The 72089-nt window shown below is 37.1% G+C and overlaps 1 protein-coding gene across 2 annotated transcripts; it reads left to right on the forward strand.

Moving 5' to 3' along the window:
* The first annotated feature begins 21631 nt into the window (after positions 1-21631).
* PLPPR4 (phospholipid phosphatase related 4) lies at positions 21632-57983 on the forward strand. 2 transcript variants are annotated; one of them, XM_032651948.1, is made up of 7 exons: positions 21632-21847; positions 42116-42301; positions 48140-48269; positions 50449-50644; positions 52286-52343; positions 53112-53285; positions 56658-57983. In XM_032651948.1, the coding sequence occupies exons 1-7, from the start codon at positions 21770-21772 to the stop codon at positions 57981-57983; spliced, it is 2148 nt and encodes a 715-aa protein (XP_032507839.1). In that variant the 5' UTR covers positions 21632-21769. The 2 variants fall into 2 exon arrangements, with proteins under 2 accessions (XP_032507839.1, XP_032507840.1); XM_032651949.1 differs by lacking the exon at positions 53112-53285.
* Positions 57984-72089: the final 14106 nt, after the last annotated feature.

The following is a 72089-nucleotide window of genomic DNA, read 5'->3' on the forward strand; positions in this document are numbered from 1 at the left end:
TGGCAACGGGGTTGGGCAGTCTCAGGGCTGATACCAACCCATACTGGGCAGGGCCAGGTCTAGGGTGTCTAGTTGCAAAGCCCAGGGTTCCTAGGGCTGGTCCTGGCCTGCTGGTGGTGATGCCAGACCCCAGGGTGGCTTGAAGGGAGATTTGGGGGAGACTGAGCCTTGTGCCTGCCCCCTGGTGCGTGGGATTGGGTCTCCACAGATTGGCTGTTCAGCCTAGGGGGTCCTGGGATTGTTGCCGACTGACTGGTGGCCTGGTGCTTGCCAGCACCAATGTCCTCATGGTAGAATGAGCTCTCCCAAATGGCTGCCACCAGCATCTATGTCCCCAGGGGGTGTTCCAGTTGCCTCCTGTCTCTCTGGGAGGCTCTCCAAGACCTAGGCTCTTTTCAAATTACTCCCTCTAAACTAGGTCTTGGAGCATGCACCCATTAAGAGGGGAGTCTCTGTATCCTATAGCCCTCTGGCTTTACCATATGTGAGCCCCACTGGCCTTCAAAGCCAGACGTGTAGGGTTCGTCCTCCTGGGGCAGGACCCCTGGACTGAGGAGCACAATGTGGGGCTTGTACACCTCACTCCTTGGGGAGAACCTCTGCAGTTGTGATTATCCTCCCATTTGTGTGTTGCCTACCTGGGATTGTGGGTCTTGACTATACCATGTCTCCACCCCTCCTACCTGTCTTATCATGATTTCTTCTTTATATCTTTAGTTGTGGGAAATCTTTTCAATTAGTCTTCACTTTGTTCTCACCCATAGTTGCTCTGTAAATAGTTGTAATTTTGGTGTGCTCATGGGAGGAGGTAAGCTCAGTGTCTTCCTACTCTGCTATCTTGGCCACTTTCCCCTTAGAATTAGAATTCAAAATCCAATCAAACTATAACTCAAATATGGGAAAAAAGTCATTGAAAGGTTTTAGATAGAAAGTTTATATCTTAGGCACACTTTTTGGAAAAAAAATACTTAAGGATGTACTCTAGCAAAATGAGAACTGTATTTTTAAGAAAGCAGGATGTGTACTACAAGAAACAGTGTAAATAACCTAGGAATGTGAGAAAGAGAAATCCCAGAAACAGCTCTGAAGCTAGCCTAGAAATCGGTTTAAATTATAACAGAAAATCAGAAAACCCTCAGAAGAATATCTTAAATACGGAAGTGGATTTGAATATGTGAATTGTATGTTCAATTAAGAATCTGGAATTTATTAATGATAAGACAAACATATATTTTCTATTGAATGTATTAAATAAATCCTGTCAACTAGTAAAGTATGAAATAAGAAATGCTGGGGAAAATGACAGCTGTAAAAGTAACCATTGTTCAAAACAATAAACCTAAATAAAGATTTTGAACACATTTTGAGTAAATAAAGGAGAATGAGAAAAAATAATCCATATGAAATTGCTCTTTGGAATACTCTCTTTTGATTAGCAAAAATAAAGCAGTATAAGGTAATATTTTCTTCTTTATAAACACAATCACATTATTGGTTTTTCAATGAATAATTATTTATGTATTTATAATATTGGACTTTTTCTTTCCATTTGTAGAATCACCCTATAGATAAAATACTGACATTTCAGGTATAGTGGTAAAATAGAATGTGAATGTAAGCAATAATAATAAAACTGACAGAATTTGGAAGGAGAAAAGAGTTACAAAAGATGTAGGATGAAATCAGAATTATATGGAAATTTTATACTGTCTAGAATTGATGGTCCAAGAAATGGAGGTTTAAGTGTATCATTTATCTTATAAATAAACCCACTAGCTGAACTAGAATGTACATATAACTAATAAAATAAGAAGAGAACAAGGGTCAATAATATTATCCAAATCCCCAGAAGGATTTTAAAACAACAGTTGAAACGGTTAACTCAGAGTTGAAGTGGGGGGCCGGGTGGAGAGCTGCTGCTTTTCATTCTGAGTGCTTTTGAACTTTGGGGGCTTTGAGCATGTTGGTTAGCTATATCTGGTTCCCCTCTCAGTGTCGAATCAACTAAGAAATAAAACATTAGCTTTATTGCTGATGAAACTGGAATCAGAGAATATAGACGTGTGGACATAACGGGTTTCCCATTTCTCCATTCTTCCCTCCTTCCCTCCCACACAGTCCTTCACAGATAGGGAAGCTGCATAACCAGGGAGACAGTTTACCCCTGGGAGTTTACAACATATGAAAGAGAGAGAGAAAAATACACACTCAACGTCTTCCTTGTCTCACCTGAGATGTCAGCTTTTTTTCTCACTCAGAAGAGTAGAGAAATGTTTCAGAACTGGAACTATTCTTTGGGAACGTAGCTTTTCAACAATGCAAATAAAAATGAAAGTGCTCTATTTATCATCTATCTATCTATATATCATCATCATCTATCTATTTATCATCTATCTATCTACCTATCATTTATCTATCTCTGCACCTTGACAAAGGGCGTATCTGTGCCCTACTGAAGGAAGATATCAGGAATTTGCTGGGGGGCGGATCAGCTGCCATCTTCATAAATCCACTCCCTAAATGCAAAAATTCTGAAACAACTGACCATATTTCAGAAATTCTAATTGGGCAAAAATTAATAAACTCCAAAGGCATGCTACAATTATACTGAAAATTCATGTGCTGTTTTTTCCCACATAAAATTTTTCTCAGTCATGTTTTCCAATATAGAGAGACAATTCCTCAATTACTCTCATCACTGATTCTACACCTGTAGCTTTAAGGTCATGCCCCCTAATAATTTCCTGTATCTGGCTCCTCCTGAGTGTCATTTACTCTCTGATATGTTGCCTTTTTTCTCTTAGGTTAGGCCATACTTGGTTCTAGCCATTCTTTCTGATTTATTAATGACCACAATCTGCCCCTTTTTGAAGTCTAATCTTTGAGAACGATTTGCTTTGAATTCATCTTCTTTTCCCTTTCATGACTATGTAGCCTGGTTACTCCTAAACTTCTAACCTTGTCACTAAATTTTTAATCTTTTAAGAGGGTTACTATTTTATTTTTCTTTTATTCTCACACTTCTGTTCTGGCTCTAATTTCAAAATTTACTTTATCCCCTTAAATAATTTTGTTTCCTTTGGGAAATCTAAGCAAACTTGATTCCTACTGACACTGTCCAAACTACAGCCTGCTTATATTCCTTAGCAGTCTATCAGTAATTATAATAATTGCACTGACTTAATTCTGTCCCTGAGTCTGAACAATGATATCTCTCTAGGCCTCTTTTTTTGATGTTGGTAAATCCCATTGTGGTGGAACCTAAATACTTCAGACAGAATTTTCTCTCCAAAATTTATATGTTGAAGCCTTAACCCCCAATGTGACTATATTTGGAATAAGGAAGTAATTAAACTTAAACGAGGTCATAAGGGTAGAGCCCTGATCCTCTAGGATTTGTATTCTTGTAAGAAGAGATAGAGAGATCTCTCCCCACCTCCCTTCTAAGCGAGGACACAGAAAAAATGTGAACTGTCTGCAAGCTAGGAAGAGAACTCTCACCAGAACTGAATCTGCTGGACCTTGATCTTGGGCTTTTAGCTTCCAGAATTATGTGAAAATAAATTTCAGTTGTTCAGGTCAGCCAGTCTGTGGTGTTTTGTTATGGCAGCCCAAGATGACTAATACACAAAACTCTGGGTCTCTGATATAAACACAAAACATAAATAGAGCTTATGAAGTTAAAATCTTAGCTCAACATGAGCTCACTAGTGATGAATTTAAGAGTTTAAGAGGTTAGCCTTTCCACCAGTCCCTCCTTGACCCTGGATGAGGTTCAAGACAGGATAACGTAGAATGGAATTTGGAGTCATAACAAAGTGCCAACTACCTATGGCTGGCCCTCCACATTTAAGTTAGAATCTCATGCACTAGGGCCCTGAGGGTCATATGAATCTCATCTCCTTTGCAGTATAGTTTTGGCCTAAAGTTCTAAATAAGAATCAAAATAGAGCAAAACTGATTCCATCCACTCGTGCCAAGAAGATAAATTTAAAAACCTGCATAATGATATACTTCCTTTTCTGATATTCTAACCCTTGTCTCAGCTGGACTTGCTATAGAAGCTGTAGTCTGCTGTGACCATTGAGTCATTTTGGTTATAGCAGCCTGAATGGACTGTACTTACTAACATCTACAGGGCCTTGGCTTGTTAAAAACAGCTGTTGGCTTATGACTCCCGTCACCACAGTGACTTCAGAAGGCTCAGTATCTTCATGTAGTATTTGTTCACCAAATCTTGTGACCACATCAAACTTTTCAAGAACTGTGCATTGGGTTTTCAATGTCCTAAATAATCAAACTCCTCCATTTTTCCTAGGATTTAATTCTAAGAAAGAAATAATCAGTTCTAGATTTTTTATGAGAAAACAAATTTGATAGCAACTTAAATGTCCAATAAAATATAAAGAGTATATACACTAATATGTTAATAATTATCACAGTGTAGTGGATTTTGTGTGTGTTTTCCTGGGTTTTCTAATTTTCATGTATCGAACATTTATTAATGTGACGTTTGCTTTGTGAATAAAGAATATAAGATGCCAAGAACAGGAATCATTAAAATTTTTGGTACATTTTCTTTATCACGTACCTCCTGTTCCCAAAACTGAGTTCAAACACTCTGCCTCCAATGGTTGTGACAAACAGCTTGAAAAGCTCTTTACTTGGACTTAGGAAAACAATGGACTATCTGTGTCTGGCCAGATGTATGCTTATGATTACAATACCATCTTCTCTTAAAAGAATGGCTACTTAACCCAGATGAAAGGCCATTCACAAGCATGCCCTAAATAAGTGGACACAACTGTTTTGAAACTCTTTCGGCAATTGATGCTAAATTATATTCTGTTGCATGTTTTAGACTCAGAAATATTTGAGAAAAAGAATACACAGACAAAAGAAAGGGAATACAAGCTTAACAAAATTTCCATATTTTTAAATTTATTGAATCATTTTTCTAGCAATTATTTATATTAGACTGTGGAGGCAAGGATGACTCATATTCTATGTGTGTCCTCAAGTAATCTACAATCTAATGAGAAGTACCAATATGCATATAAGCAATTGTACAACAATGAAATAGATGCTGGAATAAACTATGAAAATAGATACCAAGTGCAATGGGAAGAGAAGGGAGAGACTGAAAAACCATAAATCTAAAACAAATTGCCCATGGCTTTTTCTTTCTTTATTTGGTGCATAATAACGTAGTGGGCAAAGAGTAGTCTCACTGTACAATTCTAATCAGGATATAGACTACTCTATGAAGAGTATCCCCTGCAGTTATGTATCATGGAAACCCTAGAAAAGGAAACCATCCTGGCCTTTGGGGGTTTATAAAGATCTCCACATGGCAGCTTAGAATCCACCACTTCCTAGCCCTATAACTTAGTAATGTTTTCATTGCAAAAGCTTAAGTTTATGATTTATGAAAGACATCATTATCTCAAATTACAAAAACTGAAGTTAGACACTCTCTAATTCTTCTTGAGAATTCTATTAGCAGCACTCTGATTCTCTGTTGTCATGGATGATCTGTTCTTTCTTCCAGAAAACTGAAGAAGGTGAGGGAGAAACCATGCAGGTAACTCAGGGAAGGGCACGCCAGTGGCAGATGTGCAGGCTTCCTCTCAGCAGGCTGGACTTCTTCCTGTAAATCACCTTTTCAAATGTATTGGTTGGCCAAGAAGTTCGTGCTGGTTTTTCCCCCACATCTTATGGAAAAACCTGAATGAACTTTTTGGCCAGCCCAATACTTTACCAAATAGCCTTCCCTGGCCTTCATGCATGTAACAGTGACCACTCCTCGCACAGCCCAGCCTATCCCCCTTACCTTTCTTTATTTTTCACTCCATTATGTTCACTACCTGACATATATTTATTTTTTTATTTGTCTGTTCCCCTCCATTAGAATGTAGCTCCTTGCAGGGCAGGGACTTGGTTTATTTTGTTTACTGGCCTATTCCCCATGCCTAGACTGTTCTTGCATGTTCAGTAAATATTTGCTGAGTGAACGGAAAGCTAGTATAAGGGCATGGTTACTGCATCATTTTCATTGTGTGCAAGGCATGCATTTTGTGCCCGTTCTGCTGCTCTGAAGTGGGACTTTTTTAACTCCTGCTATCTGATTCTCTCTCTTAATTAAGTAATGGAATCCAGGAAAAACTGCGGTGCTTGGCATGTACTCTTATCTAGGCTTTTTTGATGTCCTTTGCTTCAGTGCATAGTATTTTACTTTGGGGAATTAATTTCCCAGCATGCAGTGCACCACTGTAAATCTCTCCTGGTTGGTTTTTGGGAGTTGCAGTCTCTGAATGAAAGTAGGAATATGGGGCTAGTTGTGCAAAAAGCAGAAATTTACAAGAAAAGGAATACCCACTCAGTTTCCTGGCTTGTAAAAAACTATTGCTTGAGCCAGGGGCCATTTGGCTGAAGAGGGATTTGATTTTTTTCTATCTTCTTTCAGGTGGGAAGAATTACTTGATTTCCTGAGACAAAGCCAAAGGTACTGATTATATTTTTCAACTAATGGTAATTCCACTCTGGTTCTAATGAAAGACTGACTGTTAAAATTGTCAATTTTGTATGTTTTTATTATTCCATCATTTATTTTTCTTTTCTCATAAGTACGTTTTCTGGAAAATATGCTATGTCGCAATCCATTAACCATATGATTTTTTTACCCTGAAGTCAGAAATGATCAAATAGAGGCTAGTAAACATTGGTTAGTGATGTTAAAGAAAAAAATAATTCTTAGACTGAATTAGGTAAAATTTAAATTTTCTTTCAACTTTCATATTCCATTGACAGTAAACACATCTGAAGTTGATTCAAAGAAAAGATGCTTTACAAATATAAAAATGTTGCCTTACATTTATACCTATATCTATATCTACATCATCGATCTCTATGTCTGTCTAGATTTATATCTAATCTATATCTAATTTATATCATTATATCATCTATATCTACATTACTTTTTAAACTCACCTTTCTTAAAGCTCACTTTACTCCTCTTCTAATTTTTTCTCTTCTTCCAAGACCATGGAATCTTCCTCTAGAGTTGGTGGGGTGCCAAGGGTGGTAGGGTACACAGGGAAAATGATAAACTTTTTCTTTCTCATTCTAAGTTTCTTTTCTATACCAAGAACTGCCTTTTTAGTTCACCACAATATATTTCATCTGTTTTCCAAATAAGTTAACGTACAATATATTAGCTATTTTTAGTAGAAGAAAATATTATGAACTGTTATAAATTACTGGCAATAAAAAATGCATTAGAGTATCAAAATTCTATCTCATTCCAAGTGTATCATCAGTCAGAGCTCTCAGTTGCAAGCAACAGAAACCATTTCTAGCTGATTTAAGCAGAAAAGGAATATATTTCATAAAGAATCTCAGTATCACCAGATAAGCTGAAAGCCAGGCTTGGGATAGAAGAATGAAAGAAAGATTTTGCAGCCAGAATCCCAGGCAAAGTCGTTCCAGCTGAAATAGCTTTTGCTGTGTAATGAATCATTCCACAATTGAGTGGCAACCACTTGTTTAGCTTACAGTTTTGTGGTTTGACAGTTTGGACTGGGTTCCCTCACAGGTCTGTCATCAGCTGCCAATGAGCTATGTGGCTCTGCTTCTGGTGGTTGGCTGGTTGTTGGAGGACACAATAGGGCTATGTGATTCTCATCAACCAGCAGACTAACCCAGGCTCATACATATACCTGCTACACAGGGTTCCAAGAGAATGAGAATGTGACATTCTTTTGACTTTACAAAAGACAGATATAATTCCCACCCATCTTGACTCTTATTGTGGTGTAGCAGATCCCAAAAATGCAATTTACTGGTATTTATGTTGAATTTAAGCAACTAAATTAAATTAATTAATATCAATTTATCTTCCACAGATGGAGATGTGCTGGTCAAATTCATAATTGTAAATGTAATAACTATTAATCTTAAAAATATTAATCAATTTATGTGTAATAATTATTTTGTCTATTTATATGGTCATTTGTTTCATATTTTAGTACTTTGAGTGATATTTGAAATAGATTCGGAACAAACATATAAGTTTTTACTTGCAGTTAAAGGGCAAACTCCAAAAATAAATAATTTCTAATTTTATAGGGTTCCTTTTACTTCCTGTATCATATAAATTTCACTTGATAAACAGAGTGCTCCTAAGTGAATGAATAAGGTATGGTTTAGAGTCATTTGCTATGTCTTGGTACTATATTTTGATATATTTGTAAGAAATTGAGAAAACAAATGTGCTCATCTATTCAAGGAACTGCACCCAGTACTAAAGGTAGAGATAAATGAGCACAGTTCCATTCTCAACAAGTTCATACTAGGCTAAGGGAAGTTATGCAAAATCAAATGCTTAGAAAACAGATATCAGTCTTCAAAGTTTTTTCTCATCTACCTCTTAAAATAATATGAAAAAATACTCTTACTTGCTCATTTTATGTTATTAAATTTTGATTTGATTTGATTAATTATGCAGAGGCAGATATATGCCGGAATGTAGCTACCTCTCTCGTACAAAATTGTATTGTGTATGATGGCAATGAGCAACAGGTCAGTGGAATACAACATTATTTCCATTAAATTTAGTCATATTCCATTCTAGTCAATAGGATTCAATGTTTAAATGACACTAACGCCAAGGTTCCATCTGCTTTTCCTGGAAAATTGCTTAATTTACTCTAATTTGCCTGCTGTTTTAAATAACTTTGAAAGAACTCAGCACAGATTGAACAAATTAAAGATGTTCATTTAATGTGGCCTTTGCCATTTTATGACATTTGAAGGCTTAAATTCTTCTCTGAATAATATTTGTAAAGGCACAGGGATATCTGAAATTTAAATATAATATTAAAACTAGTACTCTAATGTATTTTGTGACAGATTAGGAAATATTTTTAATTTCTTTCAAATCTTTAAACATAAATTTTAGACTTTATTTTGTGTTCATATTTTTACTGTGTGTCTGAAGTCATGTCAGAAATTCACTGTCTTCAGTGAATTCACGTCCCTAGAATGTGACATTGAAGAATCAAGCACTCGATATTGTAATGGGGTAGGATGTTGTTTACAAAGGCAGCCATAAGAGAGATGGGTGAGAATGGTATATGAAGAAAGAGTCATGGTCCATTCTGAAGACAGTAAAAGCAACCACATGGGCTCAGAGTAAACGCAGAAACTAAAATTGGGAGTTAGAATAAATGGAGTGAAGCAAAATTGTGAAAGCTGTTGAATATCAGGGGTCAGCAAAGTTTTCTGTAAGGGACATTAAGAGTAAATATCTTAGGTTTTGTGGGTGATATAATCTATGTCACAACTACTGAAATCTGCCACCTGAGCACCACAGCAGCTGCAGACAATACAGAAAGGAATGGGAGTGGTTGTGTCCTAGTGACACTAGAAAAGAAGGCTGGATTTGGTCTGCGAGCTGGTCAGTCACCAACCCTGCTCTGGAGAGACCAAGGCCCCCAGGGGCTGATTTGTTGCTCAAAGGGTTCAGTCCACTGCCAACACCAGAAGAGAGAGAATCACAAGCCTTACTTGGCTGTGGCATTTTGGATCAATCTGCTGCCACACCCTTGCCATCCACAGCCCAACTCGGATTAACCTAAGGCTGCTGAGGTTCCCTCAGTGACTCGGAACCTTGCACAGGCTACAGCAGTGCCCCGCTTTGGGATGACCAGGTTAGAGTTCTCTTATTTTGCAAATGCTCATCCATTGTTCCTCAAAGCTCCGCACCATGTCAGGGTCAAGTCCAGAGGGGCTTCCCACCTTAGTTATATATCTCTCCAAAACTAGCCCTTCTTCGACAACTCTTGGGCCCTATTATTTTGGACAGGGGTCACCAAATCAGAAACTCTTTCTTTCCAGCGTGTTCCTCCTGTGAGTTTTTATGTCTCCTCCTGCCAGGAGACCTCTTGTTTAGGGCTACCCTAGGTCACGTGGAGAGTCTCCCTTAACTTTTATCCAGTAAAATAGGTGTCAGAGTCTGGGCCTCTTGCTTCCATAATGATCCTTACTTTTTTAAAAAAAAATTTATTTATTTATTTATTTATTTTTGGCTGGTTGGGTTTTCGTTTCTGTGCGTGGGCTTTTTCTAGTTGCGGCGAGCCGGGGCCACTCTTCATCGCGGTGTGCGGGCCTCTCACTGTTGCGGCCACTCTTGTTGCGGACCACAAGCTCCAGACACGTAGGCTCAGTGGTTGTGGCTCACGGGCCTCGTTGCTCCGCGGCATGTGGGATCTTCCCAGACCAGGGCTCAAACCCATGTTCGCTGCATTGGCAGGCAGATTCTCAACCACTGCACTACCAGGGAAGCCCTGATCCTTACTTTTTATAAAACAGGTTCATCTCTCAGCATACCAAAGAAAACAGAAAAGCAGCTTTCCTGGCCACAAAACTTTGTGACATCCTTCTCTAAGGATGTTGGATCCTGTTTAATTTACATTTGCCTATGTCCACCCTTTTAAAGCAAAGATCTGCACCAAGGTGACTTCTCTCTTTGCCTGTAGAAAAAACTAGCAGTTTGTCATCATAAAAAAAAAAGTTAGCCCTCTTTCAAAGAAGCTCTTATTCAGGTGTGAAGTCATTTTCTTGGGATGCAAGAAAAGCTCTTTCTGGAAGGACGATGCTTTCTAAATTGAATAAAACTAAATTATCCAAAATACAAGTTAAAAGAACACTGCACATTTGGATTCTTTTAAATTGCCAGTACTCTACTTATCTTTATCCTGACATCACCTCACAAGTGTTGGCTCATCGCACACTTGCACAATTCACCAGTCAAAATTTGCCAACTTCAGTTAACCCCAATGAGGTGTGTATGTGGACAAGTTATGTGTGGCCACAAGTAGTGAAGCTCCAGAATCACTACATAAGAGTGGTTCAGGGACACCCTTATCATCATCCCTTCCTACAAGTTATGCAGTGATGAATAACTTGCGTTGAGGCTTCATTTGTAGTCCAGGGGTCCTCAACCCCCGGGCCACGGACCAGTACCGGCCTAAGGCCTGTTAGGGACAGGGCCACACAGCAGGAGGTGAGCGGCGGGCGAGCGAGTGCACCTTCATCTGCCGCTCCACATGGCTCCCCATGGCTCCCATTGCTAGCATTGCCGCCTGAACCATCCTCCCTTCCCCATCCGTGGAAAAATTGTCTTCCACGAAACCTGTCCCTGGTGCCAGAAAGGTTGGGGACCGCTGTTGTAGTCTATTGTGATACATTACAGGACGATGGCATGGTAGGACTGTAGCTTGACATCAGTTAGACACTGACTGCTAACACCTCATATTTTATTCCCAGAGAACAACTCTTACAATATCATTAGTATCATTCTTATAGAGAGTCTATTACACAGAGGTTTTTGGTTATAGGTGATGGGAATTCAATGAAAAGTAACTTAAGCAAAAGTGGTTGGGGAAGGAGCTGGTTACTGACTAATGTAACTGAATCTCCCAGAAGATTGTTTTGCAGCTGGTCTTGTGGGTAGTTGAATTCAAGGACTCAAAACTCTCAGAAATCTCTCTGTATCTTTGATATCTTCTTCTGCCTTAATCAGCCTGATTCTCTTCTACTATTTTAAGCCTTTCTTCATTTGGTTGAGGAAACAGGCAGTTTGGGATTTAACACTTGTTCAGTCTTGCCACCAAAAAGGGAAAGGCATTCTTCACTCCTAACTCCAGTTAGGAAACTCCTGGGAGAGTACTCTGATAGGTTTCCACTTGTTTTATGACCATCTCTGGACAAATCTCCATTGCCAGAGGATAGGGTATCATACATGATAGACATCACTTCAGTTGTGTGCTCACACCATGACCAATATGGTGAATTCTGTGACAGTAAATGCCCCCATGCCTCACAACCACACATTAGCTTGTGTTTGGAGATGTCCTATCTCAGAAGGAGTGGGCTTAAACCAAAGCAGCACATGTTTCCTATGCCTGGAATCTATAAAAGCTAAAAATTGGATAAGATAATATTTCACTAGATTACAAATCGGTGACATAAAATTCCATGTGAAAAAGTGAGTCGAATCTGAGAATTCTAGAGTTTGAAAGAGCACCATTTACACATCTGCAAAGACAGATAAGATCTTCTCCACACTTATGTGAAATCGAATTTGTATTAATTTTGCACATCAGAATAAAGTCCAGCATGAATATGGTTATTTTTCAAATATCAATGAACAAATCTTTATCAAAGGTGTAAGTAAAGGAGTATAAGTTGCTTGAAATGTATAATTTTCATGTAGTGTATATATTACTATGAAATTAAACTGTAATCTGTTTCATTTTAAAGTTATGAGACATCTTCATTTTAAAAGCCTATCTTGCTTTAACTCTTTTCATAAGTGATTCAAGTACATACTGCAAGAACAAAAGTGGTGTGAGTGGCGGCAAAGGTTCAAAGCTTTCACACTTCTTTACATCATTTTACATTGCTTTACATTGCTCCCATGTCTGAGAAGATGTTTCCTTTCAGTAATTCCTTCTAAAATCATCTTGACTCCTGCCCTAATTTTTCTTAAAATTGGTTATAAAACATAGCATGGTGACTATAGTTAATAGTATTGTATATTGCACATTTGAAATATTGCATATTTGAAACTTGCCAAGGGAGGAGATCATAAAAGCACTCATCGCAAGAAGAAAACCTGTAATTATGGATGTGTAGCATTAACTAGACTTATTGTGGTGATCATTTCACAGTGTATACAAATATTAAATCATTATGTTATACATCTAAACAAATATAATATTATATGTTAATTAGACCTCAATAAAAAGAATACATAATGGTTATCATTACGACAGGCAAATGAAGAGGGCACATAGAGAAATCGTCGTTTAGTATAACAAATAAAATAGAAGTCCTAGCCCACAGAGGAGTTCAACAGCTAAGGAGACCAGGATAGGCCAGAGGATCTATGCAAGAACCACACAAGTGCACAGGTGCTCAGAGAAAGAAGAGGACAACTAGCGTATGGATTATGAAAGATGTTTGGAGCTGTTACAGCTCGAAGACAAGCCTAAAAAGCTTCCTAAGAGATGTGTCTCTTCAGTAGAATTGAGGAGAATTTGATCTGCAATATTTAAGAGAGATCCCTGTTGGCTAGACACTGGGCAGAGAAGAGAGGAGGATGAAAACCTGCTGATTGGAGCACACTTCTTAGCTACAGACAGTTGCTCAACATCCTCTTTTGGACTAATTATGATACAAACTCTATGTGATCAATGAGCAATTATGGAAGGATTGAGAGAACAGGAGTCACTCTGGACTAATTAAAATAAATTCTCTTTGGTGTGTGTCAGACTCATTTCAAACTTCTTGGGAGACTTGTCAGTGTTCTCAAAGTGTTGGGAGAGAGGAGAGAGAATGGGGGAGAGTGATTATTCCTATGGAATCATGACTCGTAAAACCCTAAATTAATCAATAAGTGTGTACTCAGAATCTCTATGTTGTTCTAGAGCTGTGCTAGCCGCTGCAGGGGAGAGTAGATATTATGGAATTTATTCATTCAGTAAATATTCACTGAACTTTTGATATGTACAAAATATTATGCTGAAGGTTCAAGAGAATAAAGAAAAGAAAAGAAAGGTGAGTTATGCATGCTCCATACTTCCAAGAAGCAAAATATCTTTGAGGAAAAATAAGACAATTAATGCAGAATATAACATGATCTACAAACAATGTCCAAGGAAAGTCTTAAAGGATCATAGACATGGAAAAGATTGAGGAAGCTTAATCAGGAAGTTGCTTTTTGTCTGCAAATTTTGAGGGTGGGAAAAGGAAGCACACATAAAAGACTTCAATGCAGGAGAGTATGGTTTATGCAGTACCATGTAGGTTGGGGTATCTTGAGTGTAGAGTCTGCATAGGGGAGAATGGGAGGTGAGACAAAAAGATTGGTGGAGGCCAGACCAAGGAAGCCCTTAAATGCTAGGGTAGAGGCTGGAAAACCAAGGAGCATTTTTGAGCAAATGAGTGGCATAATCAAAATTGTGCTTTAGGAAAATTATCCTGGTGCAAAAGTAAAGAATTGATCAGAAAATGAAGAGCTGAATCCAGGGAAATTGGCCTGGAGGCTATTATAATGTCATAGAGATAATGAAGAATTGAACAAAATGGGGAGAGTAGAGGTGGAAGGGAAGGAGACGGATAGAAGAGAAATGGTAAGTGTCTCTCCCCCAATTCACTCCTACAGTTGGGAGTACAAGATTAGAATGTATCAGATAAAACAAAACAGTTCATAATCAAGGGCTAGAGTGTGCAGTGCAAAATAAGGACCACTGGTGTTCAGAGAGAGGTCACTGAAAGTTGGAGCAGCATGAATAAAATTCAGAAACGTGAGATGTTAATACATTTCAGGGGAGGGGAAGAGCCTATGAGGAGGCACAGGGACAGAATGAACATGGTCCAAGTATGGGTCAAACAAGCTCATCAGAGGAGAGGACACAGTCCGCAGAGGGGGAAACAAGGCTGTTTAGCTGAGACAAGGAAGGTCTCGTGGGGCACTTATCCAGAGGAGTGCGGTCTGGCAGAAGATCTTGGAGGTCACAGTCGACTTTTGTAGGAAACCAGACATTCATTGATGCCAGTGGAAATAGGTAAGAGATGAATATGAAAGAGCAAAATTTCATTGGAAGTTCAAAAGGGTTTGGAGACTATAGGGGATAAAAGGCATGAATAAATCCAAGATGATGATAAGATTTTTAGACTGAGTGGTTGGATCTATCTTATACTTGCTGCTTGTTACATACCAGTAAGATGGTGGAGAAACATTTGCAACGTTTGACACTGAAAGAAAAGGAAGAGCCAATTTATGTTCATGTGTATTTCTCAATTTTTCACACATGACATTTTGTATTAATAGAGCACACCAGGGTAAACTAAAAGGAAATTTTGGGCAGCTGTATAAAACTTGGTGGAAAATTAATTACATTTTATAGTATGTAAGCATAAAGACACATCAAGTTTTAGGGAAACAATTTAAATATAAAATTTCCAAATAAAATCTATTCAATTTTTTAATGAGAATCTCGAGTTATTTCCATAAGATGATTTTGTACAAGGAAAGGCTACATTTTCTGATCAAAATTTTAAATTTTGGGTACTTAGCTTCTTGATAGTCATCACTGAAGAGAAACTTTGCACAAGTAGCTAATAAAAATCTAAAATCATTGCTTTGCAATCATTGAAAATATAGCAACCCTTGAAATTACAATACATTGAAAAAATCCAACAGCTCTGCTTTCACTGACAAAAGTAGCCTTTAATTTTTTTGTGATAACTTGGATGTTTTAAAATCCAGTTAAATATTTTTATGTCCACTGTTTCAAAACAAAAATGATGCTCTTATTTGCAGAATGTGCATGTATTTGGGGGCAGTTGCTATGCAGATAGCTGGGGCACCCCATAGAAGACACACTGGTAACCTGTGGACAAAATTAACAGATCTAAGACAAAGGTACTAGTCACTGACTTCAGTTGTACCCATGAAGAGACTGATGGTTCTTTCCACTCTCTCATCACCCCCAACATGCCACACCGAGGTCATGTCAGTAAACATGCTCTGCAGCTGACTGTCCAGGTGTGTGTTTAGTGGTTCCGTGCTCTGCTCAGTGGGTTTCCAGGTGGTGGGGCTCCTTCTTGGCTCTGTTCAGTGCACTAGGATGGAGCATCAAGTTCTGATGCTACTCTTCTGGTTTTCTTGATTGCAGCCCTCTGGGCATGCTGTCAGAGGATGCTCCACCACCCAGGATGCTCCCAGGATGCGCGCAACCAGAAGCAACCTGCACTGATGTTCTTGCACAGATCTTGCCATGCCCCTGAAGAGATACATTTTTTGTGGGACAGTTGTAATCCATTCTCAACACATTAATATGCCAATGCACAACCACAGCAAAGCTCTGTAATGCAATTTTGCTTTGTTCCTTGCGTCACTGCTATGGGATTTCTTGGGATAGCCACTACTGCCAGAACAAGGACATATTCTGTGGAATGACATTCACTAGAATTGTGCAAATCACCTTCGACCATGCCCTGAGAGTGAATCACAGGGGACCATGATGGGCCAGTCATTGATAGTAAATATAAGATTTGATTGAAAAGTATCTCCTGTCAGAGAATACTGTTAGAGGGTTTTTGTTTTGTTTTTGTTTTAGGTCTTAAGTTAATCTTTTAGCAAATAAATGTCTTGTGATCTCTTCGTATTAGTTAGGGGTTTTGGGTCACAGAAGTGGACTCTGGCTAAATTAATGAAAGAATGAGAGAGGGAGAGAGGAAGAGAGACAGAGACAGAGAGAAGAATTTATTTGAAAGGATATGGGATGTGCCAAGAAACAAAACGAAACAAAACAACAAAGGAGAAAAGCCAGACTTCTGAAAGGAAGGAAACAAGGGCAGTTTGAGAATTGAAAGACCAACATTAATTGCTGTTCTCTCTACTTCTGCTGTGGATCAACACCAAGAACTTTCTGTCTCAGTATGTCTCCCCTCAAGTTTCAAGTTCCTGGGAATAGAGTCTAGGAACTCCAGAGGGGGCTGAATACCTTCAGTCCAGGCAGAGCCCTGACTGTGGGGAATGGGATGGTCCATCAGGAAAATTCAAGAAACTGACTCAAGAAGAAGGAACAATGAATCTTGGACAAACAGAAACAACAGATGTCCGCTTCACCATTTTAACTCCATTTTTCGGTGAGGAAACTGAGTCCCTGAGGTAAAATGTTATCCACAGCCTCACAGTTAGTCAAGGATGAGGCCAGAACTGTAACATCATTTTACCATCTTCCGGAACTCTTCTCATTCCAGTACTGTTCTTCCTTCACACATCTGCATTTTCAGTTCTTTTAAACCTCTCTCTCTTAGAAAAATAAAATAAAAGCTGACATTGTCTTCTCGAACTGCTATGAAGTGAGCTGATTTCTGGGAAACACATTACTAAATTAAATACACCTTTTTATGATCTTAAAGATAAATGTCAGACAAATATCCTGGGAAGCTGAACAAGAGTTTGTATTTGGCTGTGGGCAACCAAAACCAATACGTAGGAAAGCTACTTCTTTCTTATCTCAGGAGTTTGACAGTGTTAATGATGATGTCAAATGCATTTTCAGGCATATTTTTTTCCAGGTTATTTGTGCTGTGAAGTACACTGTCTTGTGAAATGTCAGAGTGCTGTTTTTTCAGTGGGTGCCGTTTTTCATTTGAATGCACTGGAACAGGATTTCCACGGAAAATATTCAAGTTCTGTGAGGCACATTCAATTGTTTTTAATGCCACTATTATTTTGAGGACCTGCAGCTAGCATACCTGAAGCAACATTCCACATACAAGTTCTGTCCTTGGCCTAAAGGTGGATTTACATGGTGAAGGTGGGATGGAGCATGTTTGTTACTTCAGGGGCGTCCTCTAGGAGCCTCGATGCCATAAGTGGCTTGAATGTCAACTCCTCCCAAGGTCTTCCTTGGCCACCATACTTAAGTTTCTCATGGTAATTACAACTGCATCTTAATGGTTTCTTCAGTAGTATATATCACAGGATATAATTATATGTTTGTTAAGAGAGGCAGTATGTGCAGCCTTTAAGATCACAAAGCTGTAGCAACCCACCGGGTTCAAAATCTCAGCTCCACTGATTATAGTAATTATACTTGTTGCAATCATAACTAACCTCTTCAACTCTGTTTCTTTTACTGAAGACATATGACACAGTGGTACCCAGTTTTAAGGATGCTGTGAGAATTAAATGAGGTGACATGTGAAAAGCATTTTTAACAGTTCTGTGTCAGCAGTGAGCATCACGTGTTTTCTATTCCTATGACGAGTGTAATATCTGTGTCTCTCCCCTCTCCACCTGTATTTGACTGTGAGCTCTGTGAAGGCAGGTATCATATCTATTTTCTCCTGTGAGTATCCAGAAAGAAAAATGCCTCTTGCATAGTGGGGGAATTAATCAATACTTGTAGGCTGAATGGATGAATGTATGAATGGATGGGCCAATTTGACAATTTACCAACTGCTTTCACATATATTGTCACATTTGAGCTATAGAACATTGCTGTTAGTTGGTACCAATAGTTTTCTCATTTTATAGATTAGGAAACCGAAGCTGAGAGCTATTAAGTGACTTGCTCAAGAGAAGATTTCAAACATAACAAATCAGGTTTTCTGACTCCAAATCTCATTCTCCTTTGGTTCAACTATTTATTTATTTATTTATTTATTTATTTATTTATTTATTTTCCATCTCTGAATCTTGTCTAGAAGATTTTTCTATAAAATAAGGAAACAATTTGCCCTGTTTACTGCATCGTTTTGAGCATCAAAAGTTTAAGTAGGTAAAACGCATCAACTGTTACCCCAATGTAAGGCATTATTACTGTGTTTAGCATTTAAGGTATTGTATAAAGTAGCTTGATTGTTTTTTGAAATGATTTTAGATGGGAAAGAGAATGTTTTAAAAGAAGGAAAGAAGAAGGAAAGAGAATCTGGGCAAGGGAGGTATAAAGAATTTGCAATAGCAATTGGTTTTGAATTCAGAAGCATTTCCTGATCCCTGACCATGTGGTCAGGTCAAGCTGGTCAAACCACCTAGAGAGGAAAGGAGAGTACCTTTCTTATGTCTCAATACTTTCTTGACGTTTGAGGTGTGGTCAGCATGCACCTCTGATATTTTATCACATATTTTCAGCTCCTGGCCAATGAAATTAAGGAGCTATAGTTTTAGACTTATGTTTCACTTTCCCTTCATATATAAATGCTGAGTTTCCAGGATGATAAATTCAGGAATGTTCTAACTTGTTTTTTACATCTACCAAGAACTATAAATTCTGTTTGGATACTAAGAAAATGGAAAAAAACAATACTCACACACAGTAACTTTGGTAGTAGTGAGAAGTATAGCTGATCGATAACACAATAATAAACAGAATCAACTAACAATTCTTGAACATTTAGCATGTGGAAGAAGCTATGTTACATGATTTTATATGCATGATGTAATTTAACTGAGCCATTCATTTCTTTAACAAATATTTACTGAACATGTGCTATTTTCCAGGAACAGTTCCAGTAGCCAGACACATAATGATAATGAAATGCTTGACCTTATAGAGTTTACATTCTAGTGTGAGAGGAAGGCAATGAAAAAATTGGCCAATAAAAACTTTATAAGCTAGTTATAGATAGATAAACTAGATAGTTTAGATAAACTAGATAGCTATAAGTTCTATGAAAAAACAGAAAATAATGTGTAAGAGTAGAGTAATGGAGGCCTGGGGTGATTAATGCTGCTTAGGTGGAACGAGTGGTCAAAGAAACCTTCCCTGAGGAGTTTAAACTTGAGCAAAGGTATGAATGGAGCCAGAGCTTAAACCATGTGATGTTGGCAAAACAGTGTCCCTGGACAAAGGAACAGTAAGTGTAAAGTCCCTGAGGCAGTACAAAGCTAGAGTGGGACTGCCAGACCAATAAGGCACAAAGCAATGTGAATGAAGTCCATGAATCAGGCAGGGTCCTTGGGTAGGGCTTTGAGGAAGAGGTGGGGAGTTTGGATTTTCTCCTGAATGTAATGGAAAGCTCTTGGAGGGTTTGGGCAGAATGACACAATTAGATTTACCTGTCAAAAGATCATTCTGGCTGCTGTATAAGGAGTGGTTTGTAGGTTATAGGGGTAGCAAGGGTGGAAGCTGGTAGAACACTTAGGAGCCTATTGTGCCAGTCCAGGACAGAGATGGTGGTAGGTGTGGAGGGTGGAGGTTGGAGGCCAGTAGTCAGCTTTGGAAGATGGCATAATTCTCTCCTGATTACCTACATTCTCTGAGTGAAATAAAAGTTGAAGTCATTAGCTGAAAATGTCAAGATTTGAAGAGACTGGAGAAGGTTTGAGTTAGTTCTCAGAGATTGAGAACACGAACAGACTATGGAAAAATTACTAGGATTGTGACGTAGTGTGGACTGTTTGAAGTTTGTGGTCATGAGTCCAATGTGACACAAGATGACATGGTTGTGTGTTCTTCTCCATCCACCTTCAGTTATTCTGGTAAAGGCAGAGAACTGGGCTTAACTGGGGCTGGGATTTTGCCAGGTGAGTGTGGTGAACAAGGAGTGGGAACTGAGAGATTATACTGTTGGACTCTGAAATCTAAGCCTGGTAGAAGGTGAGGGCATGAGGTGGTAGTGGCAGTGGTAGATCAGAAATGTGCACATTGGTAGATCAGATTGTCCTGATGCTGCCAAAGATCTACTGGATTATGCAATGGACTGAGTATTTGTTTCCCCTCAAAATTCATATGTTGAAACCCTAACCTCCAAAGTGATGGTATTTGGAGGTGGAGGTCTTTGACAGGTAATTAGATTTAGATGAGGTCATAAGGGTGGTGCCCTCATGATGGGATTAGTGCCCTCATAAGAAAACAGAAAAGTAGCTCTCTTTTTCCTCCATGTGAGCATATAGCCAAAAAGAGAGTCCTCACCACATCCTGATTACACTGGCACCCTGAACTGGGACTTCCAGTTTCTAGAATGGTGAGGAACAAATGTCTGGTTTTTTTGCTACCCAGTCTATGTGTTTGTTTATTTGTTTGTTGGATAGAAGGCCAAGCTAAAGCTGGCAATTGAAGAAGTGAGTCGAAAGGTGAGGTAGGAATTGGCCCTCAGATGCTCGAAGTGGAGACTTTGAAGATATTGGAAATGACCAGCGGCATGTTATCATGGAAGTGGGTTACCTTAATTAGTATAATACAACGTTTTATATTTTCTGGGCTTTTTCTCCTCTGTATCCTTGGACTCTTCTGGGTTGCCAGAATAATCATAAAGTTGAGACAAGCCAAGAACATCACCAAAAAGTGAAGGACTTAATTTGTATTCTTAATGTCTGAGAAGTGCCTACTTTTACGGTTATGACTGTAGTACTGACGTGGTTCCGGGGGTGTGATGATGAGGTAACAGCACACCCTGGCTTTTGGGCTCAATGAGGATGCCCACACAACCGCCTCCATTAATGACTCATCATTCCCAGACAGGCAATAGTGAATGTTTATCAGCAGGTGAGTCGGCATATCCTAGGGAGCCAGGGAGTCTCCTAGGCAGAGAGTCCTCAGTCGGGGAAGTCGTTCCTGGATAGCAGCCAGCTCTCAAAGAGTTCCCATCACGGCCTACTTTTCAGTATGCGATCCAAGTTTTAATTTCGCGCAGATAGAGGTCAGTTTTCGCGCTGTGGGTCAGTGCTCAAGATCCTGGCTTCTGCTCTCCAGCAATCCTGAAGTTAGAGTTCCTAGAGGGATCCAGGAGGCTTCCCAAGGGGGCGTGGGTGCCTAGTCTCCTCAGCCTCGCTGCTGCAGAAACCAGGGGTGCGTCCCTCTTTTCCGATTCTTGACGTCAAGCCCCGACCGCCGCGAAGCCTCGCCAGGGCGCTGGAGAGCAGAGGGAGGGTGGTGGGGAGGGGAAGCCATTGCAGCAACAGCTTGGAGGAAGGAGCTGGACGTCTCCGCCGAGAAAAACCGGGGGTGGGAGCCAGAGTAGGGGAGGCAGAGGACCTGCTGTCTCTAGGAGCCTCTGAGTTGCTGCAAAGAGGGGCGGAGAGAGGCGGGGGCTCTGCCTGCACCGCGCTGGCTCCAGCGGTGCCCGCGGGGAATGTGACATCAGCGGCGCCGGGCGCTTGCGGCTGGAGGAGGCATCTCGCCTCGGCTGCGCTGTGCACACCTCGCCCCGGGGAAAACGCAGACCCGGGCAGGCGGCAGGGATGTCGGCGAAGGAGAGGCCAAAGGGCAAAGTGATCAAGGACAGCGTGACCCTCCTGCCCTGCTTTTATTTCGTGGAGGTGAGTTGGCCCAGCGCCTTGGCATAATGCAGATCCTCCGGGTGGCTCCGGAGCCAGTTCGGGTCCCGGACGGTGTTGGAGGCGCGGAGCCCGTGCCTGGGTGCGCGCTGCTGCCCCTAAATGCCCCACGCTCCCCCTTCCCCCAGGTTTCTCGGGAGCTCCCCCGAGTGTGCCTGTGAGTGCCCGCTAGCCAGGGGTGATTAACAGTAGCGATGCCACTGCTAGGTGGCCTGCAGACGGGAGATACCTGTGTGAGTGAGTGTGGGGCTAGTTCCCTGGCCCTCCTGGACCGCCTGGGTGCACAGCGTCATCAGTGGCCCAGAGGGGCCATGATACCGATATTTCGGGATTTGTGTCCTCAACCTGCGACTACGTATCTAGAACTCTGTGAGCTTTCTATAGGAATTCAAATACACACAGCCATGCCCGGGGTGTATGGGGGCTGGGGATGTTTACGTAGGATTAGGAATATTGATTGCTTTATTACACAAAAAACAAAACCAAAAGCCCTAACCCTATTAAAATTACTATGGTGCTCACATCAGCTTCTAAAATTGGGTCCACATCTCTAGGCATCAATTGGTTGGCCCTTTTCCATGGTTAACAAAAATCATCTGCATATACACAAGTATATGTATATGTATACATATGTATATGTATGTATATATAATATTTTTAAAATAAGTGACATCATCTGATTTTACATGATTTGTATGTGTGCATTTATTCTGTGCTGAGCAGTATTACAGATAAGCAGTTAACATGCAGATGTATTCATAAATGAACCGCTAACTTACCAAAATGCAGCATTTAAGAAGGAAAAATTTCTGGGAGGGTTATAAAGATTGACAGGTAAAGTGATTCCATGCACTGTGGTCCGTTGCATTAGGAAGACATTTTTAAGCAAGAGGTTTATTAAATCATAGGTAGAGAGGAGATGTATTGGATAGGTTTAGTGAAATCATATGGTTTTAAGCATAAAACTATATTCTGTGTAATTAGAGCCTGGATTGCATAGAGAATTATAAGACTGTTGCTGAATTATAAATATCCTTCTTTGGCTGTCTTTTCAGCCAAATATGGAGGTTTAGCACTTCCAAGTACAGATAGTAGATTCTGTATTTGATGATTGTGAGGCTTATCTGTGTTGAGGGATAGTTACTGTCTTGAAACTTGGGAGAAGAGACATTGTCAGATTGTTTTTATAGACAGTAGTATATGTGCAAGTTTCTCTTAGGTCTCGCAAATTTTAAAAATGGTTTCAGTGTTAAGAAAGATGTACGTGATTTGCATAAGTCTCAGAGAAATGATGGGTGACTCCTTCATCCATGACCCATAGAAAAGAAGGAAAAAAATTGACCTGTTTATTTAAAGTAATTAATTGATTCATTTATTTTTGCCCTTCCTCTTTTCACAAGGGATTTTGAGGCCATGGTTTAGATAATTTTGTTGAAAGCTAATGAAGAGTTTTATCGAGAAAAAACCTATGGGCACAGAAGATTCCATGGTGAAAGGGGTAAAGGAATAGAGAGATAGGATCCCTGCCTTGAAGTTAAATCCTGTCAGGCCACTTGTCGCATTGCTAATCCACTGTGGTTTTGTCCAAAAGCACTTTCATTCACGTCTGGATCTATTACATCTGTCTAGGAGACATCAGTTAATTGCTGGCTTCTGCCTCCAGGACGGAGCACCTGAGGTCAGCTAGAAGCTGACCACATTTGGATTGCAGCTGTATGGCTTCGAGGAAAATACTTTCATGAAAGAGGACGCAAACCAGAGAATTAAGGATGTGCCTTAAAAGAATCTATGTGTGCACTTTTGAGGTACCTTTAATAGGAGTACATTATCTTTTAATCTAAAATTTTAAAAGTAAAAATGCCTCATAATGCATTTGAAATGTGTCTGTAGGAACAAATATCTCACAAATGTTAATTCTTTTCCATGAGTGGAAATAGCCCAAAATCATTACCTTCACTTTGACCCATTCAGATACCCTCTACAAATTCCTTAGCAGGGCAAGCTATAGAACAATTACTTGAGGACAGTTCATGGAATTTCAATGTGCATTTATGACATTATGTCTTGGGGGTAACAGATTTCAAACGGAGAGCCACAAAATTGGATTGCAAATGATCTCTCTGAAACTTAAATGCATGATGAACCTCTAAAGAGCCTCCAGAAAATGGGGGAAGACATTAGTACACCAATTATTTAAGGGGTTGACAGAATGCACTACTGAACTCCTTTGGAATGATTCATTTTGAGGCCAGTGAGAATGAGCTTTGTAGCTGCTTTGGAGGATGAATAAATATAGCATGAATTAACATGTCAGTAAAGTGCTCTAGAGTAATGGCACTTTGCTTCCAACATAGTTTCCCCAGACCTTTGTAATTAAAATGGAAAAGTGAAACATGAGTGAATCTTTCATCACATATCAGCCCAAAGAACATATTTTAAGCCTTTTCTGTTACTTCAGACAATAATTTAAGGAACAAAAAGAGGCAAAAAGGACCAGAATTTGAGGAGAAAATAGGACCTAAGAATTAAGTTAGGTTCCTACCATATACCATACAAAAATAAAGTCTGGACAGACCAATGATTTAGATTTTTAAGAAACAGTTAAAAAACTAAATAATAATAATAACACAGAAGTATATTTTTAGATTTTACAGTGAGAAAGGCCTTTCTTAACATATTACCAAAGTCAGAAATAATACAGGAAAAGACTAACACATCTTTCTACCATCCCAAATAAAGTTTCTCTGTAACAGAAGATGCTCTCAAGAAAGTTTAGAGAAGAAAACAGTCTCTGGGTCTCAAGTCAGTGACACCATGGACAGTTTAAACTTTGCCTTTCTTCAAGCAGTTCAGGCTGTTTCAAATTGCTATTCATGATAGGCATGAAATATGAAGAAACTAACTAGGAAACTGAGGAGCAACTTTCATTCCAACCAGAGGAGGCTAAAATCAATTTAGACTGAATTAAGGCAGAAAAACCTGGGCCTTACAGACAGATTGACCCGGTTCATATATCACCTGTGCCACATACTACTTGGATAATTCTGGCCAAGTTACTTCTCTCATCCTCAGTTTCTACATATGTAATAGAAATTATATGAAGTAATATAAATATATGTATTCATATATAATAGAAATTATAATAACCATATATCTTAGGCTATATTATGAGGTTAAAGCATGAAAGATACCATATATCATACCTGAGCTAGGCACTCAGTATGTATCAGTTTCTTTTGCATGGTGTCAGGGTATAGAGATTATATCCTATATATAGGCCAAGGTGTTCAGTCATTAAAATCAGGTAATCATGTCCCAGCTGACCACCAAACTCGATATTAAACAAACGTTAAGTTAATGGATAGAACTAATTTTTTCTTACATCTTTGGTTTATGCTGCCAATTGTTTATGCTGATAAAGGGGTTTATGGTTGACAGTAATTAAAAATATCAATATTACATGGTGATTTGAAAACACACCATGATTTCCAAGATGGTACCTCACTTTATAAACAAGTTTGACAATTCAGGTTTGCATTGTTCGATGTGGGAAAAGAAAAGTCAAATTATGAAAGAAACTCTCAAACAAGCATATCCAAAGCTTTATCAGGTTGAACAGAAAGCCAGTTAAAAGGAACATTCCACTGAAGAAAAGGTTTCTCTTGCCTTTAAAGTTCCAAAGCACTCTCCAAGTGATGGCTGTATCACTTACATTGCAATCGCACCCGGCAGCACGTCTAGAAATAGTAAAAGGTCTTTCAGCTTACTAACCCAATATTATACGTGAGAAGGCTGGTTGTCTGCGTGCCTAATGCATTTCCTTTACGACAAGCGTTACAACGGTCCCACCTGTGCTCAGACTCACAATTTCATTCTCATTAGTCATCCTGTTCCAAGATATGGGTTCACATTGACTCAGTATGTAATACAAACAAATGATAAATTACCCTTTAAACCAAAAAGATACAAGTTCTTAATAAATAAATGGGAAAAAGATTCTTCTCATTTAAACATTCTGCTTGATGGCATACATTTTTATTACTAATCTAATGTTTACTTTATGGAGGTAAAAGAGCAGTGTTGGACCTATATGCAAAGTATTTTTATAAAGCTATAGATGCAGATAGTTTGAAATTTCTTGTTTTTCATACACTTATACACACGCACGCAAGCACACACACACACAGAGGCATGCACAAACACAGAGGAAGTAGGAATAGCCTCTCTCCACTGAGTGCAAAATAACTCTACCTGAAGTATTACAGATTCAAAATATTGTAAACACGACAGACTTGAAATTATACAGAAAATTTTCACTAATTTGAATATTGTACTTAACAATGGATATGTTTCAGGATTTTGTTCATGCAGGTTAATTACTACAGTTTAGGGTCAGTAAAATAGACATTGTGTTCAGGAGTAAAAGCCATCATTTCTCTGTTACCATCCTGCCTGAAGAAGTCCAAAAAGCCTTTGTTTGAGCAAAGATAACCTGGTTAGTTCAGTCTGAACGTCATGCCTAGACGTTATGGTGTCTTGACAGACCTTAATATGTTTTCTATTTTTTTCCCACTGGAAAGTGTCCACTGTATCTTAATTGTAGCAAACATTAATTCACAAGATTTCTGTTTTAGCTCAAGATCTATGTGAAAATTATATAACTCATATGATCTTGCTGGAAAATATAGCTAGCTGATTTCCTTTTACATAAACTTTAGCATCAGTAGGAAGCACAAAATGACAACATTTCTGTATTGCACGTACCAAAATAGTAGCTGTAGGTTTTTTCCCTTTTCTAGGTGGCATAGACAGTCCACTCAAAGATGTAGTCCAAACCCACCAACAGAGATGAGCTGACAAATCTTTCCTCCTCTTTTAGGGTCACGATGTGCAAAGTCCTTTGGTGAAAAACACAAATGAAGTACAGATGATAATAGAGTCCTAAGTTTCACAGAGCCTAAATGAGGACATTTCCACAAATACCGAGACCAAGTATTGAACATAGAACCCGCCGTTAAGGAATTCTATACTATTGCTAGGCTCCCCCACTATCTTACTGTGTCTTCATGGATGAATCACTCATAGTAATCTTTGTCCTACTTTCCTCTAGAAGGAAAAAAATGTGTGCCTTCTACCAATCTCAAAGGGATATTAATAATAATGATAACAATAATAACAAGGAATAGTCAATTTCAAGCCTCCTTTATATGACAGACCCTGTATACATTATCTTTAATCCTGAGAACTGGATTATTTGTATTAAAGTAATATCGAGAAGGCATTATTATCCTTATTTTTTTATTTAAAAAAATTTTTTTTGGTACACGGACCTCTCACTGCTGTGGCCTCTCCCGCTGCGGAGCACAGGCTCCGGACGCGCAGGCTCAGCGGCCATGGCTCACGGGCCTAGCCGCTCCGCGGAATGTGGGATCTTCCCGGACCGGGGCACGAACCGGTGTCCCCTGCATCGGCAGGCGGAATCTCAACCACTGCACCACCAGGGAAGCCCTATCCTTCTTTCTTTAAACCAGCAAATTGTAACTCAAAGAGCTAAATATCTTTCTGGTGACACAGCACTTAAGTGAAGGAGCCACGATTTGGGTTCTTGTCCATGTACATCTCCTCCTGCATTACCATTACCCCCACTCCACCTCACACATGACTCTAATAATAATGCTAAACTTAATGAGGGAGTGGGATGGGGAGACCTGCCTCTGCTGTGACTTGGCTAGCTTTGTGGTGTCTGAAGGCGTGTATGTGGGAGATGCCTGTTGAGGTTCTTTCTGTCTGAGTTGTGGAATAGAGTTTTCTCTTCATTCAGCTACTGAACTTGGCTTTCTTAATGCTATCTCTCACCTAGAGTAACTGAATTAATTCTAATATGGCTGTGTAGATGACACAATGACTGTCTACCTAAAAAGCTGCTTCCTTTGGGAAAGCACAAATGGTACCCCTGAGGCTTCTGCAGAGGAAGACTGAACACGGAGCTCCGGGTAGAGTGAGAGGGAAGAGTTGGAACGGAAAGAAAATTTAGAAAAGTAGACTGTGTATGTCTATGAGAATGATAGAGCGTGGAGGAAAGAATTCCTAAGAGAACAGAAACAGAGAGAGGCCAGGCCAAGGAGGATTAGGAGAAAAAGCATGAGAAAAATAGAAGATAGGAGTGAAGGGCATGTGAGGGTAATGGGCATCTGTGAGTAAGCCATGGAGATTCCTTTAGGCATTTGAGTTGTCTTTAAGTTAGCTTGTTAAATAAAAAGCATTTAGTGCACAGTTGTTACTGTTTACTTTAGGAATGTGTTACAAATATTATCACAATGATTTCCTCCTAGTATGTGTATACATCACAGGCTATTTCTCATGCAAGCTCTCAACAACAACAACAAAAAGTGAGGAAATGTCTTATTACAGAATTGTCTAATAAAATCATGTACTCCCAGGACATTTGGTTTGATTCTCCTATCACAGCATTGGTTTGATTCTCCTATCACAAATGAGAAAACTGTGGCTTGACAAGGTTAACTGAGTTACCTAAAAACACACTATGGTTAGTATCAGACAAGAATAGAGCCTGTCCCCCCACTTCTAGTGCTCGTTTCTAATTATACTATTTGTAGAATTCCTTATATTAGAGGGTTCCCCCCTGGATTATAACACAATACAGGTCATTCTAATCCTACACGTGAACAAATTGTGCCGGCTGTTTGAAAGTTCCATCTAAGTACCTTTATGTATTTCATAATACCACGTTGCATTAAACATGTTAAAGCAATTACGAATGGATCTTCTGCTTTTCTAAATTGTTAGGCCCTTTGAAAAGCATGGTTACAGCTAAAAATCATAAAATTGGACGTGATATTTTTCTTTCTCACTGCCCGACTGTCTACCTATAATTTCACAATTACTTCCCTGGACATGAGGTCTCTGACAGACAGTAAAGGAAAGTGGAAACATTGGAGGGAGTGAGGATACAATTTACAACATCAGTAACAAAATAACTGAATTTTCTTTTACAGTTTAATGTAATTTTTTCATATACATTGATTCATTTGATCCTTTAAAGACAACTGAGGAGTAGATATTACTTCTGTTTTACAAATTAAGTAACTGAGACTCATGAAGGTCCAAGAACTTGCCTAAAACCCAAGCAGTGCTCTTTTCCCCTGTGGGCCACAAGGAGAAAAATGTTTGTATTTAAACTGTGAAATGTCTAATTATGAATCTCTCAGCTTTCTTTGGTTTCTTCTAGAATTAGTTAGGTGAGACATGTACTTCCAGATTACTATGGAATGGAGTCATTTCCTCACAGTGAAGTGGATTTTGGAATGTGAAAGCCAAGGACAGAAATGCTAATTTTGACACAATTAATGTTGAGTTGTTTTTCCTGTCAGTAATTAGGCACTGAATCAATTGCCTCTTAGGTCCATCACTGTTTGGTTGTTTTTAATCACAAAACATTTACGTTAATCAACATAAAGGAGGATAACTGCTTTCTTATTTGCTATCATAAGATGGCTTCTGTACATTCTTCTAAAACTGATATTAGACCATTGAGGTATAAATTAAAGAGAAGGGGAAATACAGGTATTTAAAATCAATGTGTGTTCAGGAAAAGGAAAACAAGGTATCAGTACATTTAGTGGACTGTTGTTGGGGAGTGAGAATCATGGAAAAATGTGTGGATATGTTGTCTACAACTTAATGTCCTCACCAAAGCCTGTGCTGTAGGATTGCCTTAGCGGTTAAATCGCCATTTAATAAAGTTCTAATCATGCTTCAGAAACTGGGTCTTCATGGAGAGTCTAAAAGAGAAGAATCTTATATTAAATACACTCCAAAAAGGGGTGCCAAAGTAAAATACCAGGGTGTATTCTGTTTGTACTTCCATGAAAATTCATTTAGTCATTGAATAAATATTTATTTATTTCTTACTATGTACCTTTTCGTTAAATTACTGGAAATAATATGGAATCATTACTGGCATACTTCCTAATCTATAGTAGGATTTCAATAAAGTTTGCCTGAATGGATGGAGTAAAACAAGCCTGATAGTTATAAATTTTTCCTTAACTTTTCTTAGCCAGTGGAGACATTTTTATCTATAAAATAAGTGGTGATGAAGGTTAAATCCATTTCCGAGGTCTGTGAGCCTCATTTCTTACTAATACTTATGCTCATTTTATGATTTAGAGCATACCTATGGATTAGTTGAGATTTGAGGCATCATTCAAAAGATTTTGAGATGCCTCTTCAAAGAGAGGCATCATTTAAACAAAGGACTTATAGTTTTAATTTTCATAGAAAATTATCTTAGTTACATAACGTATACATGCCAGCAAAGACAATTTTTTTGTGGCTATGTGGAACAAACGATAACATTTTCTTTTAGTAATAAAATGTGCTTCTTTGTCAGATATAGTTGTATCCCATATTATATTGTATTTGTTTTATATATTTGTTCATGACTTTTTGATGCATCTCACAATGAAACATAGTACAATTATACTTAATTTAATCACAGCTTTAACATGTTGGAAAATAAAAGTTCTTAATGTCCCACATTAAGCCTCTCTTCAATATCTCTTATATTCATCAATCCCTTTCACAGATACATTCAAGTAAATAAGGTCTTAAGCAGCCTTGGAAAACCATTAATCTTGAAGGTGGGCTCATAATGTACATTTAAGTATGATCTAAGTATGTAGGAGACAAGCTTGGAAAAAGAGTGTGATTCATGATACATTGTTAAATTCTCATCTCTGAAAATAGATTAGAAATCCTTCTCTGGATAATTTATGGATCAAATGAAATATATCAGGCACATAGTACACACTCAATAAATATTTGTTAGATAAATTAATTATTACATAAGAGAAAATATAAACTTTTACAGTGCTTAAATAAAATGGTATAAGGATAAACTTGATACCTGAATTTAGTAAACAACTCAAAAAAAGTAATTTAAAAATATTGATGTCTTTAATTCACTAATTTATGTGCATATAAGATTATCACATTAGATCTCAAAATCATAAATTTGTTTTTCTTATTCCATATCTCAAATACAGAATTTTTGGTTAATTTCATTTCTCTGACATTATTACAATGACAATATTTTCTTTTCCTTAACTCCTATTTTGTTTGGTATTAAGAAATATACGTTAGACCCCAAAGGTACTATGTATTCTTTTATAAGACTGTTCAGGTCAAAATATATTTGCTTTTTCTATATAAATAAAGTAATCCCACTAATAGTGAAAATAGTGAAAGTTGTCGGGTGACATTCACAGTATATAAAGAAAATGTACATTATATTATTTTCTGCTATTTCTCAATGTCTTTGGGAAGGTAAGGTCAGTGTTAAAAATTTTAGCAAGAGGTAGTAGTATAATGACTACAAACGTGAAAACAGGTGCTAGATTTCTTGAGTTTTATAATCTAGCTAATAAACTGTATGATCTTTCACAAACCATGTAATTTTTCCATGTTCCAGTTGCTTCTTCTGTAAGATGGGGATAATAATAGTACCTTTATCAAAGGGGAATTGTGGAGATTGGATGAGTTCAGAAAATGTAAAAGTATGACCTTTAAAATGGTACCTGGCAAATATTAGTAGAATTAAATTGTGATTCATACCCATGTTTTTAAAAGACAGGTATATGTTCTAAGGGTAAAGAAATTACAGCTGTAAGGAAAGATTTCAAAGCAATTACTTTTAAGAATTGAAATATAAGTCCCCAACCTCAGGTCTTAGTCTCTAGGTGTAAAGAACAAAATGCTTTCCAAGGCAATACATATAGTACTTGTGTCTAATTATACAAATGAGGACCTGAGGTTAAAGCTGGTGACGGCAGAGTTTACTACTCCAAGCCTAATGCTAGATCAATATTCAGGTAATAAAACAGCCACATACCATTATTTTAAACTTTACTGTTAGATCATCGAGTGATTGTAATTAGTCTTTTTAGAGCTGTAAAGATGTAATTTATATTTGGACATAGAACACATTTTTTTCCATTAAACCTAACATATATGTTAGATCTGTTCTCTCTTCCCTATTAATTACCATTGCTACTTGGAGGACTCAATTTGAGCTTTTTGTGTTCTTTAATGTTAACAAAAATTATTAGAATTCTAGAAATTCACAGTAGGAGCATATTCTATGGTGGACGTAAACAAGGATCTTTTAACTTGGGGATTTTTCTTTCATCATGTTAACTACACTATGAGAACTGTGTAAACAGTTCTGTTCAAATCATCATCCATACATGCATTAATTTGGTACATTGAGGGTACGCAGTATGTCAGGTCCTGCCTAATATAAGGCCCTGGGGATAGAGAAGTGAAAGAGACAATTTCCCTGCTCCCAAGGGTCTTTTCATTGAATAAGAGAGAAAGGTGAAGGAGCAACTGTCATTCCATATGACAGTTGCTATGACAGAGGCATTCATCGGGCCATCTCTGTGCAGTTAGAGAGTGATCCAAAGGAAACAGGACGGGGAAGCATCTGGAGCTTGAAATGTGCCCAATTCCTGATATTTTATATTAGAAGTCATTCACTAGGGAAAACAGAAGTGAAGATGAAAGCAGACCACATCCAAGATATAATTAAAGTTTCTTGAGATATTACCAAAAAATTAAAATAACATTGGAGAAAACTGCACAGGAAAGAACATTCAAGACCTTGGAACACCATAAAATTAAGAACATGATTTGAAAGTGCCTGCCACCCCTTCGCTCTTGGTGCCATCAAACCCCTTGTACACGTGGCTATCTCTTACTTCTGTCCTTTAAATTGGCATTTCCACTGAATCCTGGGGCTACTTTTTCCTGAAAAGCACCAGACTAGTGCCAGATGGCAATGGTGAAATGTACCAAAGTGGCAGCAGGGTGTAGTGGGATTCAAGCTTCCAGGAATTTAACAGATCAAGTTCCAATTGCTGTAAGCCAGACATGCTGTTTACCTTATCTGGAGCAGGGTCTTCTTGTTAAAATGTATCTTAAAATTCCCAGGTAGGTTGTGAGTATTAAATTAGATAATTTATGGGGAAATGTCTAAGTTAAAAGTCAGTAAATGTTCTTTTCTTTTTATGTAAGAGGAGGTGTTCAATAAATTCTTTCAGTAACAAAGTGAAACGACCTCTAGAAAGGACAGACATTAGATTTGCACAAAAGAAGCAATTTTCACGTTTGAGTGATAGGAAGTCCTCGGAGAAACTGTTTAATAAGAGTATTTAAGAGTTAAGAGCAAGGGAGACTTTTTTCGAACCACGCACACCCTCTGCAAGCCCTCTTCCCATTTGGGAATTGCAACCAATGTGGCAATGTCGAGAGGGAAACCGTTTTGAGACCCGTGAGCAAAGCAGTTTAGAGCATGTTTCCTGGACTTAGGTACCTGGGTAGGAATCTGGATGCTCCCACTCACCAACTCACTGGCCAATTTATGTGACCTATCTCTGTCTCAGTTTTCTCATGTGTAAATTACGATACCAATAGACGGTTTATAAGGTGTAGATTGAATGCAGCAATCTATTATATAACTTAGCACTGTCTCTGGCACCTAAGTCCTCAACACTTTCTATGTATTATTAAGAAATTGTCCATGTTTTCTGTTTATTTAATAGTAATGTCCTTATTTCTTTCAATTAAATTCAGCAAATATTTTCTGGACACCCAAAATTTTCAAAGCACTGCGTGAATTACAAAGGCCTCACTTTGCAGTATCAGATGTTAAGGGAAGGGCTGGTAATATACAGATAACTACAATTCAAGGCAGACTAACAGGTCTTACAATAAAGATATATATGGAGTCCATGAGGCAGAATCTTCGGTTCTGAATGGAGAGCATGCGGAAGGTTTCAGGGAGAAAAAATTATGTGATCTTACCTTTTATGAGGACAGTTTTTATGGGAAACAAATGTGAAAATGTAATGTAAAGCAGAGACTAGAACATGTCTGTTTGGAACATCAGTGTAATGGGAACATAGGTGTTCATGGGTTGAAAGAGTGGAGAGTAGGTAAAGAGCAAAATTAAACAAGAAAGGCAGATTGAGGCTATAATACAAAAGATCGTGCATAATGCAAAAGGTCATTCTAGGAAATTTGTACTTTATTTTGTAATTAGTGGGGCACTATTAAAGGCATGATTAGATGTGAATTCTAGAAAAACTAGCCTGGAAGCATTGTGAAAGATGAACCAAATTGTAGAGAGAATAGTGGTAAAAAAATCTAGTACATTATATATGGTAGTGAGACTGTCAAAGAAATGTGAGGAATGTTTTTTACTTCATGACAGCACACGGAGAATTCTAGAACTAAATGGCAATGTAAAAAGCCCCTTATTTCACTGGTGACAAGTAAGACCCAGGAAGGTTAAGTGACTTGCTCCAAATCCCAGAAGCTAGTGGAATAAATGAGGGAAGAAACTGGGTTTTGCTGGTTCTGAGGCCAGCACTGATTTTCCTCAATTACACTGCCCTGTTTTAATTGGTATCTATGCATGTCATATAAGCCACATCCATTCTATTTGTGAAAACTAGATTTTTAGACCTTGAATAATGTAATAGACTCATTCTGACCTACTCTTAATGACCCTACAAGTGTTAGTGTGCTTTTTATAATCTATATAGTTAACCTAAATATGCTACAATTATGGTGAAGTAGTTTTATAAACCACAAAGCCCTATACTATATTATTAGTTATTATTATTGTCAATGTTTAAAGGAAACATTTATCTGTATTAGCTGCAAGGCACAAATGCTAAGGAATGTCATTAAAGATTGTACTGTAGGAAATGGAAAATTCTATCATCACTGTGTGTGTTGACCTATGACAACATGCTTATCAGCCACCAGCTTTAATAAAATTACTTTGATCTGCTAATATTTCTTCCTGTTTTAATTTCATTTGAATATAATGTATTTATGTTTTAAAGTTCACATTTTAATGGGGATACTTATCAGAATTTATTCCAAGCCTCCCATTTAAAATTTGTTATTAATATAAAAAACATTCTTTTTCTCTTAGGTTATCTCTTGCATATGAGTAGTACGAAGATACACAATTATATTCTTTGGTTCTTGTGACATTAGTCATATCAAAACCAAGTTAATTTAACTCTGAAGTTTCCTGTGCAAGTGTTGTTCTTCAAAAGTAAAGATGATATTATTTAAATCATCATACATCAATGATGTTATTTAAGTCATCATGTATCAACCTGCAGCCTTGGACTCTCTTTAGCCCAAGGTTGGCATCTTACTCTCTTTTTGACATTTTGATAAGTGAAAGGCACCTCAGTTTTCCTATTTCTAAAACAAAACCTTAGATTCCTCCTACTTAAGCTTCTCCCAGCCTTCCCCATCCCAGTAAATAACACCCCCAGCCCAAATGCTCAAGCCCCAAATCCCTGAAATCAACTCTTACTGGTTTTTCTTCAATATCCAACTCATCAAGAAGTCTGGTCTTTTTCTCTCTAAGGTTATATCCAGAATCTGGAAATTTCTCTACATCCTAGTAAAACCTGCCATCATCTCTTGCCTGGATTACTGCAAGTGCCAAGCATCCACTAGCAGGTGAACTCCACGAGTGCAGGGCGTTTTCTCTATCTTGTTTACCTTTATATTCTTCACCCTTAGGGCAGTGCCTAGCACATACCAGGCACTAGATAAGTATTTGTTGGGTTTTAAAGAACCTTCTAATTTTTACCCTGCTTCTATCTTTGACCCATCACAATCATTCTCAACCCAACTGCCAGAGTGATCTTTGTAAAATATATTTCAAGTCTTACTGCACCTCTGCTTCAACTCTCCAAAGTTACTTTCAAACGTACTTTGAATGAATGAAACACTAATTCTGCCATGGCCTTCAATTCTCTGCCATGGCCTTCAATTCTCTGCAAAGTCTGGTCCCAAATCCATCTCTCTGACTTCATCTTATATCACTGCTCCCTTTTTTTATTTTCAAATGACATGTCACTTTAAATTTTTTATTTATTTATTTATTTATTTATGGCTGTGTTGGGTCTTCGCTTCTGTGCGTGGGCTTTCTCTAGTTGCGGCGAGCGGGGGCCACTCTTCATCGTGGTGCGCGGGCCTCTCACTGTTGTGGCCTCTCTTGTTGCGGAGCACAAGCTCCAGACGCGCAGGCTCAGTAGTTGTGGCTCACGGGCCTAGTTGCTCCGCGGCATGTGGGATCTTCCCCAACCAGGGCTCGAACCCGTGTCCCCTGCATTGGCAGGCAGATTCTCAACCACTGCACCACCAGGGAAGCCCAATCACTGCTCCCTTTTGACTATGCCTCTTACCTGGTTTTTATATGGTTAGTTCATTCTTGCCCACTCAAGTCTTTGTTTAAATGATTCCTATTAAGTAAGCCTTCATTGATCTAAAATAGCAATCCAGGCACTCAATTACCACAGCCCCCTGTTTTATCATCTTTATAATATATGTTCTTTCTAGTATTATAATTTTTAATTTTTTATCTGTCTTCTTCAGCAAGAATGAAATCTTCATCAGAATAAGGACTTGGAGTTTTATCATAGCTGTATTCCCAGGATGTAGAACAAGTCCTAGAACTAGTAGGTTTCAATAGATATTTGTTGATTGAATAAGTTAATGAGCCATAAATATCATATATGGTAATTGACCCTCTGTGACTATGATCCTACCAGTTTATGAGTATCTCAGAGCACTCTGAATTTACCATGGTTATGAAAAAGGAAAAGAATGGAATTGACATGTCTATAGGCTTAAAGCAAGTGAACTACCTGAATGAGAAGTAAGTTTGTTATTAACAAGATGCTAAAAGCAAATAAGCTATATGACTTAGATAAAATGTCATGATAGAGTCCATAAAATGTTTCACTAACATTGATATATACCTTATATTTGTCTTTTTCAAACTGGCATCAGAAAAATCAATATTATCTAGCAAATGCCGTCTTTTGAAACACATTCCATTTGCCGTTTTCTAAAACTGTTATACTTTTCTCCTTAAAAATTGCTCTATTATTTTTACTCACAAGTTCCTTAGCAGAAGACAATTATAAGAATAACTCTTTCCTTTTTGAAAACTGTTTTCCTAATCTTCAGATAATTTCCCTTCTCTGTATTGCTGCATAAAAGTAGCCTTGTTCACACTTTTTTCTTGGCTACAACATAACTAGAGAATAAAATTCCTAATGCCTGATTATATAGACCTTTTAAAATCTCTTTTTAAATCTCATTTTAAATGCAATCAAAAGATGATTTTATTACATATATATCAATTCTATATCTATGCCAAAGCTAGCACACACCGTCTGTTAAATTTCTTACATTCAAAAGAAGGTTGTCGTGGAGCACCTCAAAAGATAAAAGATACCTTTGAAAGACAAGGATGTTTGAAGCAAACATTGTCATTTAATCCATCACACTGACCAGTAGTAAAATACAGTATAGGAAAACAATGTCTAAAATTACTTTTTCCTCAAATATTATAAACATTTTGTTCAAATCCCTCTTTCTTAAAAACCAAAATTGATGTAAAAGAGAAAGAATAAAAGACACTTTTTTTTAAAAGTCAGAGAAACAAATATCAAAAGGGAAGAAAAATATGATTCTTATTTTGAAGACAGAAGAAGGTCTTGAAACATGTTTCAATGGAACTATAAAAATATTAATATATGGATAGAAAAATACATGGATAAAAAACTGGAAAAATTGGCAGTTTCAAGAAGGCTGATGTCTGAAAGGATTGAAATACATAATATTAATGAAGGACATATTTTCTTTCATATATTAATTTATTATATGTATGCATATATAGTTGAAAGACACTATGATGTATATTACTAGTTTAAATATTAAAACGAGTAAGCTTAGGTCTCTATCTTAAGGACATTTTCGTTTGAGAAGCAGGACAAAAGCTATAACTAATCTATACCAGATAACTATAATAAAGAACAGTGTATAGAAATTTCATAAAAAGAAGTACTGGGGAATTAAGAAAGAGGAAATTACTCTCAAAAAGGATCACCTAGTAAGGAAAGTGAAAAAGGTGACATTTGATGAGCATATTATTGTTAATAGTTATAACAGCAACAATAAAACTAACATTTACAAACTAGTCTTCACTCCAGGTATTGTTGAATATGACTTGTAATACTTCATTTAATCCTTTAAACTGCCTGTGATGATGGGTACTAGCAATGTACCTGTTTCATAGATAAGAAAACAGGTTTAAGAAAACCATTTCCAAGGTTACACTGGTAGTGAACAGAAGAGCTTATTTTCAAAGAACCTTCTAGGTGACTTGGAAACCATATGGCCCCACTGGATTCACTACAGTATGTAGAATTCTGAGTGTCTCTTCCCACTTACACATACACACACACACGGAATAGCACATTAATTCCATGGCTATGTAACATCTTCACTGGCACATTTGAGCAGATTCTGAAGTAATCGACAAAATTCAATGGTGAAGAATGCCCTTAATAGGGAAGATTTACTTAATTTTTACATTTACCAAATTGATAAAGTTTTGTTCACCTTTCTATAGAAGACATCAAACTCACTTTACTAGGGCATGAACATTTAAAAATGAGGTAATCAGTTGTTATCTGGGTGATGTCTTATGTAGAAGACCTAAAATATGAACTAATGGCATCAAGGAAAGAATGTAGATCATCAAATCTGGTTAAATATTTAACATTCAAATTAAAGGAGAGAAATTTAATCTAAACTTATTGAAACCATATTTTCAAGATAAAGTTTATGCTAAGTGATACATATTTTTAACTACAGATTTGCAAATAGAAACTCTTCATTAAACAGAACTGTAAGCTACACTGTACCCCCATTCTTTGATGCTAGTTGTATTTCATTACCCAAAAACTCTACTCCCGTTTTTGGAAAGGAAGCATAGAGTAGTGGTTTAGTAGAGGTTACAATTCGTGGCTTCAAAATCCAACCTCTGCCACTTGCTAGAGGAGACTGGCCTTATCTACCTGCAAAGTGTGATTAATAGTAGCACTTATGTCGTAATAGAAAGTTTTTAGTTAAATGGGTTAATATCAATGAATAAAATTAATTAAAATTTCTAAAACAGAATGTTGTCTGGCACATTAAGTGCTATTTCAAGTATTTCTTAAATTAAAACTAAAATATATTTAAGTGGATTTAAATGGAAAATATGAATAGCTCACATGAACCATGAAGTATTGATTTATTGGTCAAGACTGGAAGCTACTATTCCTTACAGGAGAGGGAAGTGGTGAGGAGGAATGACCAGATATTCAGAGTGGTCAAATGATAATGGATTCTAATAAGAAAAATGTAAGTGTTTTGACATGCTTTTTGCTCTCTTTATTGGAAAGCATCCATCTGAAAAACAGAAAGTGCCAGATTAATCTTCATACATTATTAATTTTTCCAATAAACCTAATTCTCACCTCAAAAAGAAACCTCTTGGGAATAGAAGACATAATGCTGCCTTGTAAATTTGTTTATTTTTTAAACCAAGTGAACAGAAATCATGGATGGTCAATAATATTTTTAACAAAATTTGCTGTTTTGTTAAATAAATATTGTATCCTCCACAAGCAACAAAGCCTTAAACTAGATAATTTTTTTGGTGTTACAGAAATCTGCATCTTCAGATTCTGAAAGGAATAGCATCAACAATATATTTGCAGTATTTTTTCTCTAGCCGAGAGCAGGTGTCTCACTAAGCTTATGATCCTTGATGACCAAGCCCGTGTCTTGTTTGCCATATTATAGTAAGGACCCACATAGTACCTGGCACATTGTAGGTTGAAGGAATGAATAACTGAATCCATAAAACAAAGTCTAAAAAGTAAATTGTGCCTAGTTTAGGTTTAGCAGACAAACTAGAGGATGTCCAGTGAAATTAGAATTTCAGATAAACAACAAATAATTTTTAGCATAAGTATCTCCCAAATATTGCATGGAGCACACTAACACTAAAAATGATTTATTACTTACCTGAAATTCTAATCTTATTGAGTGACCTATATTTTCATTAGCTAAATCTGGTAAATCTTGTCTAGCTATGGTAATGAATTAATATTTACTTGTTTTTTCAGTTAGTCATTTATCAACAAGTATTATTGCTTCATTAAATTGTTAAATGATGTATTGCATGCCTACCATGCACCAGGAACAATGCTATGCCTTGGGGACCTAACAATAAATAACACTGGCAGACTCTTATTTCATGGAGCATGTATTTCAGTGAGAGATGGGGGGAGAAGAAAAATAAATAAGTGAAGTATTCAATTGACAAGGCAATTTCAGTTATGAAGAAATCAAGCAAGATGATAAGGGTTTAGAGGGAAAGATGGATCAATGACTACCTTGGATGGAACAGGAAGTCATCATTAAAGGATGAGGAGAGACCAGTCAGACATAGAGCTAGGGGAGAGCACAAAAGGAAGAAGAAACAGCAAATGCAAAAACCCCTAGGTAGAAATGAATTTGACTGTTACAGAAAAAGAGTGAAGACCATAGGACTATATCAAACTGAAAAGCTTCTGCACAGCAAAGGAAACCATCAAAAAATGAAAAGGTAGCCTACCAAATGGGACAAAATACTATAAATCATATACCTTATAAGGGGTTAATATCCAAAGTATTTATAAGGAACTCATACAACTTAGTAGCAAAACAACCAAAACCCCAAAAAACAAAAACAAACAAAAAAAAAACCAAGCAATTTGATTATAAAATGGGCAGAGGATCTTAATAGACAATTTTCCAAAGAACACATATGGATGGCCAATAGGTATATGAAAAGATGCTCAACGTCAGTAACCATGAAGAAATGTAAATTAAAACCACAATGAGATATCACCTCACACTTGTTAGAAGGGCTATCATCAAAAAGGAGAAATAACAAGTGTTGACAAGGATATGGTGAAAAGAGAACCACTGTGCACTGTTTGGGAATGTCAATTGCTGCAATCACTATGGAAAACACTATGAAGTTTCCTAAAAATATTAAAAATAGGACTACCATATCATCCAGCAATTCCACTTCTGGGTATTTATCTGAAGAAAACTAAAACACCAAGTGGAAAAGACATATGCCCCCACTATGTTCTCTATAGTATTGTTTACAGTAGCCAAGACATGGATGCAACCTAAATGTCCATCAATGGATGAATAGGTAAGGAAAATATGGTACATATATACAATGGAATATTATCCAGCCCTCAAAAAGAAGGAAATATTGCCATTTAGGACAACATGGATGGACTTTTAGAGCATTACGCTAAGTGAAATAAGGCAGCCAGAGAAAGATAAATACTGGATGATCTCATTTATATGTGGAATCTAAAACAACAACAGCAATAAAAAACCAAATTCATAGCTACAGAGAACAGATTGGTGGTTGCCAGAGGTGGGGAATGGGCAGTGGGGAAAATCGGTTAAAGGGGTCAAAAGTTACAGACGTTCAGTTATAAGACAAATCAGTCCTGGGGATGATTAATGTACAGTATGGGGACTATAGGTAATAATATTGTATTTATATTTGAAAGTTGCTAAGAGAGTGATCTTAAAAGTATTCATCATAAGAAAAAATATTGTAACTGTGTAGTGATGGATGTTGACTAAACTAATTGTGGTGATCATTTTGCAATTTATACAAATATTGAATCATTATGTTGTACACCTGAAAGTAATATAATGTTTTAGGTTGATAGATGTCAATTATTTCTCAATTAAAACAAAAGTGAAGTCCCATTGGATTGTAGTGGGTAGGGAGCTGGGGAATAGTATAAATATGGTATAAAAAGATGTAAGAAACTGAAGCAAGAGCCAGATCATGCAGAAACTTGCATTCCATGGTGTGACATTTGGATTTTATTCAAGTAGAATGGGAACCACTGGAGTAGTTAAAATGGGGAGTGTTATGACCTAAAACATTTTCAGAATACTTGGAATGCTGGGTAGAAAATGGATAGATGGGGTGGGGAGGGTAAGCGTGAAAATGGAACAGCATTTAGGAGGTGATCCAAGAGCAAAGGGGAGGCATGACATGGGTTCAGAGCAGGCTGGTGACAGAGGTGGATGAATTGGAGCTTTATTTTGAAGGCAGAAGCAATAGTAAGTATGAATGATTTTAATTCTTAGATCAGAGAGGAGCGGTGAAAGGGAGAAATACATGTTTCTTATTTCAAGATGTACTGATTCTGTGTATGACCTGTGTATAAGAATAAATTGATCTCCTATGTCCTTCATTCTCAGTTGCCTATATTGGCATCATCGGTGGTTAGCCTGTATTTCCTGGAACTCACAGATGTCTTCAAACCTGTGCACTCTGGATTCAGCTGCTATGACCGGAGTCTTAGCATGCCATACATTGAACCCACACAGGAGGCAATTCCATTCCTCATGCTGCTTAGCTTGGCTTTCGCCGGACCTGCAATTACGGTAAGAATTGCCCCCAAATTGTGTTTGTCAGCCCCAGAAGACGAAGAATGATCCCATTTATGTAATAAATGGGTTAAAAGTAAACCAAAAAAATTCTGATATGTTTCCTCATTAACGTATTTTTCATGTGTTCATGTCATATCTGAAGTCTGGGAAACTGTGGGGAAGAAACAATTCTATAGCAAACAGACTTTCTTCTCAAAAGTGCATTTTGCTCTCACTTTTTACCAGGTTAGCACTTTTTATGGATTCTGAGCACTGGGCATCCACAACTGTACAGTGAAGAGGGCACAACTCACATTCCTGCCCCCTGCCCCGCGCACAAAATAAAATACTTTAGATTCAGAACAAGCACTTGCATTTTAAAATATATGACATAAAGAAATGCCCTAACCTACTGAAACTGAATTAGAAACATAATTGTTTTTAGTTTGCTAACATACACATTGTGAATAACACACTTTTCAATAAATTCATTAATAAATAACACTGGCCTAGCTTTTACGCCATCTCTTATACCCCCAGACTCCACCTAAAGGACAAGAAACATGTTTCAGCGTTAATATTTATTTCTAACAGTAGGAAACCTTACTTTACTTTTATCATGCTCATGAATGACAGAGGAAGTGGTTATTAAATAAAGAGCTTATTCTGGTTCAGTACAGCAGCAGTTTTAGAAAAGTCTCTGCATAGACCTATACTTTTATATAGCTATGGAGAAGCCACCGCAATGAGAAGCCGGCACACCACAGAGAAGAGTAGCCCCCGCTCGCAGCAACTAGAGAAAGCTCGCGAGCAGCAATGAAGATCCAATGCAGCCAAAAATAAATAAATAAATTTATTTTTTAAAATTTCCCTATATTAAATAATCATAACATGCTATCTACACTATAAATTATATAAAATATTCTCAGAAGATAAAACTGGAACTTAATTTTCCCTAGAACTTTATCATACTTAAAAGATCTCAAAATACTTTGTAAATAAATGAGTTATTTGAGCTTCAGTAACTCTGAGGTGATTGGAACTATTAACGATGTACTTGGAAGTAGCTGAGACTCAGACTAATAAAAACATATTTAAAGTGCATTATTGCTCAGAATAACAGCATTTGCTGGTCATTCCTCTAAATGACTTATAAGAAGTCTACATCATCCAGTCATTTGACAAGAGCAGGAAGAATATATGCTTTAAATCTAGTAGACCAGAAAGCATTTCTCCTAGTTGGAATGTAATACAGAAATTTATCGTAATTAATATAGTATTTGAAATAAAATACATAAGATACTGTACAAATGCTCATGATCCTGCTGAAAAGACTATGCTGATATTTAATCATTTAAATAATTTGCTTTTTATATACCCAGAAGTCTTTCTTCCCTAGGGTGTTTTACTAAGTGGCTAGGAGAGCAAGTCTAACTGTGGCTCTCCCTGCCAGCATCGTTGATCTCACATTGATTCTTTTGCTGACACTGTTACATGTCCTGGAGACAATGACCTTGGCCTCATCATTGTGTTCCTTCTTCTCTGACTCCCTCATTTCCAGGAATAAATTCTCAGTATGCAATTAAGGATGCTTTCTGGGGGATTCTGGGTCAACGCTTTCTTTCTTGAGCCTTGAGAAGTGAAAGAAACGAATGCCAACTCCTTCCACAAAGACTGCCTGAATTCCTGGGTCTCTACAGGGCCTCCATAGCTGCTGCAATGCCTCTTAATGGCACAGGAAGCAAACTAGGGAAATATTTACAGCACAGCATCCCTAATTTTCCCCATATCATTCAGGATATTCCAGGATGTCAGTCATTCTTTTCATCCACACTGGCTTCATGGATTTTGAGTAAACAACTTGATGGTAAAACAAATCCTGACTTTAAGGGCATCGGATACTGTCTTCCACACCTTTCTCTCTAAACATATATCATATATTTTCTAAATTTCTTTCTAATTTCATTTTCCTCTGTTTTTAAGGCCTTTCCCTGAAACACTGGTCCTATTGTGTCTGTAGTCATTCTGTTCTAGAACCATAATTCTGTCTCTAATCTTACTACATACATTTCTGCTCCAACTCCTTTCCCCCTCTTCCTGAAAGTGGAAATAACAGACTCTAATCCCTGACTTTCAAGGATGCCACTTTCTTTTTATCTTTATGGCAGAGTATTAATCTGTTCCAAAATGGAGTGGTGGGGGAAGCAGAGAGGCAGGCTGAATTCTTCCTTTGGAAATGGCTTTCAGATCTCATTTGCGTGAGGAGAGGCACTTCCTATTTTCACCCATTCACATGAAGAGAAGACAAAGCAAAACGAAAGACCACACATGGGTAATATTCTTTAAAAGGACGTTTATATGAACAAAAGGGAGATCAACTGATTTTTTATACAGGCATTTACATATAAATCATTTAATGTTTGCTTCTCAGTTTCTTTTTTTATGCTTTGAAGGGTGTTTTAAAAATACCTTGTCTTCATGATGTTGTACAAGAAACTGAAAAATTCCTTGCGTCTCTGTGAAATACATATTCTTATTTCTTTGAAATAGTCCTTAAATTGGAAAATTTCACCCTTAATATTAACTTTTCATTTACTTTTAAGTGATAATGAAACAAGCATTTTGTTTAGTCCTTTGGAGATTGTTTCTCAGGGAAAATAGCACAGAATATCTAGGCTTATCATAAATCTTCATGAAGTCTACATGAATAGAAAAAATGTATATGTTCTCTTCCCTGGAAGTAAAATTTTATTGTATATGATTAAAGGATAAGTATATCTAATTTTATAGAAGAACTGTATTGGAGTTTGATTATAGTTTCTAGAAGGTAACCTAAGCTTTAGGAGACTATACTATCTCCTTTAGGTGGCTATTCCAAGGGCAGTATCCATGTAATAATAAGCAATACATTTCCTCTCTACATCTCCCCTGAAGCTGAGTCACTTCAGAATCTCTTCCAAAATCTGTCCATGATATTTGACATGCAAAAAAAATGGTATTGTTTCTTTTCAGGCTTGTATACAGCATAAACAGAATATTGTGAGAAGATGCTTGCCATAGACTGTTTTATATTTACAAATGACAAGATCAACAAATAATTTTCTTGTCAACACCTAATCCCTGAAACTAAATTGCATCACAACAGTGTGCCATTCAGAACTGGGAAACAAGCAGGAACATTTGGAAATACATCAGGAAGCAGCTCCCCTTTCCCTGAAGATAATTCTATCTTTAAAGCAAATTAAGGGACTTCCCTGGAGGTCCAGTGGTTGGGACTCCGCGCTTCCAATGCAAGGGGTGCTCGTTCAATCCCTGGTCGGGGAACTAGGATCCCACATGCCACGTGGCACAGACAAAAGATTAAAAAAAATAACTGCAAATTAAATCATTTTGAAAATTCATACAATGACATGTAGGTCAAGGTTAAATGAATAGTAGTGTGAGGAGAAAATTAATGTGCTCCATAGAGAGAGGCAAAGTTGGGTGAAGTCAAAATACTGACAAGAAACCTCTATCCATAATCAAGCCAAAGAGTATGAAAGCGCTCTCCTGACATATGAGTTTTGAGCATATTAAATGACTAAATTAAAACTCCTGAAGTCTCAAGATCCCTTGAGATAATAACTGTGGTGTTGTACAAGAAACGTTTCTGTAATGGCACTGAACAAATAAATTCTTCTATAATTTAGCATTCATGGATAAGATGTGAATCACTATTTACATGTATGATTACAAAGAAAGAAACAAAATTATTCACAGAATTATTATTGAAGAAGTGAAGATGAAATCAATCTCAATGCATTTCAGAACACATTTCAGAAATGAGTGGTTAATTTTTTTGAAATGATGAATTTGAGATAACCATGATAATATTCTACATGCATGGTGGGTCATGTCACATCTTTCTGTGCAGAATAACCTGTTGTGTTTCTATGTCTAACAAAGTGATAATGTAGTATGATATTTTTCAAGACGTATAAATAATTAATTTAGTATTCAATGATTTGAAAAAACTTCCTCTTGATTATTTCTATTTGATTGTTCATAAAGGAGTTTATCATGTATGCCACAAGATTTTCACACATGTATGGTGACTGGTAGTTTCATTAGGAAAATTATTTTTATACAAATAAAGGTTCTTTATAATTGTACACATACCATATTGCCTATGGTACTAAATATAGCAGATTGAACATTTGAAGCATAAGGTCATAGACTTATCGTCATTAGTTTTAAAAAAGATAATTTTAAGTACTTTATAAAATAAGTGTTAAGTTGGTATTGAGAACTGGGAAGTTTCCCTTGGAAAATGTGTTTCAGCTAATAATCATGGTGATAATCTTTAAAATGACATGATCACATACCTAAGGGACTGCCATTCCCTACTTTTCTCAGTTCCACATTTTTACCCATATCAACTCTAATTTCACAGTAATCTCTTTGGCACAGTAACCCCAAATATTTAAGATTTTTTGCACAAATAAAACTCATAATCTCAAATCTTGCTTTTCTTACACAGAATAGCTACCAGCCCAAATGCCCAAGGTAATTAGCCAATGAGAATCCTACAGCGAAGGTAACAAAAGCATTTCCCACAATGCCAGGCACTTTGCTAGATAGTGAGGATAAAAGGTAAAAAAGAAATAAATGGTCTTCCCTCAGAGGGTCATAGTCAAGTGAGAAATAATCAAATGAATAATCAAAGTGCACTAATCAAGCTATGCTAGAGGGAAGGACAAGATACTAAGAGAGCCACACGGAAGGGGACATAATTCAATTTAGGGTATAGTAAAGAATTTCAGGGAAAAGTTCCTGAAGGAAATGATGCCTAAATATATTGAGTTTCTTCACTGATGTCCTATGTCCTAGAATCCTACAGCAAGTGCCCTGTTCCTTATCTTAAGTATGGTCCTCTGTTCACTGTAAACACATTTTCTAAATATTTCATACCTAAGACATATTACTCAGTATGAGTGGATAACTCTTCAGAAATTAGCCACATCAATTCCATTTCAATTGCCCTGGAGGGTTTTCACCCAGAAGTTCCTGCTTACCTAGATTCTCTTATAATCTACATTCTCCAATAAGATAGTTACTAGCCACATGTGGTTATTTCATTTTAAATCTAATTGATTTACATTTTAAATAATTAACTAAGTACAATGAAATGAAATTAAAAATTCAGCTCCTCAATTGCAGTAGCTAAATTTCAAGTGCTCAGTAGTCAGCAGTGCTGTTTCAAGTGCTCAGTAGTGGTTTACCATATCGGACAAGGCAGAAAATATGTCCATCATCACAGAAAAGTTTACTGGACAGCTCTGCTTTAGGAAGCACCTTTCTTCCCTCATGTTTGCTTTTCATGGGTTGGTCCTTCTGCTCAATCCCCAAATTATTTTATTGAAACAATATGCTAATAAAATGTTCCTGATTCTAACTCTAGTACGTATTTTATTCTCCCCTCAGGCACCTTGCCTTCATGGTTTCAAGAATGAAATGTCAAGATTCTAAGAGTTAGAGCAGAATCAGTCACTATGTGATTAATCAGTTAGGTGTCACTGGGTATTGCTGGGCATAGGGTCACAGTCTGGGTGCTGCAACCGCGTTAAAATGCCAGGATGCTGTCACACCCTTGACCAGTATGTAGGAGCACAGAAGATCCAACAGTGCTCTTTACAGTGCCCTGATTGCTTACTTCTCACTGCTTCCTCAAATACTCAGGAGACACTGCTCACATCTCTAAAGGCCTTACGAAAAATACATCTTGACTTTATTGAAAATATGGCATGTTAAGAGATAACTTATACTTCATTTGTACCCGTTAAATCCAATTTGAACACCCTCTTGTCTTTGCAGATTATGGTAGGGGAAGGAATTCTCTACTGTTGCCTATCCAAAAGAAGGAATGGAATTGGCCTGGAGCCCAATATTAATGCCGGAGGCTGCAACTTCAACTCTTTCCTTAGAAGAGCCGTCAGATTCGTTGGTAGGTGTGGGAAACCACAAAGAAAGGAAATGTTTTTCAAATAGAAATGTTATATTTAATTACAGATATTAAGTCCTTAAATCTATAATTTAGATGTATAATGTCAAATACATGATGAATTTTACATTATTAAAAAAATCACATTAAAACACCCAAATTTGAGTTTTGTATCTAAAATGTGTTATTTACAGTTATAACCTCTGTTTGAGAGCCAACATGCCATGCATTTCAGTATATTTTTGTCTTAGCTCTGGTAGAAGCATGAATTTACTTTAAAATAGTTCCTTGGATCTATGTTCATTTTTTAAAATGGAGAATAAATGTCAGCAGGCCAGTATGAATGGATAACCCTTCGGAAACTACTTTAGCCACATCAGTGATTCCATTTCAATTGTCCTGGAGTGTTTTCATCGAGAAGTTACCGCCCATGAAAATGTCACCATAGAGTACGGCATCAAGGCTATTTTTCCTTGGTTATATCATCTAACTTTACCTCCTATTTTTTGAGACCTACAGGAAATCAGTGGGCCTGCATCAGAATCAAGCCAGATCTAAGCCTTCATCTCTTCTGATTAGCATGTGACTATCTTAATATTGTTTGAGTCACAGACCTTTTTTTTTTAACTGAGTTGAAAAGTCAAGCTGAAGTACATCACCCCAATGTAAATGCTTTAATTGATTCCCTGTAAATCAGTAAAAAGTTATTTCTACCTTTAATGTCTCAGCTGAAAGGAATAGGTAGCTTCATTTAATACCTAGTAGATAATTAAATACAATCACCTCTCCCACTAGAGGAAAACATCTGGTCTAAATCATGCCCTAGACTGCCCCACTATGAAAGGCACATCTTTGCCACACAAGGACTGTACGGCAAGAATAATCCCCTTACCAGGGTCATGAACTAAGACAAAGAAGTAAAACTTCAGGACATATAGCTGATCTCAGGAAAAGTTTTCCTACTGTAACAAAATGCTGTGGCAAAGTGGCACATAACCTCTCTGAAAAGCCTCATGATGGTGAGGATGGGCCATCCTTTCCTAGAGAAGCGTGCCCCAGAGTCAGCAACGCTCATCCCCTGGGGGGCCTAGAGATTCTCATTCTCCAAAGGTAAAAATGAGTGGGTTTCCTCACTTATCCATACTACTCTCCAAGATCTTACATGCTGCTAGGAATTAGAATGTATAAATAAAAGTCCAGTGTCATGAATACGGGTGAGTGGGTGGAGAAATAATTGGGAGAGTGGTTTTTAGGTGACAATAAGCAGAGAAGGAAAATGCAAAAAGAGGTAACATACAGGCCAACCATCTTGGTCTAGAGGAATCCACTGATGAGTTACCCAGGTGCCTGTCACAGTGATTTCTATGAGCAAATCAGAGATCAGAATCCAGGCTATCAAGTCAGAGGGACTCCAGGGTGTCTAGACAATGCAGAGGGAGAAGGTGAGTTCAGATCATGTGTATGTGAGCAGAGCTAGATTCCCAAGGATAAAGCCAGGCAAGGGACTTGAAGCAGGAATGGAGTTCGAGTGTCCAAGCCTGCATCAGGGTTTGTGAGTTTATGGTGTCATACTGGGCCCAGGAGATAAAAGAAAGATAGAATTTCAACCGGGATATTTAAGAATATCATCTCCGAATTCCAAACATGAAGGAAGCCTCCCTACAGCTCTGTACTTGTATGATTATTGTTTCCTGCCCTTTTCTCTGTTTTAATTAGAATTCCTGGTATGATGAACATTTTTGGCAACTGTGGCTGTAGATAGGGACTACTGGGGAGAGAGAGCCCTGGAAGCTCAAACGTGCTAAGCAATTTACAACGATTTTGAATTTTGCTTCATTCCCCATATTTAATTCTTCTCAAATCACACAGCTGTCACCTTAACATTTTCCAAGTGTCTGTCAAGTGATATATGGTTCATGATATTAAGAATTGGCCCAGTTTAACCCAACTGACAAAAATACCTCAAATGACTACTTTGGAAATACTCATTGCCCTTATTTTGGATTTCAGTATCTGTTTGAAAGTTCAGGCATTTTCTTTACTATCTTCCTGAAATGAACTCAGGGAAAATGATCACAACAGATGTGAAGATTGTCATGTTAATGTGTAATAAGCATGGTTGATGATGGCACATCAGCATTAAGCACTAGCTTGGTAACAGTTTCTTTCCTTTTGCTTATAGGTGTTCATGTGTTTGGACTCTGCTCTACAGCTCTCATCACAGATATCATCCAGCTGTCCACAGGCTACCAGGCACCGTACTTTCTGACTGTGTGCAAGCCAAACTATACCTCTCTGAATGTGTCTTGCAAAGAGAATTCCTACATTGTAGAAGATATTTGCTCAGGATCTGATCTTACAGTTATCAACAGCGGCAGGTTAGAAATGGAGATTATGAAAATTTCCATGTCAGTGTTTTCATTGTTCATTAATAGCTTGGGGTATCATCGCAGGCATACATTTTTCAATCATAATGATTTTGGTTTTATTTTTCTTTTCAATTCAGTGATCTCTTTAGGGATAATACCATAGAAACCCACTAGTGGTTCATTCTGAATCCTTCTGTCTGTCTCCAAATTTCAGCCTCACATTCATGCCACTCATCTTCATATCACCAAACCCCAATCATGTTCTGTGATTTACCCTGTACTACCTATGGTTTTAGGTTATCACAATTGGTTTATTTTAGATATTTATAGTTAGTCATGGCTTAGAGTCAGTATGTGTCATGTAGTGACTTAAGTGGAAGGCTAAAATATCTATGATATTTCCAGCTTCATTATATATTTTATTTAAAAAAAAAAGAAATCATATGAATTTTCCTTTTGGTAGTGTTTTAAAAGAAATAGCATCTAGGATTGCATATGTCTTCTTTGAGTAAACTCAGAAAATCTGTACAGCTTCTGACCTTGCATTTCAGAAAATAAAAACTGAAAAACCCAAGAAACTACCAAGACATTAAATTGTTTTCAATCAATAAAGTAAAAAAAAAAAAAAAAAACTTATATGGAAAGAGAAGTCCAAAAGAAATAAATTACAGAAGGATGAAGGGTAACAAAAAAAGATATAAGAATTGTATTTTTCACTCACTGAGTTCCCAAAGATTGAGTCAAAAATAAGTTAAGTACACTTGAAGAATCAGAGACTTATATTATGTAATTATATACATTCACGATCTTACGATCCATTCAATTCAATAATTTTGAACCTACATTTAAGACCTATGCTCTCTATTTTTTCTCAATTCTTTTACATTTTCTTGTCTGTGTTGAATGGTAGTCCTTTTTATTGAGTACCAAATAATTAGGAGGACATTAATAAAATGGCATTTTATTTTTTCCATTTTTTATCCATTAAAAGAAATCTCTATTCTCCATCTGTCTGTCCTTTACAGTGTCTCTCTCACTATCCTCTGTTCTACCTCGCCCACCTTGCTTCTTATTTCACTAAATAATATACTCTGTGATTTTGGAGATAATGATTATTTTAAAGTGGGATAGATAGAGAAACGTTTTGTTAAAATTAGACTTTTTTGATGCTCTCTAGAGTGTAAAAAAACACATCTAGACCCGCCGCTGTGAGAAAATAATTTTGTCTTTTAAATTTGTATGTAAATGAAACCATATATTTAAGAGCATAGAAAAAGTTTAAAAGCTTTAAAATCTTAGGTTTTATAAACCTTTAAGCTGACATAATTATAATACCAATAAACAATTATAATGCTTTCCATTCCATTTCTACTTTCAACCATCATTCCAATGGTATAAAGAAGTGATCCCTAACAAAGCTAACACTTTACATTGGAAAGTGCATCACTACTCTACTTTAATAGTAATGGTGATTAGCAGTGTTTATTTTATCACTCAGATCTTTCTCCAGAAAACTAAACAGAAATTAAAGTTACTGCTTATTATCTTGAGGCTTTTAAGTTGAACACTGTAACCACCCAGTGTTCTTGAGATGATTGTTAGCAGTATTTCAGAAACAGAAAGCATAATTTGACTCTTTTCCTTTGGCAGAAAATCATTCCCTTCACAACATGCGACCCTTGCTGCCTTTGCAGCTGTGTACATTTCGGTAAGTAACTGGGTCTTTTTTGTCAAACTGCGTTCTAGAGAAAATCAGAGAAATGAGTGTTGTCTCCAATGACTAATTAGATTATATAGCTGTGTAATAGAAGAACAGTAAACTTTAGCACAGCAGTCCTTCAATACAATGGCATCAGAAATAGAAACTGGATGCTACTATAAAGAGTAAGGTAATTTTTTGACACAGTCATAATGTTTATTTAGCCTCATACCTCTTTAATGTAATATTATACTTCACGGGAGGATATTGTAAACTACATGAATGTTATAAATTCTAAAATTGAAAGAATTGTGTTAAGTACACACACACACACACACACACACACACACATACACACACACCACACATTTTCGTTTCAGTTTTTATGTAACAGTGAGTTCTAAGTCAGTGTTGATAAATGCTATACAATGAATTGTCACCATATCTGATTAATAGTCCACTAGATCTTATGTGAAAAAAATGGATTGAAATTACATGACAAATAACATGGAGACTAACCCGTTATCTGGATAATTCTACGGCTTCAATTTTTTTCCAGATTTTTGTGTAATTATATGAGAGATCTGTTATTTATTTGATGAATTTTGTCATGTATTTCCTTTTTCTCAGGTATAGAATATAGCCATAGCAGGGGGAATGGAACAGTAAAATTGATGTCACGTGTATCAGACTTTTGAGTTTACCTTTTTATTTGATTATAATTGAATAGTAAAATGACCTTTCTTACATACTTAATCCAGTTCTTTCATTTTAAAGATGTACTTCAATTCCACACTAACGGATTCCTCTAAGCTTCTGAAACCTCTCTTGGTCTTCACCTTTATCATCTGTGGAATCATCTGTGGGCTAACACGGATAACTCAGTATAAGAACCACCCAGTTGATGTCTATTGTGGCTTTTTAATAGGAGGAGGAATTGCTCTATACTTGGTAAATAATTTATTACTATTCAATAAAGCACAGTTTAAAACGGAAAACATGCAGAAAATTTGTTTTGCACTGTAATGATTTACTTGCAATATAGTTTACATCTATGAGAAAATCTCTGACTGCATCTCCATTCTAAGCCAAAACATATATCCCACTTTCAGTAAAATAATTTACTAAACTCTTACCATGGGCCAGAAACTGTGATTTTAGAAAGATTATTGCATTTTACCCTTACCCCTCCCACCAAAAACAAAAGTCAGGGGCTACTATTACTAGTATAATTTTATAGATAAGGAAAGTAAGGTTAGTGAAAGTGAAAGTTTAATGGAAAATTATATACTTTGCCCAACATCACAAATGTAGCATCTGGATATAACTATGATCCAACTAATATTGAATTCTTTAGCAGTACTCTATTTTCAAGGCCGATCTTCCTTCAAGAATACCCTCAACATAAGGAAACTGAGATTGTCCATTTCATTCATTCATTCATTTTACATTTATTCAATATCTGATCCGTGCCAGGTACTATACTGAGCATCGGAACACTAATAAATAAGGTACATCTTTTATGAGTTTCAGTGCAAAGATTAATAAAAGTATAAATGATTACAACATGTTAAATGATGTATTAGGTATGAACAAAGAGCTCTGAGGATAGCAAACTGCCCAAGGAAGTTAGGGAAGTCTTCATAGAAGTGATACGGTTTTTAAAAAATGAGAGTTTCTTAGGGTAAAGAAAGGAGGGCATCCAAGCTGAAGAAACTGCATATGCAAAAAGATGGACATGTGAATGAGCGAGTCTAAGTGGAGGGTGAGGGAACAGAAGGAATGAGAGATAGTGGCCAGGTTTCTAGCTTGAAAGACTGGCAGATGGTGACTTCATTAGCTGACCTGGTAAATAATAGAGGAAGCAAACTGGTGGAGGCAAAGGAGGTGTACAAACTCAATTTAAGGATCAACAGGCAGTTGAATAGTTGGGTCTGGAGCTTAAAGTAGCAATGAGTGGTGGAGAATAGATTAGGGAATCATGGACATTATCGGTGGAAGTACCATTATAGTTATGGCGGTATATAAAATTGCCAGGTCCTAAGAACAAAAGGAGCCAGGGAAGCACCAATATGCAAGCCGCCTGCAGAAGAAAAAAGGCAACAATGAAAGAAACTAAGAGGATCTACAGAGAAATAAAAATTAACTGTCTATTGGAACCATTCTAAATCTTGTGGTCTTGGTGTACTTGTGAAAGGCATTACGAGAAAATGCTTACAAAAAATAGTAAACGTACTGAAGTGAGCATTGATTTATTTTTTTTTCATTTTTATATTCTAGCATAGTCAGGATTGTCACTTCAAATCTCATACTGCCTCATATACTTTCTTCGGTGGAGGAGAAAGCCATCAAATGAAAGTTAGTGTGTCAGGAATTGTGCATAAGCCTGTGTTGCCCATGGGAGTATTCACTGGCAACGGGTGTTACAGAGTATGACTGAGAACTGTTTCTCTCCAGTTCATGTATTGCTTTTGTACATGTCTGATTTTCATGGTTTCCTGGAGTCCCAAGGGTTTGGGCTTGAATCTCAATTCTCCTGCTATTTGGCCAAGTTTTCTTCACCTGTAAAATGAGGATAATAACTATCTGCCTCGTATCATAAGAAGGATTAAACAGCTATATTTATTAAGCCCATTGCTGGGCACTGAATTTTGAACAACATAAGCAGAGGTTATGTACAATCTAGTGGAGGATGGTCCTAGACTTAACAAATTTAAATACAATCATTTTTTAAACTAATTTTTATTGGAGTATAGTTGCTTTACAATGTTGTGTTAGGTTCTTGCTGTACAGCAAAGTGAATCAGTCATACATATACATATATCCACTCTTTTTAAGATTTTTTCCCATTTAGGTCATCACAGAGTACTGAGTAGAGTTCCCTGTGCTATACAGTAATTATTAATGGAACATTAGGGAGGGACTGTTCATCCTGGAAACTCTGGCAGTGTGAGCGTAGATAGGTATTATTTAGAAGAAGATTTTAAACAGGAATTAAAGTACTTGGAGAGGCAGAATCTTGACTATATTCCATTCCTGTTTACATTCTGCCCTGAAACTGTAAATTTATCAGTTCTAAGCCAATGCTGTTGTTCATTTTTAGGCACTCTATAAAATGTCAAATCCGTAAAATTCCTTCCATTTGATTTGAAAAGCAGACAGTGGCTACCTTCTATTGAAATTAGCTTGCAAATAGGTATTTGCTGCTGGCTCTTATCTCTAAACTAAACATCTCAAAAACTAAAAATCCAGCAGGGATTAGAGCATCTATGTGTCAAAAGCCTAAAATTTCTGAAGCTGAACTTTAGGCTTTTTCAGATTTTTATCCCCCAAATCTGAAACAAACAAAAAATTGACGACCTGAGTATGAAGACAAGATTAAATAAAGTTTGGTTCAAATTTACTGTAATAGTACTGAGTTGATCAAATATTGCTTTCAAAATTTAAGACCAGGTTTAAATCAGGAAAGAACATGAATGCCCCAATCTAGTGACAGTTTCTGCCCTCTCTTCCAAGAACATTCTGGAAAATGTTGAACAGAGGGCTGTGCTCCATGTGAGTTGTGAAAATATGTGTCTCTGGCCCCACTACAAAATCTGATATCATGTTTTATGAATGATTCATTGTTCTGTATTTCCACATCTGTTCTGCTTTCCATCATGAGGTATGATTGAAAATGGTAGACAATATAAATCAGTTAAGCCATTTGAGGTGTCACTCAACAAGTGGTTCATAAATCCAGAAAAATGAATTCCTTTGAAAAGGGGAAGAATGCTCTGATTTCTTTCATTGTCTGACTTCTCTTCTCAAAACAGAGGACAAGATTGTCAAAAACATCCCAGCGGGATGGAGAAAGGAGAGAAAATCCAACTAATAATAAAAAGTAATGGGACTTCCCTGGTGGTGCAGTGGTTGAGAGTCCGCCTGCCGATGCAGGGGACACGGGTTCGTGCTCCAGTCCGGGAAGATTCCACATGCCGCAGAGCGGCTGGGCCCGTGAGCCATGGCCGCTGAGCCTGCGCGTCCGGAGCCTGTGCTCCGCAACGGGAGAGGCCACAACAGTGAGAGGCCCACGTACCGCCAAAAAAAAAAAAAAAAAAAAAGTAATGGACTCCATAGTTCTGAACAGTTAGTTCAGTGATTTATGATATAACTTACAAACTATTTCCTGAGTAATTGTACCTTTAGGTTTTGGTTATTTGTATTAGTCAATGGTTTTTAGAGAACACACACTTATTTATGTGCCTCAGTACATCCTCCAAGGCAAACTCCCAGTAACCATGTCTTCTAATGCATGATATTTATTGTTTCTTCCAACATTAGGGTCTGTATGCTGTGGGGAATTTTCTGCCTAGCGAAGAGAGTATGTTTCAGCACAGAGAAGCCCTCAGGTCTCTGACAGACCTCAATCAAGACCCCAGCCGAGTTTTATCTGCTAAAAATGGTAGCAGTAGTGACGGAATTGCTCACACAGAAGGCATCCTCAACCGAAACCATAGAGATGCTAGCTCATTGACAAACCTCAAAAGGGCAAATGCTGATGTAGAAATCATCACTCCACGGAGCCCCATGGGGAAGGAAAACATGGTTACCTTCAGCAATACCTTGCCTAGAGCCAACACCCCATCCGTGGAAGACCCTGTGAGAAGAAACGCCACCATTCATGCCTCTATGGATTCTGCTAGATCCAAGCAGCTCCTCACCCAGTGGAAGAATAAGAATGAAAGTCGTAAGTTGTCCCTGCAGGTTATAGAGACCGAGCCTGGACAGTCACCACCCAGATCCATTGAAATGAGGTCAAGCTCGGAGCCGTCGAGGGTGGGGGTCAATGGAGACCACCATGGTCCCGGCAATCAGTACCTCAAGATCCAGCCTGGCACCGTCCCCGGGTGTAACAACAGTATGCCTGGGGGACCAAGAGTGTCCATTCAGTCCCGCCCCGGGTCCTCACAGTTAGTGCACATCCCTGAGGAGACGCAGGAAAACATAAGCACCTCCCCCAAAAGCAGCTCCGCTCGGGCCAAGTGGCTGAAAGCTGCGGAGAAGACCGTGGCCTGTAATAGAAGCAACAGCCAGCCTCGAATCATGCAAGTCATAGCCATGTCCAAGCAGCAGGGCGTCCTCCAAAGCAGCCCCAAGAACACCGAAGGCAGTACGGTCTCCTGCACTGGCTCCATCCGCTACAAAACCTTGACAGACCACGAGCCCAGTGGGATCGTGAGGGTTGAGGCTCACCCGGAGAACAACAGGCCCGTCATACAGATCCCGTCCACCGAAGGTGAAGGCAGTGGCTCCTGGAAATGGAAAGCCCCTGAAAAGGGCAACCTTCGCCAAACTTATGAACTCAACGATCTCAACAGGGACTCCGAAAGCTGTGAGTCCCTGAAAGACAGTTATGGTTCTGGAGATCGAAAGAGAAGCAACATTGATAACCATGAGCATCACCACCATGGAATCACCACCATCCGTGTCACCCCAGTAGAGGGCAGCGAAATTGGTTCAGAGACCCTGTCCATTTCTTCCTCCCGCGACTCCACCCTGCGGAGAAAGGGCAACATCATCTTAATTCCTGAAAGAAGCAGCAGCCCTGAAAACACTAGGAATATCTTCTACAAAGGAACCTCCCCAACGCGGGCTTATAAGGATTGAGGGATGGCCATTCAATCACTTGGGCCATCCCCAAAAGACCACGTGTAGATTCTACCAGTGCTCTGTTCCAGCGAATCGAGAACCTTCTCACCAAACTAGATTATACACCATCAGCCCGGAACTCAGTGACTCTTGAGAACTACTCTACCCAAGCTTGTAGACTTCACATCAAGGGGAGGGAAAAGCACAATGCAAGAACCTAACTAATGTGATAATGTGAAGACTCTTCTTAAGACCTACCTTCAAACTCAAATGGTTTGCAGAGGGTAGTATCAAAAGAAAGTGGTTTCCTTCAATGTATACTATTGTACTTCCTGAATGTGCCAACTTTAGGGATCTTTCTTTATAATTAGCTGTGGGAATCCAGAACACATGTTTTCCCTATAGCAGAGGCCATGCAGTATTATATATTCATTTTGCAGAATCTGCACCAAGAGCTCAATACGGGTGGTGCTGATCATTATAGTACGTATACCATGTAAACTCTCAAATTCTATTTAGCTGTGAAATAGTGATGTGCAACTCCTTGTCAAAGAAATGCTACTGTATTAAGAAGACGTTGGCTTCTTTGTGTTAGAATAGGACACCCTGTGGCTTCTCTGTAGTGGCTCTGTCACAGTCAAAAAAAAATGAAAAGGTTTTGTGCATTTCTTCAAAATTATGCTTTCTTCAACAACAAAAATTGATAGGGATATTTTCAGTGAAAGAGAATACTTTTCTGCATAGCTTTTTGCTGCTTACTTTTTATTTAAATATAGTTACTGCTAATGAAAAATCTGTTTTTAGTGAGTACATTTGAATAATTTAAAAAATACTGTTTTAGAGAGTCTTTTGAAATTGTGATCATATTTTGCATTTTATGCCTTCTCCTTTACTGATTTAAATTTTTTATGTTATAGATATGTTGTTCTATTTTTAAAGCAAAAATAACAGTTGACATTCTTTGAGCAAAATATACTGCTGTGAATTTATAAACAAGGAATATGAACCAAAACTCGACATTGTGGGTTACATTGACAGCAGTGTTGGTCATGTCTAACTTTAGATGTTTCCAGCCAACTGGCTTATGTTGCTATCTTAAGTAATCCAAAAATTTCGTTTGTTCCAGATTATTAACTTTTTTTTATATCCTAATAACCAGTAAATTAGAGCCACAGTAGTTGGGTTTTACCGTCTTCTCTAAAGTATTTTTGTTAATTGGATACCAACAGGGAGAATCTGAAAAAGATGTAAATTGTTAAGAAGAAAATCACAGTATACGTTAAGAATGTATTTCTTCAAAATATCTAGATAGGCACAGTTTTTGTGCTCAACATACAAATGACAGTTTTTGCTACCTATCCTGAATGAAGCCTTCAACTTAAATCAAACAAAACCAATATTATCAATAAGAAGATAAAAACAAAACATTTTGAAGTGTTTTCCAAGTTAAAATTTTATTTTAAGTGTGAAGAAATATTTGGTTCCTGTAATTTAGTATTAAACCTTTTTTTTTTTTTTTTTTTTTGCGGTATGTAGGCCTTTCACTGTTGTGGCCTCTCCCGTTGCAGAGCACAGGTTCCGGACGTGCAGGCTCAACGGCCATGGCTCACGGGCCCAGCCGCTCTGCGGCATGTGGGATCTTCCCGGACCGGGGCACGAACCCGTGTCCCTTACATCGGCAGGCGGACTCTCAACCACTGCGCCACCAGGGAAGCCCATAGTATTAAACCTTTTTACACTATTTCTGAAGAATTCTAATGTGCATTTGATGATTGCCAAGGGGACAAAAGGTAACAACAATGCTGGTTGATCTGATCTCAGTTTAATTTTCAGTGAGAACAGAAGTAGTTGTTTAGAGATGAGTAGTACCACATTCTTATCAACGTCTACCGGAAAAGGGCAGAGATTTGTAGAGTAACCAACCTCCTAAAGCATTAGGGATTTAGCTGAAACCAGCAGAATTGAAAACTCTGGCAATAAAATGCAGATTCAACTATACCCCTTCTGGCAATTTCCATCTCAGAGAGGGGAGTGAGAGTACAATGTTGCCTTCCCCATTTCTTAACCACTACCACCACCATTATGACACTCCTACTGGCTTTTGCCAATTTATAGAGAGGAAGGGGGACTGGTTTTAGTGCTCTGAAGGAAAAAAAAAGCTGCAGCATTTCAGGTGCAGTATGATATTTCCTAATCTTTCCTATTTCTTAACAGAAGATTTTAAAGTACTTCTCTAGTCATCGAAGTTTTTTTTTCTTTACATAAATATTGATATATTCGTTTTCTACTCAAAGTGCCAAAGGCTACAGTTTTTAATGACTTAAATTGTACCACACTGTTAAGGAAATATAATGATAGTCACTAGAACTCAGACCTCTGCATGTATATTTGATAACACATCTTTTGTATAAAAAAATTACAAAAAAAATTGTTTACATTCCACTGGTACCTTAATTTAAAATAAATGAGACTAACAGGTGTTATCTCTTCTTAGTGTTCTATTTATCTTATTTGCTAACGAGAGCACTTCTTCCCTTGTTAGGCTGTGCTTTATTGATAAAATCAAGTACTGAATAAAGAGAGTTAATTATCTTTTTAAAGTAAATAAAATTATGAAAATATATATGATATATATATATAAAGTATTGTGTTTAATAAAATGTTATGCAATGTTTTCCAAACTGATAAAGTTTGTAAAGTGCTATAATGTATTTTGTTAAGTACAGATCAGAGCTATTGTGTGAGTATATTGTGCTAACATCATAGAAATAAAGATTAGATTTCTTCATCAAAATTGGAGCATTTTGATCTTTTACTTCAGATGGAGTATGAATGGATAATCACTTGACTTATAGGAAAACAGCTGAAGAAATAAGAATGACTCAGACTGATTATATTCATAATTATTTAGAAGAAAGAGTATTGTACTAAGAAGGAAAAGCTTCTCAAACTATGATATAATGTTTCCTTATCTTTTAGAACTTTGATTTTATGCTTATAAAGAAGCTCTTTTAGATTTTTTTAGACATAGATTTTTCACATATCAATGTTATAGAGTATTGAAAAAGAAAATATGAAAAAGTCAGGGTCAATTGTTCTCAATTAATTTTTTACTAAGAGTAGTTGATGTGCATTATTACCCTCTGAGTCAGCTTCTCTTAAAAAGAATGCTTTATTATTAACTCCAGGATTGTTTTCCAAGCCATTAACACCTGTTATATGAGTTATACTGCTAATACTTTGTCCATCTCCCTAGAAGGTATTAACACACAAGTTTTTAGACCACAGCCAGGACTTATGATTTAATCAAATTATCCTTAAGTGGCTGGTTCACTAAAACATGAAGTTACAGTTGTCCAGTGATGCCACCAAGTTCATGCAAGTGCCAACAGCAACCAAATTCATGCATACCATGCAACTACACCATGATAGCCACCTGGCCAAGAGCCATTGTAAGATGCTACTGATTATAGAAAACATACTTGTTTTAGAAACATTAACATGTGAAAAATTGATGTGTACCTTATAACGGCTGAAATATAATATTAAGCCTCTCTGGGTTTTGAATTTTTCCTCTCTGGAAAGGGGACATTCAGCTATATTATCTTTTCTAAAGGATATCCTAATGTTCTTTCTATGTATTACTATTATGTATTTTATCCAGAGAGCAAAAACTGACAAGAAAATAGGAAATAACTTGCTGGTCTAAAATGACTAACAAGTATTATCATCTTTGACCATAAAGTTTATATAAGCAAGCCAATGGAGTTGCTAAAAGCCTACATCAACCATTTTACTACATAATATATCAAAATTGGTGATTTATATACAGGTACCCCTGATCCTAGTACCTTTCTCATGATGTATCAGGTGAGTGGATTCTGGGTTACATACATAAGAAACTATCATTAGAGCAATATCTTTTCTGCCTTTTACAGGTCAAGTCTTTACTTGATATCTATGGGTCATTTCATATTGCAGTTCAAATGGAATACGGAAATTTATGCATGATTCAGAGAGTAATTTAGTTAAAATAACTAAAGGAAACCAAAAGGAATTGAAATGGTTTAATCTAAAAGGAAAATGTGGCCTGGAAAATGGGTAATGGTCTGTTGTGACTGGATATTTCATTTCCCCTGCTTATTAAATGTGTCTCCTGTCTTTATTCTGTAGAAAGCTTCTAAAACACTCTAGGGTCAAATGCTGCAGGTTGAAGGAAGTATAGATTTCAGTAATAGTATATGATATTATAGGTAAGACCCAATTATAGGAAATTCCCAGTGACCATGCTTCCTAACTGCAAAAAAAAAAAATGTCTAGATGAGTCCTCTGATACAGAAATGACTTCCATTTCACTGACCATACAATGGTCAATGAAAGTCCCTGATTGCTAGTGTTTGTGCACTATTGTCAATGATAAAGAAGGGCAAACTGAACAAAACAATAGTTCTGCCACCAATTCTATTTAACAAACTTGTTGAGTGCCCATTTTATCTCCTTTATTCCCCCTACCTTAAGATTCTCAGCCATTGCCTATGAGAAAAATCCATCTAAACTCTAATGGTAGCTTTTAAAAATAGTACAATTGACAAGTAGGTGAATGAGTTTGAAGAAAAAAATATGAAAATTGTATTAATATAAAATCTCCCTTTCTCTTAATCACCTCCGTACACTTTGTACCTGGCTACTACCTTATAGAAAACAAGCCAGATATTCTCTATAGTAGGAACTTCCCCCCTACCCCCCATTGTGTGGTTTGTACCTTCTAGCCTGTGATAGCCTTCTGAGAAAAGATATGAAGATATGTCATCTTTGAGTATTAGGAAAACTAATTCACTCCACCCCCAGCCCAATCTTTCCTATTCTGTGTCTAAATTAAACAATCACAGATATTTCTGGAAGTATAAAAAGAGGTATTAAAAAATAAACTCAAAATGAGTCAAGGACCTAAATGTAAAATGTAGAAATATAATATTTTTAGTGAAAAACACAGGAGAAAATCTGTAGGATACAGAACAAAGACTAGCTGCTAGTCCTTGGTTGGATACAGTGTCTGCAAATGTTTTTTTCCAGTCTGTAGTTTATCTGTTCAACCTTTTAACAGGGTCTTTGAAAGAGCAAAGTTTTAAAATTTTGATGAGGTCCAATTTATCTTTTCTCTTTATGTGCTGTTTTTTGAAAGTCAAGTCTAGAATACATTAAAAAAATCCTCAAAACTCAACAGTAAAAAATCAGTAACACAGTAAACAGTAAAGACTAAAAGAGAAAAACAGCAAAAATAAAAAAATGGGCAAAGGCATGAACAGACATTTCAAAAAGGATATGCAGATAGTAAATAAGCACACAAATAGATGTTCAACATTATTAGCCATTTGAGAAATACAAATTAAAGTCATAATGAGATATTACTACATACTTATAAGAATGACTAAAATTAAAAAAATAATGATAATACCAAATGTTAACAAGAATGTGGAGAAACTGCATCACTTACACATTCCTGGTGGGAATGTAAAATGGTATAACCACTCTGAAAAATAGTTTGGCAATTTCTTAAAAAAAAAAAAAACTAAAGATACATTACCCAGGAATTGCACTCTTGGGCATTTATCCCACAGAAATAAAAATTTATGTCCATAAGAAAAATGGTACCTATGTATTCATCTCAGTTTTATTAATAATAGCCAAAAACTGGAAATGATCTAGATGTCCTTCCTTGGGTGAATGGTTAAACTGTTATACAACTATACCATGGACCACTACTCAGCAATAAAAAGAAATGAACTATTGATACACACAACTTGAATGAATTTCCAGGGAATTATGCTGAATGAAAAAGCCAAAAGGTTACACCCTGTATGATTCCATTCCATATAATACAGATATGAGCAGCCAGTAGTTGGAGAAGTAGCTTTTCCCTCTGTAACTCATGGCTTCCAAAGTTTCTCTAGTTGTCATGATTTCCCAGCAGGATTGGCGGCGGGAAGGAGGGAGTCAAGGATAAGCAGCTTTCTCTTTAAGAAGATGACACTGAAGTTGTATCTGTCATGTATAATCTACCCAATTGGAGCAAACTAGATCATCTTGCTGCAAAAAAGTCTGGAAGATGTAGTTAGTCTCTAGCTGAAAGGCCTTATTACCAGCTAAAAGTCTGTGTCTTCTCTAACTAGATGGAAAAGGATGAGAATGGCTCCTAGATGAGAATGATCAGTCTCTGTCATACAGCTCCAAGACTCTTCACAGTACAACCTACAGACCTTTATAGGCCACTACTTCTCCATACAAACCTATTGGTGCAACAGGCTTCACTTCTTCATTTGTGTGTGTGTTTGCCTGTGTGCATGTGGTTTATTTTTAACTCTCCTTCCAGAGAGTCTTTGCACTGCTTTTTAAATCTATTTTGCCCTTCAAGACTAAATCTCAATCTTCCCTTATACAACTTTAGAGCTAGAAGGGATTTGAGATAACACTCATCCTTTTAGGTAAAATCACTATAATTATCTATGTTTTACACATGAGAAAAGTAAAACACATGAGAAGTGATATACTCAAAGTCACACTACTGGTAGAGGTCAGGAGGGCACTGAGAGAGGGAAACAACTATCTTCTGTTCATTTTGTAATCCCTAATGTTTAGCACATTACCTGCCACATAGGTTAGACACTCAATAAACATTTGAAATGAATGAATGAATGAAACATTATGACACCAGAGTTGGTACATTTTTCAAAAAGGCTAAGCTATCTCTCCCTTTTGAGAATATTTATAGATCTGTGTTTTGCATGGCCAATGTTTTCACAATTATATAGTTTGTACAATTAATCACCTTAATTAACAAGGCATTGAATATTTACTACACACTAAATTGTAAGCTCTTTATAAGTAGCACCTAACACAATAGGTGATCAATAAATATAATAATAATTGAATGTACAGTATGTTCTACCTACTATGTGTAAAAAAATTATGAAAATAAGTAAATAGAATATATTATACAAGGGAAAATATATGAGGGTGTTTGGAAGAGAAAAAATGGTTGTCCATTTAATTGTTCCCTGAAGTCCCATAGTTCTCAGAAATCCCTTCACGACTTTGAAGCCAAATTTATCTATATTTTTCTCTTTTTTCTTATTTGAAGCATCTTTTAAAAATGTCGACATGTTGTTAAGCCAGATTTTTTGGAACAACCTGTCTCCTCACAATAGATAAGATTTTGCAAAAGTTGTTTGTTCAAACGTTCCCACCTCCACAGTAATCTCCGTAGAGGCAAGTGCCAATAAAGAATACTTACTTTATCATTAAAAGAAAAAAGGTAGAAAGCCCTCTTTGTAGTCAGCATTCAAGGTATTTTTCAAATTCAAAATTAGATATTAGAGTCCAGGGACTAGAGTATCAATACTTTATTTAGATCTGGCATGTCCACTGGTCTCGTATTGTCACCCAATCTGCCACTAGGATATCACAATTATTTTCAGAATTATGGGGTAACGAAAGAGTCTTTGGGGTCAGGCTGACAAGTATTCAAATTCCAGCTCTACCTACTGTGTGCCTCCGTTTTCTTTTCTGTATAATAAGGATAATAATTTAGCATTGTTATGGAGATTAAATGAATAAATATAGGCAAAGCATTTAAAACACTGTGTGGCAGTATATTAGTTCTTAATCTTGGGCATTATTTTTTGACTTCTTTATCTGTAGTCCTCATCTCTCCCTAGAACTCTAGAACCAAATATACAACTGCCTACTTGATTGATATCTCTACTTAAATATCTATAATTATCTCAGATTTAACATTCTCAAAATACATTTTCTGATTTATATTCCCAAATTTATTTCTCCATCTTAATAAGAGCAAACTATCCTCCCCCACTACTATGGCTAAAGAAAAAAATATATATCTAAACTATGACTTAATCCATTCTTTTCCCTTACCATTCATCATGGTACTGCCATGAGTGGTGAAGAGGAAACACATTTTAGAAGTGGAGAGCACTGAGTACAGTCCTGGCTCAATCACTCAACAATTCTGTGACCTTGAGCAACTCTTCCACCCTTCCTGAGAACTCTGTATTTATTATTTTTAAAATTATAAATTTATTTAAAAATGCTTTGTTGTGAGAATTAAGATTATAAATGTGTACACCAACCGTCATTTTTGTCAACCTTTTTAAGAGTCATGTCCTAGTATTTTTAGGAAATAAAGGCTGATCATTACCTCAGATCATGTCTTGAGTTTTCCATCCACCAGTTGCTGCTCAGCCTGCTGTGCTGTTACGTTCTTACTTCTCTTCTTGTCACCACCAAGGACGATTAGACATGGTGGCTTAATACAATACTGTTCTTTTCACCTAGGTTTAATGGGAGGAAGAATGAGGAAAGGCAAAATTCTTGTTATTGCTCCATTCTTTTGTTCTTCACACTACTATACATGTGAGCCTATACTGATGTAACCAAATAATCATAGGGAATTATCAGTATAAACATAGGAGGAAAAAATATTAACAATTTGTGCTAAAAATTAATTTCCTATAATTAAAGAAAAAAAATCTAGGAAGTTAAACTCTTCATAAAGGTCCATGATTGATTGCCTCAGTTTCTCACTCTACCTCAATTTCTTTATTATTGAAACACCTTTTCTTTTTTCTAATCTCCTTTAGCAAATCTCTCATTTCCTACCGACAGGGGCCAGTTTCAGCCCATTCCATCTATCTTTTCTTAAGTTCTGCCTAAGTGTTAGAATGAGGTCCTAGGAAGAGAGGTTCTGGGAACAGTGTGGCAAGAACGTTGCCTAAGTTCCACCAAGAAATTTAAATTTGGACCCTTTGAGAATCAGAATGAGTTGCACATAGGACAATTGATTCTTTCACCAGTTAACTATTGAATCAATCTCTCTCTTTCTCTCTCTGTGTGTCTCTTTATAAAGCGAATATTTCTGTTACCCTTCCTTTCTTTCCTAAGCACCGCTATCTGTTTTCATTCTCTTATGTTTTCTTATGACTCTTTGAGTTTTTATATCTCTTCTCAGAGAATTGTTTATTTCTTGATATTCAAGAACAAGTGTTCATTAATCTTTATGACAATATTTTCCTCGGTTTAGTCTTCACTAATCTTCAGTTTATTATGTTTCTTTCTGTCCTCCTGGATATCTAGTCCCCCTCTAAAAAACACAAAACAAAAACAAAAAAACCCTAAACCTTTACATGCGTCCCAGGCCGGTCCTTTTCTGATTAAGCCTCAAGTTAAAATCAGTTTTCTTCGGGAAACTACCCTTTGTTGAAAGACTGTGCGGAGACATCTTTACTGCCCTGTTATCTTAAACAAATATTCCAGGATTTTAAAAAATTAAACTACTTTTTTACAGAAGTTTTAGTTTCACAGCAATATTGAGCAGAAGGTACAGCGATATTACACATACTCCCTGCTCCCCCACATATGCATAGCCTCTCTATTATCAATGACCCCCCAGTAGAGCAGTACAGTTGTTACGATAGATGAGCTTACACTGGCGCGTCATTATCACACAGAGTCCATAGTGTACATTAGGGTTCACTCTCGGTGATGTATAGTCTATGGGTTTACACAATGTATAATGTATAATGACATGTATCCACCATTATAGACGGGTACTCCACCTATTCATCCTGCTCTCCTCCTTCCCCAACTCCTGGAAACCACGGATCTTTTCTTGATTTGGTTTGGTTTCGTATTTTTCATTGCCATATAATTGACATATAACATTATATTAGTTTCAAGTGTACAATATAATGATTTGATATTTGTATATATTGTGAAATGATCACCCACTGATCTTTTAACTGTCTCCATAGTTTCACCTTTTCCAGAATATCATATAATTCGAATCATACCATATGTAGCCTTTTAGATCAGCTTCTTTCACTTAGTAATATGCATTTAAATTTCCTCCATGTCTCTTCATGCTGGATAGCTCATTTATTCTCAAAACTGAATGATATTCTATTGTCTGGATACCACAGTTGATTTATCTATTCATCGACTGAAAGATATCTGGTTGTTTCCAAGTATTGGCAATTGTGTACAAACTGCTATAAGCACCCATGTGCAGGTTTTTGTGTGGACATTAGTTTTTAAATCTTTTGAATAAATACTGAGGAGTGTGATTGCTGAATCGCATGGTAAGAGTGGGTTTAGTTTTGTAAGGAACTGCCAAACTGTCTTTCACAGTGATTGCACCATGTTGCATCCTCCTCAGCAATGTATAAAAATTCCTGTTACTCCACATCCTAGGCAGCATTTGGTATTGCTGCTGTTCTAGATTTTGGCCATTCTAATAGGTGTGTGGTGGTGTCTCTTTGTTGTTTTAATTTGCATTTCACTGCTGGCACATGATGTGGAGCATATTTTTATATGTTTGCTTACCACCTGTATATCTTCTCTGATGAGCTATCTGTTAAGGTGTTTGGCCTATTTTCCAATCAGTTGGTTTGTATTCTTATTGTTGAGTTTTAAGTGGTTTTTGTATAATTTGGATAATGGTTCTTTATCAGATGAGTCTTTTGCAAATATTTTCTCCCAGTCTGTGGCCTTTCTGTTCATTCTGTTATTTCTAACATTCCTGCCATGCCTGGTTTTGATGCTTGCTCTGTCTCTTCAAATTGTGTTTGCTGCCTTTTGGTATGCCTTGTAATTATTCTTGATAGTTGAATATGAATTTTGAGAATAAAATGGATGATACATGTACAATTTCTTTTAAAACCACAGACTAATAAATGACATGAATATAAATTAGAGAATAATTTAGGGTTTGTTTGTTAAGAAACTTACTTCTTTTTGAATGAGCTTAGATTTTTATTTGGAGATACTTTGTGGGGTTTTTTTACCCATTTTTTAAATTGAAGTATAGTTAATTTACAATGTTGTGTTAATTTCAGGTGTACAACAAACTGATGCAGTTTATATATATTTATATATATATATATTCTTTTTCAGATTCTTTACCATTATTGGTTAATATAATATGTTAATTATAGTTCCCTGTGCTATACAGTAGGTCCTTGTTGTTTATCTATTTTATATACAGTAGTGTGTATATGTTAATTCCAAACTCCTAATTTATCTGCCCTGCTATCCCCTTTACATTTTAACTTCCTCATTATAAATAGTTGAGGTTGTAAATCCAATGAGTTGTGATATAGTCAAGTAAATGGTTTCAGTGAACAGTTCAAGTATATCTGTGGCTTGACAAGTTATGTCCAATGCTTGAGTATTTCTACCTGTAATTCAGCTGGCTGCCACCAGGAGATAGGAGTGCCATTTGTGTTATGTAACTAGACTATCTCAGTATAGTAATTGAAATTACAATGAATAAGCTACTTGATATTTATTAAAATCATAATAAATCTACTGCTCAAATATTAAATAAATACATTTTTATAATAACAAAGAAAATGGCATTTAGAGCAGGACTTTAAGAAATATAAGATCCAGCCATAAAGAACTGTTGGTTTATTTACACTAATATTAGTCACTGTATAAATCAACAGTTAGGGGAGAACACAGTGCAAACTCCATTCTGCACCAGGAAGGAGTTGCTTTCCCAGCCCCTGAAGCCACTGCTGCCACCTCAATGTGGAAACAAAGTGGCTCCTTTCCTCTCCTCCTGTCAAAACAATGGGACTCGGGGCCACACAGGCTCCAGCACAACTGCTTTAAGAGGCACTGCAAGTGTTGCTGTTGCTGTCACAAGCTGCGCTCAATGCTGTGACAAACTAGAAACCAGATAGCAGACATTCTTTGCACCTGTGCAGAACTCCAGCACCAACTCAACAGGTGCCTACCACCTGCAGTAGCAGTGTACTTGAGTCCTCAGGATAACCTCATAGAGTAGACACTGTTATTCTTTCCACTTTACAGATGAGCAAACTGAAGAACTGTAAGATTGAGAACTTGCCCAATGTCATAAGTTAGGACTCAAACCCAGGCTCTTTAGGTGCAGAGCTTGCCCCATGACTGACTGCCTATAGATAATATAACCCTTATTATTTTATTATTATTGGTTTATTATTAATTTTAAAATGTATTATTAATTTTAAAAAATTATTATTAATTCTAAAAATCATAAAATAGATAATGCTATTATGAAAAAATTCCAGTTCAAGTCCCCAAAATTGAACTGTACGTGGTTTATACAGGACTCTGAAAATATTACGACCTGAGTCATTTAAAGGCCTTTAGCCTTGTTTCAAAAAATTTTAAAATGCTATCCAGGATCTATTCTAAACTAGGCTCTACAGAAAAAAAAAAATGTGAATAAGAGTGGATCATTGCCTTCAAGAAACTTCTTGTTTTTCCAAAACTTAGTAAAGAGTCTTGTTAAATGGCCTCTTCTGGCTACTTCTAAATTATTGTTATTATTATTATTATTAGGTTTATAAACAACAGAAAATTATTTTTTACACTTCTGGAGGCTGAAAAGTCCAAGAAAAAAAGTGCTGGCCAACTTGATGTCTGGTGAGAACCCCCTTCCTAGATGGCTATCTTTTCCCTGTAACCTCACATGGTGGAAGAGGGGAAAAGGAGTTTTCTGAGTCCTGCATTTTTTTTGCGGTACATGGGCCTCTCACTGTTGTGGCCTCTCCCATTGCGGACACGCAGGCTCCGGATACGCAGGCTCACGGGCCCAGCCGCTCCGCGGCATCTTCCCGGACCGGGGCACAAACCCATGTCCCCTGCATCGGCAGGCAGACTCTCAACCACTGCACTACCAGGGAAGCCCTCAGTCCTGCATTTTAAGGGTGATGATCCCATTTATGAGGGCTCCACCCTCATGACCTAAGCACTTCCCAAAGACCACCCTCCTGATACCATCACATTGCACATTAGGTTTCCACATGTCAATTTTAGTGGACATGAACATTTTGGTGATCATAGTAACTAAAGAGACAATTCATAATTCCACATAATTGGAAGGTTTCTCCAATAGAACATCTCAAACTATGAATTCTCTTTTTAACAATTTTTAAAGGTTTATTTCTAAATTATTAATTTTGTATATTTGATAAAAAGGAGATAGACTTTTACTTCCTGATTGGATTTTCAGTCTTTACTTTTACCCTTGATCATTCAATTCATCTTCTAATTCAAGGGGGAAAAATATTGAGAAAAAAAAATGTTGCACATCTCTTTACTAAGATGTTAAAGTGTGTCTTTGCAACTCACTTTTCAATCCAAATGTGGTTACTGAAGTAAAGCATATTTGTAAGGGGTACCCTTATTCTCTTGTCTCTTTGAGTAATCCTTCCTCCCCCAGTCTTTTTCTTCACTTTGCTTAGTCAGTTTATATTAAACAAATGCCTTAAATTTTCTTGTCCTAAAATTTTAGTCCATGTCTAAAACACATAATATTACTGATGAAATTTTCTCTGAAAGGAATCATTTTTTTCACTAATTCATAACATAAGGAAAGTGGCATTTAAAGCAGGACTTTAAGAAATATAAAATCCAGCCATGGATCTGAAGGAAAGTGCTATAAATAATTTCATACAAAACAGTGATTGTTTCATAAGGGAAAACTGTAATGTGGTCTACATCTTAATGATTCTACATTTTAATAAGTACCTCAGGTGATAAACATTCACACTAGCATTTGGAAAACATTGCATGGGCAGTATTCACCAGGAGGACAAGGACTATGTTTTTCCATTGTATTTCTAGTGTCAACTACAGTGTACTGGTGTTGGAGAAACTCAAAATCATCCATATGAATTTATTAAATTCTTCTCACAACTTAATAGTTATTATTATTTCAACTTGAAAAATGAGAAACAAAAACTCTAAGAAGTTAGAAGACTCTGTCAAGTACACTAACTAGCTAGTGACAAGCCAGATTTTTAAATCCAGGTTCTGCAATTGCAGCTATGTCTATGATGGTGCTCCCCCCAAATCTGACTTTTTTCTTCCTTCTTGGTGAGTATCTGACTCAAAAATGTCCACTCATTCAGGCTGGAGAAGACATGCAGATTTGGAGGGAGGTGGAGCAAAGAATTTAATCCACCAAAATCCCATCAAAGGACTTTAGATTGTAAAGTTCCTTGTCAATAGCAGAAAAAGTATGGCTTCTTTTGATAATGGACTTTTGAACAGAGG

This window comes from Phocoena sinus, chromosome 1, assembly GCF_008692025.1.
Source record: "Phocoena sinus isolate mPhoSin1 chromosome 1, mPhoSin1.pri, whole genome shotgun sequence".
NCBI classification, from domain to species: Eukaryota; Metazoa; Chordata; class Mammalia; order Artiodactyla; family Phocoenidae; genus Phocoena; species Phocoena sinus.

What these genes read in the sequence shown, in the direction of transcription:
- PLPPR4 (XM_032651948.1), top strand. Translation starts at nt 21,770, where the DNA reads ATGTCGGCGAAGGAGAGGCCAAAGGGCAAAGTGATCAAGGACAGCGTG. An exon ending in CCTGCTTTTATTTCGTGGAG is followed by an intron (nt 21,848 to 42,115) that starts GTGAGTTGGCCC and finishes CTTCATTCTCAG; the next exon opens with TTGCCTATATTGGCATCATC. An exon ending in TCGCCGGACCTGCAATTACG is followed by an intron (nt 42,302 to 48,139) that starts GTAAGAATTGCC and finishes TTGTCTTTGCAG; the next exon opens with ATTATGGTAGGGGAAGGAAT.